At 46.9% G+C, this 69,750-nt stretch overlaps 6 protein-coding genes across 13 annotated transcripts in view; 4 read left to right on the forward strand and 2 right to left on the reverse strand.

Moving 5' to 3' along the window:
- LOC120650300 (VAN3-binding protein-like) overlaps nt 1-6,204 on the forward strand; it is a 6,930-nt gene extending 726 nt beyond the window's left edge. The window contains exons 2-7 of the mRNA XM_039927366.1: nt 295-408; nt 4,273-4,666; nt 4,763-5,032; nt 5,144-5,193; nt 5,290-5,347; nt 5,439-6,204. Coding sequence (XP_039783300.1) covers nt 295-408; nt 4,273-4,666; nt 4,763-5,032; nt 5,144-5,193; nt 5,290-5,347; nt 5,439-5,647 — 1,095 coding nt within the window. The 3' untranslated portion in view covers nt 5,648-6,204. The remainder of the gene's footprint in view (nt 1-294; nt 409-4,272; nt 4,667-4,762; nt 5,033-5,143; nt 5,194-5,289; nt 5,348-5,438) is intronic.
- Nucleotides 6,205-10,437: 4,233 nt separating this feature from the next.
- On the reverse strand, nt 10,438-16,510 carry LOC120650301. 5 transcript variants are annotated; one of them, XM_039927368.1, is made up of 13 exons: nt 16,150-16,510; nt 15,843-16,052; nt 15,452-15,536; nt 15,034-15,109; nt 14,292-14,468; nt 13,932-13,941; nt 13,305-13,414; nt 13,110-13,199; nt 12,941-13,021; nt 11,948-12,754; nt 11,392-11,547; nt 10,930-11,279; nt 10,438-10,835 (listed from the first exon to the last, which is right to left on the reverse strand). In XM_039927368.1, the coding sequence occupies exons 1-11, from the start codon at nt 16,334-16,336 to the stop codon at nt 11,455-11,457; spliced, it is 1,926 nt and encodes a 641-aa protein (XP_039783302.1). In that variant the 5' UTR covers nt 16,337-16,510; the 3' UTR covers nt 10,438-10,835; nt 10,930-11,279; nt 11,392-11,454. The 5 variants fall into 5 exon arrangements, 4 of the variants coding, with proteins under 4 accessions (XP_039783302.1, XP_039783301.1, XP_039783303.1 ...); XM_039927367.1 differs by having other exon boundaries at nt 13,836-13,941; XR_005665560.1 differs by lacking the exon at nt 15,034-15,109 and having other exon boundaries at nt 13,836-13,941; nt 16,150-16,499.
- Nucleotides 16,511-21,606: 5,096 nt separating this feature from the next.
- LOC120648538 (WAT1-related protein At5g64700-like) lies at nt 21,607-30,928 on the reverse strand. The gene is made up of 8 exons (XM_039925289.1): nt 30,634-30,928; nt 30,425-30,487; nt 30,187-30,303; nt 29,844-30,093; nt 29,504-29,662; nt 29,131-29,157; nt 22,011-22,129; nt 21,607-21,916 (listed from the first exon to the last, which is right to left on the reverse strand). Exons 1-8 carry the CDS (start codon nt 30,816-30,818, stop codon nt 21,703-21,705), a joined length of 1,134 nt encoding a protein of 377 aa, XP_039781223.1. The 5' UTR covers nt 30,819-30,928; the 3' UTR covers nt 21,607-21,702.
- Nucleotides 30,929-35,833: 4,905 nt separating this feature from the next.
- LOC120650304 (guanine nucleotide-binding protein subunit gamma 1-like) lies at nt 35,834-39,361 on the forward strand. The gene is made up of 4 exons (XM_039927372.1): nt 35,834-36,133; nt 38,597-38,649; nt 38,768-38,812; nt 38,905-39,361. The coding sequence occupies exons 1-4, from the start codon at nt 36,017-36,019 to the stop codon at nt 38,987-38,989; spliced, it is 300 nt and encodes a 99-aa protein (XP_039783306.1). The 5' UTR covers nt 35,834-36,016; the 3' UTR covers nt 38,990-39,361.
- Nucleotides 39,362-39,652: 291 nt separating this feature from the next.
- LOC120650303 (pentatricopeptide repeat-containing protein At2g42920, chloroplastic-like) lies at nt 39,653-41,551 on the forward strand. The gene has a single exon (XM_039927371.1). It carries the CDS (start codon nt 39,721-39,723, stop codon nt 41,299-41,301), a length of 1,581 nt encoding a protein of 526 aa, XP_039783305.1. The 5' UTR covers nt 39,653-39,720; the 3' UTR covers nt 41,302-41,551.
- A 25,066-nt stretch (nt 41,552-66,617) lies between these two features.
- Nucleotides 66,618-68,683, forward strand: LOC120650305 (CBL-interacting protein kinase 7). 4 transcript variants are annotated; one of them, XM_039927375.1, is made up of 3 exons: nt 66,632-68,144; nt 68,291-68,370; nt 68,471-68,683. In XM_039927375.1, the coding sequence occupies exon 1, from the start codon at nt 66,772-66,774 to the stop codon at nt 68,065-68,067; it is 1,296 nt and encodes a 431-aa protein (XP_039783309.1). In that variant the 5' UTR covers nt 66,632-66,771; the 3' UTR covers nt 68,068-68,144; nt 68,291-68,370; nt 68,471-68,683. The 4 variants fall into 4 exon arrangements, with proteins under 4 accessions (XP_039783308.1, XP_039783309.1, XP_039783310.1 ...); XM_039927376.1 differs by having other exon boundaries at nt 66,632-68,135; XM_039927374.1 differs by having other exon boundaries at nt 66,618-68,135; nt 68,226-68,638.
- Nucleotides 68,684-69,750: the final 1,067 nt, after the last annotated feature.

The following is a 69,750-nucleotide window of genomic DNA, read 5'->3' on the forward strand; positions in this document are numbered from 1 at the left end:
GCTCTCCTTCTGGGTTCTCTTTGACCCCATGTTGGGACAAGGAGAAACGTCCAAAGGAGAGATTTTTTTCTGCCAAGGCCGGAAAACGAAGTGTCATCCCCGCCAATTTCAGTTAATTACGCAGCTTAGTTGCCATTAATGATCAGGCATCTTCCATTAACCACCACCAATCAATTCCTCGTTCTTCCAACATGCCCTTTTTTTTCTGAGAAAACAAGATTTCGCTCACCTTTTGCTCCCAGCAATTTGACGCCTTTATGCCTGAAACGTTCTTGTTGTGTTGCCATCCTGCAGCAGGAAGTGGCGCCACTCGCCTCCGGCCGGCTCTCGCACAGCAGCGGCCCCCTCAACGGCGGCGGCTCCCTCTCCGACAGCCCGCCGGTCTCGCCGGAGATCGATGACGCAAAGGTCCGTTCCTGTCTTGTCACCTTCTTGTTCCTCCTCCCACGAGTTCCATTCGAGATGATCGTACAGCTTCTCTGCAATTTTTTAATGGCCAGAACTGTACTGATCTGGCAGTAACCTGCAGTTTCTTACAGCACCTGTTTGGCTCACTTGCTGTTGAACGTTGAGCCGTACTAGAAGCCATTACTAGATTCCATTAGCAGTTTTTAATGTGTTAATTTTAGAATAATCAGAGGGGGGGAGATAATCCAAGGCGCTGCTTTTACTGCCGGGCTAGTGGACGCACTGTTTGCGTGTTGGTGCGTGAGATTCTTTACATCTTCTTGCAAATGCTGGTGCCGTGTGCTTTCTCTTTTGGGAGGGAAATCATTTCAGCCCGGTTTAGTTCCAGCGCAAAAAAAAATTTGCGTTGGAATTTACTAATTTGAAGTACTAAATGAAGTTTATCTACAATTTTTTTACACGGATGGGTTGTAAATCGCGAGACGAATCTAATGCTAATTAATCAATAATTAGCGGATAGTTACTGTAGTATCATTGTTGCAAAATCATGGATTAAATAGGCTCACTAGATTAGTCTCGCGATTTACAGCCATCTATGCAAAAAATTTGTAAATAGATTTTTATTTAGTACTCCATGCATGTATCGAAACATATGATGTGACGGCGGTTTATGGGGTGTTAACTAAACAGGGCCTCATTGTGCTTCATGGTTCCCACCTCACACACTCTGCTACCTGAAAGGGGGAAGAGAATGAAGCTTTTGTGCCGAGCTATTTTTCTCTCTCCTGTGTTTGATATGCTATATTGTCTTTTAGAGTAATAACTTCAGGTTATCCACTCTTTTGCTCTGTTCTTATTTTAAAAGAAAATAGTTTATGTTTACATACCTTTTGTCTCTTTGTAGTAAGGTAGTTTTGTTTTGTACCTTGTGCTAAGGTAAACAGTAACTTGTCAAAACAATTTTTTATATTTTTATAATAGTAGCATGACAATATGCAACTCAGCTTCGCCCCTTGTTTAGTTGCAAAGTTCAAAATTTCAAAAAAAAATTCCGGCACCTGCATGGAGAATTAAATCTAGACGAAATAAAAAACACATTGCACAGTTTGCTTATAAATCGCGAGACGAATCTAATGAACCTAGTTAGATTGTAATACAGTAATGCTACAGTAAACAATCTCTAATGATGGATTAATTAGGCTCATTAGATCCGTCTCGTGATTTACAGATGAGTTATGTAATTTATTTTATGATTAGTCTATATTTCCTACTTCAAATGTAGGAAAATATTTTTTCAAAAATTTTACACAGCTCAACTAAATAAGCCGACGGTTAGTTTTGCCTGCATTTCCGTAGAGGGTGGCAGAGTGACACTTGGCAGTGGTAACAAAAAAAAGCTCTCACAAGCATGATTCTCTTCAAGAGAAGGGCGAGACCAGACCAGCCATCGGAAGCTGTGGGTCTGCCTGGGACAAAGCGACCAGCCTTGCAGCCTTCCCTGTGCCGGGCACCAAATTTTCTAGAGAGAGAGAGAGAGGGAGGGAGGAGAGAGGAAACAAGAAGAGCCCGTTTCGTAGGCGTGCCTTTCGCGCCTTCCGATAAAACCCCTGACTTGCAAGCCCCTTTGCTTTTTCCCCACAGCTTTTGTTTCGCCCAATCCGTCGTGCTTGCTCCCCTCAGAGTTCGGTCGTTTAGTTTCCAAACCAAAATTTTTTTATGTCAAATCGATGGTTTGACTAGATGTTGGAAAGGTTTTTCGGATACTAATTAAAAAACTAGTTTCAGAACTCATCTGGAAACCGCGAGACCAATTTTTTGAGGTCTTTGATCGCATCATTAGTGCATGTTGGGTTACTGTAGCATTTATGGCTAATCATACACTAATTAGGCTCAAAAAATTTGTCTCGTGTACATCTAAATTGTGCAATTAGTTTTATTGTTTAACTATATTTACTGCTCCATGCATATGTTCAAAAGGAGAGGCACAAATTTCAAGATGAAAATTTTCGTGTTTCTCCTGTGAGCTCTCGCCGTCGCGGTCGTGCCCCACGGCGCCTGGCCGCGCAGGGGTAGCGTCTCTTTCCCTCTCCCCACAGTCCCACACCGACAGCTCGCTCCTGCGGTGCAGCTTGACGTCGCTGTCCGGACACATGAACAAGATGTACCAGTAGCAGGACCTTCGTCTTCAATGAACCCCAAGGCAGGCACTCCGAGTGATAGCAACATTCGGCCAGTGAAATCTCTGTTTCAAATTTGCCTGATTAGCTGAACAAGCAAGCAGCTTCACTCATCGTTTACCTACAAATATGTAGGGTTGATATAGACATGTTATTCAGCTAGGGCTTGGGGGCAAGAATCCTCCTTTTTCCTAGATGTAGGATCCTTGTAGCAATCGGCCAGTCAAGAAAGCGCCTCCTTTCCCTGTCTTCCATGCTCTTGTTTGTGTGCCTCATTCCTCCCTGTACCTCCGCACTGTGCAAGTGGTGGATGTTCCTCGCCACAATAATTGCTTGTTCCAATTTCCCTTCCTGATCGCCAAGCATGTTTCCTCCGAAATGATAGGGTCTCGATGATTTTTTTCGCAAATAATCACAACAATGAGCTCCAAGGAGAAACTTCCTAGTTTGACTCAATTCAGTTCAGATAGACCTGAAATTGAAGCCTGTGAGTTGGTTTTTGTCACCTGGCAAATTCCAAATCTGGTGCTTGAAAAGAACCTCTACCAACTCATCATGTTGGAAAGCAGTGCGGAATGCCTCCAGAGGTTTTTGGTTCCTGATGGACAAAATGGCCCAAGAATTGCCCCACGCCACTGCCGCTCCACATGCCCCAAGAAAGACAAAGCATTATGAGATGTCATGATCAAAGATCTGATTAGGAAAGCCAAAGCAAGCCACACACACCACAGGGGGGGGGGGGGGCACTCTGGCCATTTCCCCCTAGGCTAACCACAGTCCTATCTCCGATGGATTTTGCTGTTTGCTCTGGGGGTAGTAGAGTACCAGTAGCCTATACCATAAAGAAGCTTTGATTCCCGGTACCGTCTCAGGCTCTCAGCGCCTGCAGCCGGTCTCCTGCCTGCACAAGCAAACACTGCAGCGTGTCCAGTCGGCTGGCAGCCCATGTCACCCTACCCCCTCTGCCCATCACCGGCTCTGGGTGAAAGGCAGCGGCGGCAGGCATGGCATGGCATGCTCGCAAGTCCGTGCCGTCGCGGCATCATGAGGCTGGCTGGGCCTTTTCGGCCCCTAATCGAGTGTTATTCCCTCCAGCTTTTCTAATCCTAGCGTAATCATGGGCTCTTTAGCTGATCTAGGGCGAGCATTATCCTCCCCAACACCTCATCATTGTGTCCATTGTCTCCTCCTGTGCGGTTCTCTTATACTGCATTTTTTAGTGTTTACCGGTGTCTGAAGCGGAATATTGGCAGGCTTTAGCTTTCATGGATTGATTTGTTTTGTCCCAGGCTTGTGTGTTTAACAATGTGCAGTGCTTTGCATAGTGGTCTGGGTACTGGCTGTGGCTGATGAACTGCCTAAGCATAGTTGTTTGGGTACTGGCTGTGGCTGATGAACTGCACCTTTATTGGATGATCACTAGTTCACTACTGTAGGTTAAGGACCCATCTCTGGAAACTGGAACCGTTCTGTCAATTCAAGGTGGTGCCCCATTGTGGTTGTTGCAATCTACAATTGACACATGACACAACACCATGGATTTGTACCTTCACATTGTTCCGGCTGATTGAATGCACTATGTTTGTTTTTTCTGGTTTACAGAATATCAGTGATATAACTGTAAACAAGAACCAAATTTTTGCAAAATTTAGCAGTGTTCTAATTGGATTCCTTCTAAATTACGCAGTACTGTAGAGCAGTGAGCACGCCGAAGCCTCAGGCGTACCGGCCCGGCAACAAGACGGTGGGCAGGTGGCTCAAGGATCGGAAGGAGAAGAAGAAAGAGGAGACGCGGGCGCACAACGCGCAGGTCCACGCCGCCGTCTCGGTCGCGGCAGTGGCAGCTGCGGTGGCGGCCGTAGCTGCTGCGACCGCTGCGGCGTCAGGGTCCGGCAAGGACGACCGCGCCGCTCGCACCGACATGGCTGTCGCCTCGGCGGCTACGCTCGTAGCCGCGCAGTGCGTTGAGGCCGCTGAGGCCATGGGTGCCGAGCGCGAGCACCTGGAGGCCGTTGTTGGGTCCGCCGTGAACGTCCGGACGCCAGGGGACATCGTCACGGTCACAGCTGCCGCTGCCACTGGTGTGTTACCACCACCATATGGAATGATCTGCATTTCCTCTGAATCTGATCTCTAACATATAGATGTAACAACTGGTAATGTTTCCGCCATTGCAGCGTTGAGAGGCGCGGCGACGCTGAAGGCGAGGGCTCTGAAGGAGGTGTGGAACATCGCGGCGGTGATCCCGGTGGAGAAGGGCGCGGTGGGCGGCGGCGGAGGGCACCACCAGAGGCACGGCGCGCCGAAGCAGCAGCACCGCAAGCTGGAGAGCAACGGCAGCAGCATCAGCGACGACGTCTCGCTGGAGGAGGAGAACAACTTCCTGGGCATCTGCAGCCAGGAGCTGCTCGCTCGCGGCACCGAGCTGCTCAAACGCACCCGGAAAGGTAACCGGCGGCCTCTGCGATCATTATTCATTCCGGGCGATGATGCGCTACTGGAAGGGATGCACTACTGATGTTTCCTTTTTACTTGATCGTTTTACCTTTTTATTACAGGCGCCCTGCACTGGAAGGCTGTGTCGGTGTACATCAACCGGATGGGCCTGGTAAAAAATGATTACTTCTGTTCATGAACTGGTGGCTTCTAGCGATAATTGTGATGTTTTGCGTACCAAAATGTTTTTGCCATTTGGTTTTCGCAGGTGATGCTGAAGATGAAGAGCCGGCATGTCGCCGGGACGATCACCAAGAAGAAGAAAAGTAAGCGGCAGCTAAGCAATCCCAATTCATAGCGGCGATCGCCCACGGCACTGTTTACTGATGACTGTCCATGCCTCCGGCCACTGTGCAGGTGTGGTGATCGACGTGTGCCGCGACGTGCCGGCGTGGCCCGGGCGGCACCTGCTGGAGGACGGCGAGCACCGGCGGTACTTCGGCCTGCGCACGGCGGAGCACCGGGTGATCGAGTTCGAGTGCACCAGCCAGCGCGAGCACGAGATGTGGACCAAGGGCGTGGCGCGGCTCCTCAGCCTCGCCGGCGACCGGAAGCGCCTCGCGTGACAGACGCCGACCCAACCTACCCCCGGTCGCCGTCGCCGTCGCCGTCGCCGCCAACCTGCCGACGCCCCCCGCCCGCGGTGGCCTGGGCCCCTCGTCACCACCGCCCCGTTTGTTGTTTGCTAGGCTGTTAGATGCTGCGAGACCGGCGGAGGCAGCAGCGCGACATGGGCGCACAGATTTTGTGTAGCTAGGTTTGGGGGATCCTGTTGCTGTTAGGGCACAAGATTGGGCGAGTCAATCGATGGCGGTGTGGTTTTCTGGGGAATGCGACGCCGGTGCATGGGATGCCAACCCTCAGCGAGTCAGTGGCGAGATTAAGGGCAGCAGCGCTTGCAGATGTCTCTGCCTGACTGCCTGTGCTCTTCCCTCTTGCTCTGTCTTTCTTTTTTTTTTGTCTTCGTTCTCTGGTTTGGGGTGTGGCCATACTGGAACTGTAGCAGGCAAAAAGATAAGTGCTTTGTTCTGGTAGTATTAGTAGTAGTAACTCTGTAGTTACCGTAGTAATCACCGGGTAAACTAAGCACATGTTCATTCCATCCCACAATTTTTACTCTGCATGTTTTTTTTTGAAATATTTTTACTCTGCATGTTGATTGGCTGTCCCAACGTATAAACATGACGCGTCTCCGAAAGAGGCTGCCCCTGCCACGGCGATCAGCTGCTGGCCGTGGCCGTTGCGGTTGTGATAATCTTTTGACTGGGGGGCAAAAGCTGCTCCGTCCCCGTGCCTTCGCCATCATCCTGCCGAGCCGAGGGGGAGGCCGAGGCCATGGGCCATGGCCCCGGCGGCAATAGGCAGCAGCAGCAGCGAGGCTGGCCCGTCGCCTCAATGAATTCCCTGGGGCCCGGCGCCAGATGACCTTGTTTCGTTTTGCTGGCGGAGAGGGCGAGGCTCCATTCTCCCCTGTCCCTATCCTCTTCCTGCTTCCTCCTGGAGCTTGCGTTGCGATCGATTGCCCCAGGCTGGGCGCAGCGCTGTAGGGCGACGCAGCAACTTGCCGCTCCAGATGGCGGCGGTTCTTCCAGGACCACGCCGCCGCCTGATCATTGGACAGCTCGGGTCAGGACCATGCCACACCAATGTCAGCATGCAGAAGTAGGTGCGGGGTAGTCAGATTTTGTTCTCTTGTGCAGCACCAGCAGCCTGTAATGCTAATGCGGGTAGGTATTCGAGTGTGAACATTCTGAGACGGGTGTCGAGATCTTCAAAGATCGGCTGCAGTAGTATATTTGATTATTTGTGCTTCGAGGTTTGAGCTCTGCTGTCTGCTCTGCTTGTGTGCAAAAGCTGCTCACGAATCATGAGTGTGCGCGCGAGCTAGCGAGCGATGTTCCTTCTTTCTTTGCCGTGCTCGAGATCGGTGACCCAAAGATCCATCTCTCTTTTCCTTTCCAGCTTTTCTCGCAAAGAGAACACACAAAGGCCCTGTTTAGTTCTCACCCCATAAATCCTGTAAACACAAAAAAACTGTCACATCGAATGTTTCGACACATACATGGAGTACTAAATGAAGTCTATTTACAAAAACTTTTGCATAGATGGGCTGTAAATCGCGAGACGAATCTAATTAGTCTATTTAATCCATGATTTGCAACAGTGATGCTACAGTAAACATCTGCTAATTATTGATTAATCATGAATTAATTAGCATCATTAGATTCGTCTCGCGATTTATAACCCATCTGTGCAAAAAGTTTTGTAAATAGACTTCATTTAGTATTTCAAATTAGCAAGATTCTAACAAAAAAATTCGCCCTCCAAATAAAGCAGTGTTTAGTTCTTTTTGAAAAAAATTTTGCAAAAAAATCTTACATCGGACCCGGAGGCCGAGGTTTGGAGCACGACGGATCTGATTGATCCGATGCAAAGGGACGGGCACAGGCACAGCGTCAGCATCGGCGTGGCTTTGGCAGCGAGCTCAATGATCACCGCCAGCGCCCGGGGGCCTTGGGCACCGGGACGGCAGGAGAATCTGCCGCTCTGCCTCTTTCCCCTGCTCTGCTCGGGGAGCGGTGAAAGAGCTCCGCGCCGTCGAGGCTCTTGTGATCCAGCCGTGACGGATGCGACCGGGTGAGGAACAGAGGAAAGATTGGGGACCCGGACGACGACGAGGTCAATTCCGGCGGTCACTCGGGCCGTCAGATCAGATGCTGCGTGCCGGAGCCCTGCAGCTGCAGGCCTTCTGGCGCATCGGATTGGACGCGCAGGGCCCCCCGGCCCTGGCCGCTGGGGGAGGACCAGGGTTAAAAAAACCGCTGGGAACCGGACCGGTTACCGCGGTTACCGGTCTAACCGGCCCGGACCGGTTCCGGTTCCGGCCGGTTCAAACCGGGCCCAAATTCAAATTTTAAATTTGAATTCTAAAAAATGGAAAAATCCCCAAAAAATCTTAAAAATACTTCAAATTGTGACGAATTTAATGATGTCAAATTTTTTCAAATATTCGTTCATTTAGTATACTTTGCGAGCATTTGAAATTAAACAAAAAAAACATGCATATAAAAGTATACAAATACAATGTAAAAGTAGTACAAAAAAGGATTGGAGGGTTCATTTAGGCTAAAACATGTTATACAAATATTCATTTAGTATACTTTGCGGATATTTGAATTTAAACAAAAAAAGAAAAAAAATTGAATTTAGCGGGTTACCAGTCAAACCGACCGGTAACCGGTCAAACCGGACCGGTAAACCGGTCTAACCGGCCGGTTAGCCGTTCGAAACCGGTATAACTGCGGGTTTTGAATTCAAATTTGAGTTTGACCGGTTTTTACCGGTAACCGGTCAAACCGGACCGGTTAGCCGGAACCGGGCGCCGGCGGTTCGGTCCGGTCGGTCGGATAAAAAAACCCTGGGGAGGACTCGCTCGCACGCCGAGCCGGCGAGCCTTTGTGTTGCGTCGAGCAACAGTCACATGCACTGCACGGCGTGGCCAAAGGCCCAAAGCAAGGCCGGTCGCTGCTTGAGTGCTTGTACATTCGATTTCTTCAGGAAAAAAAACGCTTGTACCTGTACATTCTCAGACGCCGAAGATGTACGGACAGTGCTCGTACAGCTGTCTCCGGCGACGAGGTCAGCGCGGCAGCCGGGCGGTCGGCGGCAGCACGAACCCCTGTTTCCTGCTGCGCCGCGGCGAGCGCACGGGACGAGCTCGATACTTGGGCACGGCTGGCCGGGACGGTGTCATCTCTTTCGCCGTACGGCTTGGGAATTCCGGTCGCCGCCGCCGGTGGGAACAGAACATCGTGGATCCGGACGAGGACCCAGCCAGCCGACTGGTGTGCACACGGGCTGCTTTTCCTTCATCTTTACGGGAAAGCAGCGGCCGACGACCCGTTTTGGAATCCATTCCATACCATGAGTTTTTGCGTTGCTTCCTTTGGCCCAAGAACGCTGCACGCTCCATTTCTTTTCTTTTCATTTTTACTATTGAGGTGATGACTGGAAGTTCTGCTCCAGCGACTATTTTGGGTTAGGAAACGCGACCTCCTTGGAGCTCCGCCATGGCACGGCAAGAACCGACCATGCCGGCACAGCAGGCAACACATGTGGGAACTCTACACTAGTTCCTTGGAGAAATCCAAGTGAAGTCCGCCCTCCCTTGGTTCATCGGGTCATGCTCGATCCTTCACTTTGCAGCCAGTTCGCTGGTGCTCAGCCAAAAGGTCAGAAGAAAGCAGCTACGGATCCGTCCACCAGGCACGTACCCAATACAAAGGCAGTGGCGGAGCTTGGTCAGAATTGCAAAACGGCCCAAGTCTAGTGCGACCAACAAGCACAAGGTTCCGGATTAATAAATAATTTTCTTATTACCAATTAAGTTGTGAAATTAAATACTACTTCTTGAACAACTTTTTTTTCCCCTAGCCGCGGGGGGCATTTGGGCATTCGGCCCTAATGAATCTCCGGCCCTGTAGAAGGGCGATTAGGAAATATAGAAAGCATTAACAGTTTGGGCTTTGTGGGGGCAATCTGAACTGGACTGACAGGCCCATGTAGTGCCAACAAATAAAAATGAAATTCCGGCCCGTCCGTAATCTTACCCAATCCAGCCTAAGAAGCCCATTGGTTGGAGACTTGAGTTGTTTGGGCTTCTCTGCGTTTTGTTTAGTCGCTAAGAGCGACACAGGCCCGTCAGGCGGCCGCCACCATACGTCCTGATCTTGCGCCACCGATGCGACCGGGTGAGCGAGAGCAGCTGCGACGATCAAGATTATATTCTATACTGCAAGATTGACCAAGACCAGTGGAAGCTGCGATGTCTGTCAGCAAAACCGATTTCTGATGAAAATCCTTGAACCCGTAGGACCTGTATCTGCTCAAGGTCAGTCAGCACCCGCGTCGCCTGGTGGTACACAACCTTTGCTTTTTTTCAGATTGATTCAGTTGTTCCTGATTATGAGAACAATGGAGATGGGTTGCTCAAACTTTTTTCAGACTCGTAGTGGAGTATAAATCGTCACGAAGTCAAAGATGAAGGAAGGGCAAAAGAAGAAGGCGAGGCTCTTTGAGCATCGTCAGGTGCGCTTAGCCTTCACGCAGGTGATATGCAGTCTTTCGGTGACTTTGATGACTTGCTTAAAACCAGCTAATTTTCAGACACATCGCGATGTTTGTGCAGCTCGCGGTTACCTGGAGACATGCAGGACTGCAGCTGCAGGTGTTCAGTCTCAAAATTACTTGGCCACTTGACGGGCACATTGTGGAATTGGGATGCAGCAGTCCATTTTTTCTTTTTCATGCAAGTCTTTGGCTCCTCCCCTGGTGTATAGTATTGAGATTTGCAGAATTACGCAATCAATTTCCCAGGAAAGTATTTTCCCCTTATCAAACGTGTTATTATTGTAGCATTAGAGATGACGTTTCCGGATATTCCGGATTAAGTAAACTTGATGTACTAAGAAAAACCACAGTTTTACGTTTGGATACATAACGCAGTCAGAGTACATTAGTAGGATCCATCGACGACAGATTCACAGTTCTTCCACGCGAGAGGCTGATGCGCCTATCGATGCTGATTCCCTGACCTCTGTTGTAGTCTGCTCTTGCTCTTCCGGGCAATTCTCTGCAGATTTCTTATGCCCATCTTTCTCTGTATCATCTCTGACATCGTAAGTCTTACTTTCCTTGATTTAACCCCACAGCATGGTGTAAAGACTTCCGACGAGTAAAATTCCACCCACGATGCTACCACCAAAACAAGTGTGCAAAAACAAAGTTTCAGCCGCAGATTTGAGATATTGCGATTCATCAGCTGGAAATGGGCAAGTATATGACTTACCTGCCGAGGTGATCAGTCTCTCCGAGGAAGAACAATGAGCAAAATATCTCACCCTGTTCGGATGGCTGGGCTGGCTGGAGCTGGTCATGCGAAAGCGAGGCCGCCGCAACAACGAGCTGAGCCACCAGTCGCCACGCCAGCCCCAGCCCCAGGCCCCAGCCATCCGAGGCACAAGCAAAAGTTTTTCGACTGAACATCCACTGCACACCAGTTACAGCAATAAAAATTGTTGAGCGTACAATTTCCATGGGTCTATCCATCCTCTGCCATTTGAACAAGCAATTTCAACTCATGCTGTAGCATGCAAAGACTGTCCCTCAAGCAACCAAAATGGCAAAATCTTTCAGAACCTATAATAGGTTAATAAAATGGCAAAATGTTAAGAAGAGTAAGGTCATAAGCAGAAACACACAGGTTTCTGACAAACTGTGTGATAAAAAATCTTTTGCAAAGGATATTTACCAGCAGCCACTCATAAACCAACAGTGATGATCCACAACTTCTTTCAGAGCAAAGTTTGAGCAATTATAAATATGAACTGTATCCTCCACCGAGAGGCACTCTTGGATAGAATACTGCTTGTAGCGAGAGGCTAGGGCAACATCTGAAGCCAATACTCTGGTAAGGAAAAATGATTAGTTTGATCACAATAAAGGACTCATGACTGAAAAATTAATACCAACTTTTATTCATAGCCAGTAGCAAAAACTAAATACTATCACCTGAAGCATCACATATGCAATTTATCACCTACCTCCAGAACCTTAAATTCAAGATGTCACTAATTTCCTATGAAAGTGATGCACTAACTGATAGTGGTAGTTTGCCGTACAAGTAGAAATGATAGGTTGTCTAACTTGGCTAAAATAGAATTGGACTGTTACAAGTAGCTAAAATAGAATTATTAAACGAATTAGCCATCAGATACTAGGTAGGACTTCTCTTAAAGTAAAGGCATTGGACTACTGGGTACAAAAAACTCCAAGGAATGTCAGATAATTCTAGGTGCAATCCTTACCGGAATACACACTATGTCACCTTGCGTGTTGGTTAGTACTGGAAGTGTACGTCTTGCAGCAGCAGGAATACATCTAAGGATCTGAAGAGCTTTCTGTGCTGACTGTTGCAAATATCTGTAGTGCTGTGGGGCATTATCCATTTGCATCTTGCCACTGGAAGCTTTTGGATCACTCAGGTTCTCTTCCATTGAACGGATGTTACAAACTTCAGCAAGGAACAGCCAGTCAGTATCAACCATGTGCCGGACTTCAAGACATCCATCCAGATTCACAGTACAAATCTTGGACATATATTCTTTATTTTCATGCAAACATATTTCATTCACATCTTCTGGAGCTTTCCATGTAATCAAGAATCTACTCATAAAGTGACATGTCTCGCCAGGACAAAGGCTCAAGACATTACAATCAGGAAATTTTGTTTCCTCCATATCATGTTCTTCATCTTTATGTTCTTTCGCAATAAATTTACTTTGTTCATCTGTTCGCAAGTAACGGAGCTTTTCTAATGTAAAATCATCTATTATGTTTAGATCCTTTGCTTTGTTCAGAATATCTATGGAAGATTTAGAATACACAAAAGGTATGTTGGACTGGTTCTGTATAAACTGATTAGATTGTAAAAGTCCTTCAAGGACTATCTGATCAATCTCGGGTACTGGAGGTGCCTGCTCTTCGTAGGAACACTTGTAGGAAATTTCAGCAGAAGATGACTCCATCCAGTCAACAGAACAACAAACGAGTACTTTTGAACCTTTAGACCTTGGAGCAGCACAAAGGTAACAGCCAGCTACAGTAAGGGCAGCCTGCATGAGAATCAAGCAATGCTTAATGAATTCTAAGCAACTACATAATGACTGATCATGTAAGCACATATGTTTTATCTTTCATATATCATGCACCAGCATACAGCGCCGCATAATGGCTGTCCTACTCATTTGATCATTTCTGAAGTTATCAGGACAACACTGAAACGCCAAAGTCAAACAAACCTTGCATGGAATGGTACGAATGTAATCCAGGAGCAGTCGAGCAGATCTACCACGAAGTGGCCTGTGCCTCTGTGAAACAAACTGCAAGGATAAAAGAGAATAATTGAAGAGTTTTCTCAAAAGCTCTTACTACCGATAATGGATGAAAGGTATCAAATTTAATACATACCTGCAAGATATATGCTAAATAATGTGAAAGACAAAGGTCGTCCATATTTAATGGATCAAGTATTTCCAGGTCAATAACAGCATATCCATACTGCAATACAGTAAACAATTTTTAAGGAGAACGTGTCAGCCTACAAAATACAATAATCACCCAAGACTAGGAGATTTCTCATCTAAGTAGAGAGCATAGGTGGACCTCCAATATTGACACAGACTTCTTTGCGATCATACTCCAGGTACCATCAACACATGTCCTTGCCAACCGGCATGAGCTTATCAGTTTATGAACTCCGGAGAGGAAGGTACCTGATTAAATTTTTGTGGACAACCAAATGTTTTTCATTATTCCTGGATACAAGATAAAACTCTACCAACAAGATGATACTAAAGGGAAAATGGACAATAAGCCAGTCTGTTGCCATAAATAGTATGGCACCTAATCACAACTAATCATCAGGGATATGAGGCAACAAGACCTTAGCTTGTGCAAAATGTAGTCATCTCAACCAAGTTGAGCAAATGTTTCAAATTTCTATGGACCACACATTTCATGTTATTATTTCAAAATATCGTTGATTATTAAATAAAAGAATGTGTGACTTTGACAAAAATATCCTTCTTGCGCGATATACCATTAAATCAAATAGTCAACAAATGGATTGTGGGAACGAAATAAAAGCACCACAAAAGTGAATCAAACAAGGCAGCTTTAAGTACAGCTGTAAACCTTCAGCAGATAAATTTCTCAAAGATGCCCGAATCCTGTTTCTAGCATACATCATACTATTATTTGTTGGATCTTCCACCCAGGATTGATTACTACCTTGACATATCTGTAAGAAATGACTGGCAATCAGGTTACTGCAACACAAAAAGATCCTTCTTAAACAGACTGACAGCAACAACCATTGGTGATAATCCTCAAAATTGTCCACAAGAAATGACTTATCATAAAAAAGGATGAATCCACATAGAAAAATAACCATTGTTTGTTCTAATTGAGAAATCGTTGAATGTTTGTAAGAAATGCAATTAAATAAAAAATAAGACAAGTGGCCAATCTCCAGAATCAGAAATCCTGATAAAATGTCTGCACAAAAAAAAAATCGGCAACATTTTCTTTTAAATTAGGCATCCACTGGTAACACATTTTAATTCCATATATATTGAGATTTAGGCTCACCTTATACATATCATCTTTAGAAAAATCAAGCATGGGCCGCACAAGAAGAACGCCATACCGTCGAAAGTTCTCTCCATCATATTTTACATTAGGCGCAAACAATTGAGACACAAAGGCTGTACCAGCAAGCCCTAAAATCCCACTATTACGAGATAGCCTGAGAACAAAGAGCTCAGCCTGCATTTATAAGACTGGACTCAGTGAGGCACAAACAAATACCTAAACATTATTGTACATCAGTACCGTGAAATCAAAATACACATCATGCAAGTACACAGTACATTCAAACACATCAATTTGACAGTTCAATGAAGTACTGTTACAGTATAAAAAGATAAGGCTATTCACCTTAAACCTAAAGCATTTCTTCCAGTTCCAGTTACTTACCTAAAACCTTCAAAAACTAGTGTAGTATACAACGGAACATGCTGTTTACTATTGGGAACTCATTCTTATTTTTAAAGAGTAAAATGCACGGATTTAGCAAACTTGCTATGGAGTGTCATGGACCTTTATCTACAGTTTCCAAGTTCATGGCCCTAGATGACACTCCACCACACATCCATTTCAATTTTCGGTAAACCAGAACTTTAAATTGGGGGTAGCTTCTCCATTAACATCAACAAGGTTATTTGCTACTGAGAACTGTTCTTAATTGTTGAATCACAATTATAAAATGGGGATAACTTCTGCATTAACACCAAAAGATAAATAATAATAATACAAATCAGCTTTAACAGACCTGGTCATCAGAGTGGTGTGCAATAAGCAAGACTCCTATTTGTTGCTTTATACAAATGTCCAATAATTTTTGGTACCTGAATTTATTAACACATGAAGCTCAACCAAGCTGAATATGTTCTCCATATGTGAATAAATTGACACAAATATTCCACAAAGGCCACGTTAGCAGCAGTTTGGTTGATGATATTTGAAGAAAGTACGAGTCTTTCATCCTTATGGGCATTAAGAAGGCAATTTTGTGGTAGAAGTTGTCAATAATGTCCTGACACAAGTTTCACATGCGTTGCAGATAATACAAGAACAAATTAAATATAAGAAAATTTTAACATTGAGCCACTAAATGCCATGTTTGCAACAAGTAAAATTATCCTGGTAGCGTCATGTTAGAGTGGAAAAGGAGCAGAGGAGATAAGCACCTCACTTCACGGGCCGCCTCTTGCACATGCCCTTGTTTTGGGCGACCATCTGGCCACTCACATCTAGCAATCTCACACTCAACCCCTGCAACAAAATCATAGAACCTCATAAACAGAACAAAGCCAGAGGTGCAAGTTGAGTTATGTGACAGCAACACTCAAATCCTCCAAGACAAACCATACCTAAAGATACTCGGCCAGGTTCAGCACCACAACCAGAGCGTGTGTGTGCAGATGCTAGAGATTTGGTCATTTCTTAATGAAGTAGAACATGGCGAGAAACCCCTAAACTCTAAAAATTGAGCGCAGGTGCTCGAGTACATGTAAAAGAGTATGCACCGAATATGAAACAGTAAACTTGACGAGATTAAGTACTGGTATATGAGATTACCCATGCCGCGCACGCGGTCACACACTAGCCGCGCCTCGTCGGCGCTCTCGGGGCGCAGCCCGTGGTCGACGACGACGCCCAGAAGCCCGTCCACGAACGCCGAGGCATCGGAGCCCTCCTCGCCGGCGGCCTTCCGCCCCGCTGCCTTCTTCCATGCCGCGGCGAGCACGCACAGCGCCATGGAGTCCGGGCCGCCGGAGACACCCACCGCTGCAAGCGACCAACGAGTTAACTGGAAGGACGAACGAACCCACCGGAACAAAAATGAGACTGGAACAGAAGAGGGAGGGGGGTAGGAGGGGCGAACCGATGCGGTGGTGCGGGCGGATGCCGGCGAGGGCCATGCGGCGGTCGAAGGAGGCGTGGTACGGGGCGAGTGACGAGGAGGGGGCGGAGGAGGAGGAGGAGGACGCGGAGCAGCGGAATAGGAGGCGGCGGCGAAGCCGGAGGCATGGGGAGGGCGAGGAGCGGAGGGAGAGGAGGAGCGGCGGCATGGCCGGAGTTGGGGCAGATAGGGACAACGGAAGCAGGGTTTAATGCTCCTGGAAAGGCAGGAGGAGCGGCGGCCGGCGAGCGCGGCGATGCAGTCCGCGACGCCGCCACCGCCGAGGTCCTGGAGGAAGAGAGCAGCGGCAGCCTGCACTGCAAATCCAATCCATAGCAACCCGTTATCCTCCTCCCCAAGGCCCAACGGTTAAGCCCAATACAACCAATTGAGCCCAAACCATAAACCTCAGGCCCTCAGGTGGCCGTACCAAATAGATTCTCAAAAAAAAGGTGGCCGTACCAAATTGTAATGCATGCAAAGTTGTTTTTGTTAAAAAAAATTAGAATGAGTGATCAATTTTTATAATTATAATTATTTATTGATTAATGCATGCAAAATTGTAATTTTTGTAATCGTGAGAGGGGCAATTGGGCTTTGTGAGGGAAACCGAACTGGACCGACGGGCCATTTCGTGACCCGTCCCGTGCGTCTTTTTTATTTTTATATTTTTCGAAAATATTTTTTACAGAAATATATTTTCAATTTCATAATTTACAGTTTTGTACCCCTACCGCCCGGCAGGGGGGCGGCAGGGCCTGCCGCCCCGCAGGAGGGCGTCAGGGAGCCTGCCGCCCCCCTGTCGGGCGGCAGACCCCCTGAGCCTGCCGCCCCCCCTGCCGCCCGGCAGGGGGGCGGCAGGCTCCCCAACACTGTATAAAGGCTTCTCTCCCCCCTCCCCCCTCATTTACTTCCCACGACATCGAGAGAGCGGGAAGGAGAGAGGAGGGGTGAGGGATGGAGTTGTAACGGCGAAGCCCTGTCGGATTTTGGATCGTAATCGCAGGTAATAAATATTTCTCAACTTTCTCGATCTAAATTATTTGTATGTTTAAATCTATAATTAGTGTATGCAGCATTAATGATATTTTAGTGATTTAGGTAATGTTTTTAATATAATTTAGGTAGAATTAAGATTAGTTTTAAGAAAAACCAATTAGGTTTACCAACCAATTTTGTGGTATTGATTAGTTGTTTAATACGAGAAAAAATTTCGAGAAATAGTCAGAAATTGTAGAAAATGCAAGAAAATGTTAGAAAAGTTTATGAAAATGTAAGATAAATTGTAGAAAATGCAGAAAAATTTAGAAAATGTTAGAAAAATATATTTATTAAAATATATTGTACAAAAACTGTAGGAAATGCAAGAAAATGTTAGAAAAGTTTATGAAAATTTAAGATAAATTGTAGAAAAATGCAGAAAAATTGTAGAAAAAGCAGAAAACATATATTTTTTTGTGTTAGGTATGGCCGAAGATACGCCAGCTCTACTTGACGGAGTCATAGACTCGTCGCACCGGTCCTTCCTTGCAGTGGTTCAGCGCGTGAAACTTAACGTGCTGCGTCCACGTCCACCAGCGGAGTTTGTTCCTGTTGACCCACGATGGGTGCCCAGGTGATATGTCGTCGGATTATGTTTCTAAGAATACGTTTGTTTCGTATACGTTTCGTACATAATGTACTTACCTTTGATCGTTCTATTTTTCAGGTTGAGTGAGGCTGGTCTTCTTACTATATGTCGTCTTGCTGAGAGTGGTTCAGTAAAGCTGGACAGGTCCCTACTGACGGCTCTGGTTGATAGATGGAGGCCTGAGACAAACACCTTCCACCTCCCTTGTGGGGAGATGACACCGACCCTTCAGGACGTTGCGATGCTGCTGGGTCTTCCTATCAGTGGGGATGCCGTAGGGCCTCGCGTCGTCCCGCCTACGTGGTTGGACGATCTAGAAGAGCGTTTTGCAAATATTGACATCGCGATTGATGTAGAAGAGCACCCAAAAGCAACAGGGCCTGCCAAGGCATGGATCCTGCAGTTCCAGGTACATACCTTGTTTTGTTACGATTAATGTTAGAGTTATACTTTTGACTAGTGCAGTTATGGTTTTATTTTATAATTGATCTCGTACTCATAAATGTTCATCTTTTCTATGCAGCCCGACAATTTGGCACATGATGCTGATGATGATAGCGTCACTCGATCCCTTGAGGCATACCTGTTGTGGTTGTTTGGATACATAATGTTCAACAACTCACACGGGGCCTATGTGGATAGGGTGCTTGTGCCTTACGCACAGGAGATTGCAGAGGCAGCTGTGGAGGAAATGCCTCAATACAGTTGGGGTTCAGCGGTACTTGCAGTCACGTACCGTGGCCTCTGCAAGGCATCGGTGCAAAATAAGCACAATGCAATTCTTACAGGATGTCCGATTCTGCTACAGCTTTGGTCGTACGAGAGGATAGCAATTGGTCGCCCGCTTGTCGACCACTCACCGTATGAGCTGGATATGTACGGTGACACCGAGGACGATAGGCCCACCATGGGGACTCTCTGGTATGCTCGTCATGTACGGAAATGACTGCTACTCGTACTATTCTGTTGGCAATTCTGTTGCTTTGTTTCACCCTCTTTGTATTTCTTATTTGTACATATTATTATTAATTTTGTGCAGAAGAGATGGGCCCACGTACAGTCTCGTCGGATCTATCCTGAATTTGTGGCTGAGTTTGATCGGTTGACACCTGAAGACGTCGTGTGGGAGCCCTACTCCGAGTTGGCTATAAACACTCGTGCACCGATCGGGATATCTTCGGTTTGCTTTCAGGACCAGGCCTTTTGGATGACAACTACAGCATTAGTGTACGATGTTTACATTGAGGCTCACTGCCCGGACAGAGTCAGGAGACAGTTCGGTCAAAGGCAGTTGTATCCTGTGCCGTCAGCATTGGATCGGGTCGAACGCCATGACCACAGGTAACAATTCATATACAATTTCAGTGACTATGCATTGTATAGTTAACTAATCATATTTGACTAAATTGTTTTCAATATTTAGTTTGTCGAGGACTGGGCAACCCTTCTCCAACATGTGGGTGACAAGGGTGCAGCCTTGGGTCGACGGCTGGGACCAGGCAGAGGAGAACGTGGCGCTTGCGACCCCTGCACACACGGAGGCTTCGTACAGGGCGTACATGAGCTGGTACCAGCCTCAGACTCGTTGCCGCTTGATATATGCTGACATGCAACCACAGCCGCATGTTGCGACAGCACAGGATGGCTACGCACGACATAGGGATGAGGCATTAGCTGGGGCGGTGAGTCAAAGTTATCATCGCTTTTCAAATACTTTGGATTACAGTGTTAATGTTTTTCTTTTTCTTGCTTGCAGTTTGAAATGTGCAGGTTGATGGACGTAGATGCCAGGGCGAATTTGATGAGGATTCGAGCGGGATCTATGATGGATAGGAATGAGCAAGAGTTGGCCTGAACCCGAGTTTCACAAAGAGCTCATTCCATGCTTGAAGCCTTTGGTAGCCGGACATCGTACGATGACTCGTACGGTTCGTCTCAAGCCTCGACCTCATTTCCTTGTGGTCCCACACAGCAGCAGCCTTCCCAAGCACCTTATTGGTCTCAGTAGCATTATCCAGGTACGTGAGGATACTTACTGACTTCCTACTTTGAAGCCAACAATTAATTCTCAGTCTATACAGGTGATGCACACCCACCTTATCAACCTCATGGAGGGACTCAGTTTAGTACCATGGCACCAGCTGCAGGGATGTCATTTCAACCAACACAGGCACCACCACGACCTTTCGGTAAACATATAGTCGATATCTTAATTTCAATTAATTGTGGTATGAAGTCTAATTCCTTTTGTATTGACATATAGGATCACAATAGTTATATGATGCGGGACCTTCTTCGTATTACCCTATGGCGACAGCAGAAGGAACGCAAGGTAAATACCTAATCCGTAGCCCGAATTTATCATGTTCTTCTTATTTATATGAATATTTTAAATAATTTGAACGGTTACAGGATCACACCACCAGCTTCCTGATATGGGTCATTCATCGTATCCACCACCAATAGGTACTTATGATGAATATGTACCCAAATATATGACTTATAAGACGATGATTAAGATATCTTAATTGCTACTGTATAGGGCCCACACAGGATACCTTTGAGGCGAACTTCGAAGATTGGAGTCGGTTATTTTCTACACCTAACCCGCAGGCCGATCCTACCTTCCAGACACATGTGCCCACCGGACGTCCAGGTAGAGACGTAGGGCCTCCAGAGCGACACACCTACTCTACAGACCATGTCCACGCTCAGCGTAAAAGAGGTCGACATGGCCGGGGTGGCCGGGGTGGTTAGGAGGTGCTACTAGTTGTTTCTGTATTTTTGTTATGGACATGTCATCATGTTATACTTATTTCGTTCTTATACATCACCTATTTCGTTCTCATTTGCGTATGTGTGTGAATTGATAGCTTATACTTTTCATATTCATATTCTTTACTAATGGTTTTTATTTGTATCCATATCTAAAACACATCTAATGGGTCACTGCAATTTTGCGGGGGAGCCTGCCGCCCCCCTGCCGGGCGGCAGCGCCGCCCTGCCGCCGCTCCACTGGGCGGCAGGGGGCCTGCCGCCCGGCAGGGGGCGGCAGGCTCCCGCCAAGAGCCTCCGCGCAAATAAATTTTTTTATTATTTACATATAAATCCTTGCCGCCCTCCTGCCGGGCGGCAGGCCCCCTGCCGCCCCCCTGGCGGGCGGTAGGGGTACAAAACTGTAAATTGTGAAATTGAAAATATATTTCTGTAAAAAATATTTTCGAAAAATATAAAAATAAAAAGACGCCCGTCCCGTCCGTAATCTTATCCCATCCAGATCCAGCCTATGAAACCCATTGGTTGGAGACTTTTGAGTTGTTTGGTCTTCTCTGCGTTCCGTTTGGTCGGCTAAGGCCCTCCATAGTGTTGGCCTTGAATGAAATTTCAAATGGAAAGAGAGTATCTGGGCTTCACTTGCAGAGTGATGTCACATCTAAGGAAAATAGAAGCGATGCATATATATAGGCATCGATGCCCAACGGTTAAACAAAGGAAAAAAAATGAAGATTCCTCGTCCTCTACTCTCCGTGAGAGCTCACTACTTCATTATTTATTTGCTTTTGCTTTTACTTGTACCGGGAGACCAAGTAGTGATGTCTCCAACTGTAGCAGAACAAGAGCAATGCCCACTTCGTACAATAAAGCTTTTTTAAGTTTAGGCATCACTACCACACTGTGGAGGGCCTAAGCTCCATCGTTCACACAATCCATTTGTTAACTATTTAATTTAATGGTATATCGTGCAAGAAAGATATTTTTGTCAGAGTCACACATTCTTTTAGTTAATAATCAACGATATTTTGAAATAATAACTTGAAATGTGCGGTCCATAGAAAAACCACAATTTTACATTTGAATAGCACAATGCAGTCAGAGTACATTAGTCGGATCCATCGACGACACATTCACAGTTCTTCGACACGCGAAGCAGACGCGCCTATCGATGATGATTCCCTGACCTCTGTTGCAGTCTGCTCTTGCTCTTCCGGGCAATTCTCTGCAGATTTCTCACGCCCATCTTTCTCTGTATCATCTCTGACATCGCAAGTCTTACTTTCCTTGATTTTACCCCACAGCATGGTGTAAAGACTTCCGACAAGTAAAATTCCACCCACGATGCTACCACCAAAACAAGTGTGCAAAAACAAAGTTTCAGCCGCGGATTTGAGATGTTGCAATTCGTAGGCTGGCAGTGGGTAAGCATATGAGTTACCTGCCGAGGTGAACGGTCTCTCCGAGGAAGAACGATGAGCAAAATATCGTGAACACGAAGCAGAGTGGGGTCCAGGCCGCGAAGAACATGGGGCCTCTCATCTCTATGCACCAAGTTTGTGTTGGGAAACGGGTAGGCTACGCTAGCATCACTACCGCATAAACCCAAGATACTTGCGAGTAGAAAATCATAGATCGTTACCACTAGACGCGCAGCGCAGCGGAAGAAGTCGCGCGTCGATGTAGAGGAAGTAGTCGATCACGTCCCACGAACCGAGCTCCTCGTACTTGATCCCAGCAGCCGATCAGCGCAGCAGTCGCAGCAGCGCCTCCACGGAGTCCACACGTACGGGGATGAAACGCCGGGCGTCGGTGTGCTAGCACCGCACGCACGGCAAGGGCGGCGGCCGAGAGAGGGAGGGGCGGCGGCTAGGGAGGTGGCGCGGTTCAGGTCATCGCCCCCCTAGCCCCTCCCTCATATATATAGGGCGTACTAATGGGCTTCTATCTCATAGGCCCATTAGTAACCCTAATCCCTCTTGGATCAATATCCACTTGGGCCTTTAAACCGTATTGTGATGATGGGCTCTTGGGCATATCACCAACAATCTCCCACCTGCACTAGAGCCTTTAGTCATCATGATTAACTCTTTAATCACTTTGGCATGACCATGCATTTTCAAATCCAACTATCTCGAGGGGCCCAGAGATATCTCTCCCGTTATCTAGGAGGGGCAAATTCCATCTTAATCCGCTCACATCCCATTCCATGTTTCATGACATACCTGTAAGCTGCTTTTGTAACTACCCAGTCACGGAGTAGCGTTTAGCAGCCCCAAGATGCACCACTACACACAGTGAGAAACAATGGCGATCTCAGGTCTAAGGATTCAGTAGGTATAACACTCAAAAACAACTGATGTCACATACAAAATAACAATCCCAACATTGTCTTGGCGTGGGTCAATCCAACACCATGTTCACCAACATGTGTCCACATCATTAATCCGATATCTCCATATCCATGATCCGTGAAACATGATCATCAATTAATGCATGTGCTAGTCTCAACGTCGTTGTTGTCCCACACAACGACATAAACTAGGGATAATTTAGAATCATATCATTTTCAACAAAGAGTTTCACGAACAAGTCACATACTTGATAATCAATGTAAAATAATCATCCATGGAACAAATAACAATTATTTATCATTACATAAACATACTCATGACACAAAATCTCCCACGCACACTAGAATCACTGATGTAAGTATCTAATACCCATAGATCTCATGTGCGCCTCATGCTTTGGTTGTGGGAGAGGCTTCGTCAACGGATCAGCAACGTTTGAATCCGTGTGCACCTTGCAAACCTTCACATCACCTCTCTCAACAAAGTTACGGATGAGGTGATACTTTCGCAGTATATGTCTGGACTTCTTAGTTGTTCTAGGCTCCTTTGCTAGTGCAACGGCACCACTATTATCACAATAGAGGTCCACTGGATTGGACGCACTAGGAACAACACCCAAGTCAGAAACAAACTTTCTGATCCAAACAGCTTCTTTTGCAGCTTCGGAAGCTGCAATATACTCGGCCTCTGTCGTCGAATCAGCCACCGTATCTTGCTTGGAACTCTTCCAGCTCACTGCCCCACCATTGAGGCAGAAAACAAAACCGGATTGCGATTTGGAGTCATCTTTGTCTGTTTGAAAACTAGCATCGGTGTAACCCTTTACAAGGAGCTCATCTTCGCCTCCAAATATTAGGAACATATCCTTAGTTCTTCTCAAGTACTTAAGGATACTCTTTACAATTGTCCAGTGAGGTTCACCAAAATCTGACTGATACCTGCTCGTAACACTTAGAGCAAAGGAAACATCTGGGCGCGTGCAAAGCATAGCATACATGATCGACCCTATGGTTGAAGCATAAGAAATCGTACTCATCCTCTTTTGCTCATCAGGTGTCGTAGCACACTGACTCTTGCTTAGAGTAATGCCATGTGACATTGGCAAGAAACCTTTCTTGGAATCTTGCATATTGAACCGATTCAATATCTTGTCAATGTACGTGTCTTGGCTCAATCCAATTAGCCTTTTTGATCTATCTCTATAGATCCTAATACCCAGAATATAAGCCGCCTCTCCTAAATCCTTCATCGAAAAACTCTTTTTCAATGAGGTTTTAACGGCTTCAAGCATTGGAATATCATTTCCGATCAGTAATATGTCATCCACATATAGGACCAGAAACACAAGTGCGCTCCCACTAGCCTTTTTGTAAACACAAGGCTCATCTTCATTCTTGATGAAGCCAAACCCTTTGACTACTTCATCAAAACGAATATTCCAACTCCGAGATGCTTGCTTCAATCTATAGATGGACCCCTGAAGCTTACATATTTTCCCAGCATTTTTAGGATCGACAAAACCTTCAGGCTGTGTCATATACACATCCCCACTTAGATGTCCATTAAGAAAAGCGGTTTTGACATCCATTTGCCATATCTCATAGTCATAATATGCGGCAATTGCAAGGAGAATCCGAACAGACTTTAGCATTGCGACGGGCGAAAAGGTTTCCTCATAGTCAACACCTTGAATTTGTCGGAAACCTTTCGCCACCAATCGTGCCTTATAGATGTGAACATTTCCATCCATGTCTAATTTTTTCTTAAAAATCCACTTACAGTCGACAGGTCTTACACTGTCAATCTGATCGACCAAGTTCCAAACTTGATTATCATGCATGGATTTTAACTCGGATTCCATGGCTTCAAGCCATTTGTCGGAGTCGGGTCCCAGCATTGCTTCTTTGTAGGTCAAGGGCTCATCATTTTCCATCAATAATACATGGCGCTCCTCCGTAATAAGGAGGTTGAGCTTGTCAGTAGCGCGACGTGCCCTTATAGACCTTCGTGGGGCTGGTGCCTCAACTACGGGTTGTGCAACATCTTGCACATCCCGTGGATCTTCAGTGGGTGCTGAAACAGTTTCGGGTGTTTCCTGAAATTCTTCAAGTTGCACCTTGCTCCCACTAAATCCTTTTGAGAGAAACTCCTTTTCTAAGAAAATACCATTGCGAGCGACAAACACTTTGCCTTCCGCCTTATTGTAAAAATAATATCCTTTGGTTTCCCTAGGATACCCCACAAAGAAACATTTGTCTGACTTTGGAGTGAGCTTATCTGACATCAAACGTTTGACATAAGCCTCACATCCCCAAACTTTGATAAAAGATAATCCGGGACGCTTCCCAGTCCATATTTCATATGGTGTCTTCTCAACAGACTTACTTGGAACCCTATTCAGTGTGAACGCAGCAGTTTCAAGAGCATAACCCCAAAATGACAATGGAAGATCAGCTTGGCTCGTCATGGACCTAACCATGTCCAACAAGGTTCGGTTCCTCCGTTCGGATACCCCATTCCATTGAGGCGTTCCGGGCGGAGTTAGCTGCGGAATAATTCCATATTGCTTCAAATGATCACCAAATTCAAGGCTCAAATATTCTCCTCCACGATCAGATCGCAGAAATTTAATTGTCTTACCTAATTGATTTTGTACTTCATTCTGAAATTCTTTGAACTTTTCAAACGATTCAGACTTGTGCCTCATTAAGTAGATATAGCCATATCTACTAAAGTCATCAGTGAAAGTAATGAAGTACTGAAAACCACCTCTGGCTATTGAGCTCATTGGTCCACATACATCGGTATGTACAAGTCCCAACAAGTCACTCGCCCTCTCACTCTGACCAGTGAAAGGCGCTTTGGTCATCTTTCCAAGCAAACAAGACTCACATGTGTCAAATGATTCAAAATCAAATGAGCTTAACAATCCATATTTATGGAGTTGTTCAATGCGCTTCTCATTTATATGACCTAAGCGACAATGCCAAATAAAAGTGGGATTCAAATCATTTGGTCTAAGCCTCTTAGTATTAATGTTACAGACAGATTTATCCTCAAGATCAAGAACATATAATCCATTCACCAATGGACAATGAGCATAAAAAATACCATTTCAAAAGATAGAACAACGTTTGTTCTCAATTACAATCTTAAAATCACCAACTTCTTCCAAACATGAAGAAGAAATAATGTTCTTGCTCAAAGCAGGAATGCAATAACAATTATTTAATTCCAAAACTAATCCGGAGGGTAGAGACAAGTGGTAGGTGCCGACCGCCAACACCGCAACCTTTGCGCCATTGCCGACCCGAATGTCCAACTCGCCTCTTGCAAATCTTCTAGTCTCACTTAGACCCTGCAACGATTTGCAAGTGTGAATCATCGATCCAGTATCAAATACCCATGATTTACTAGAAGATAATGCAATATTTATTTCTATAACATTTATACCTGAAGTGGAAGTCTCACTTCCCTTCTTCTTCTTCTTTTCTTCCAAGTACTTCTTGCAGTTCCTAGACCAATGTCCCTTTTCATGACAGTGGAAGCATTCATCTTCAGAAGTAGGGTCAGATTTGGCCTTAGGTGCTGGCTTTAGCTTAGAGCCTGAGGACTCACCACCGGAACTCTTTTCCTTGCCTTTACCTTTGGGATTAGGAGGCGTCCAACGCTTCCTCTTTTTGTTCCCCTTCTGAATCATCATCACATGATTGGGATTCTTCTTAATGCTCTCCTCTGCTGTTTTTAGCATCCCATGCTACTCACTCAATGTTTTATCCAAGCCATTCATCTGAAAGTTCATGATAAAAGGCTCATAGCTCGCCGGGAGCGACTGGAGAATAACATCAGTAGCCAAGTCTTGGTGAAGTTCAGAACCAAGTCTATCCAAAGTCTCAATGTAACCAATCATTTTGATCACATGAGGACTGACTGGGCTACCTTCTGCCAGCTTGCACGCAAACAAGGATTTTGAGATATTGAACCTCTCAGTCCTGGCTTGGTTCTGAAACATCCCACGCAGCCCCTCGATCATGGTATGAGCATCCGCATGCTCATACTGCTTCTGCAGATCAGGGGGACATGGTGGCGAGCATCAGACAGCTGACATCAAGTGAGTCATTGCAGTGCTTCTCATAAGCTCTGCGATCAGCAGCAGTTGCATTGTCAGGGAGATCATCAGGATATGGCTGCTCAAGAACATACTCCTTTTTCTCTTGCCTGAGAACAATTCTCAGGTTGCGGTACCAATCAATAAAGTTTGTTCCATTCAACTTTTCTTTCTCAAGAACAGAACGCAAATTGAAAGCGGAATTGTTACTGGCAGACATGATCTACAACATTAAAGTAAAGCAAGATTTCAGCACTAAGTTTATGTAAAGACTTTCATTAACTGATTTAACAAAAGACAACCTACTATATCAAAGTCATCTTCCCTCTAATGACATATAGTGGTTCAAGATCCATAATCACTAAAATTCTAGTGAGCTTTAGCATCACGGCTAGAAAAGTAGTGATACAGGTAAGTAACAAATTACTAATCACATCTCTATGCGACTCTTGTTTGTTGGGTGGCATCCAATGCCCCGGCCCCAACCCTATGCCTTAAAGCCCAAAACTGTTTTGATAGCTTTGCTGAGTAAACCAATACTATGCTTGTGAATGTCTGACATCCACCCTATACAAAAGTGATAGCTGAGGGTACTCTACTTTGGTAAACCTACCACACAACGATCAAAATTTATAGGTGCAGCTATTGGTAAAAGGCATCAAAAACTCAACCTTTTCTGAGGGAAGCTATTCTATCATGATTAAAGCATCCACCATATGTAAAAGCATGAAAGAATAGTATGACAGGAAAATAAACATCACAAGCATATAATCATATTATATTGTGAATAGTATGGCCTCTTGCATCACAATGGGCACCATCGCCATGGCTCCAAGGTGACCTCCATTGCCATCCGTCCTGTCTTGTGGTGATCATCATCGCCATCATGATTGAAGCCTCCATGAAAAGATACTAAGCTACTACATCTAATAGCTAGTGAAATAATTACATGAGGATTCAAACATCACAAGTCGACACGCAGGTCGTTATACAATAATGGTGCAACCTCAACCCGGTTGTGTTAACTTGCGACACGCAGGCCGCACAAATCATCACATACATCATCACATGACATTGAGGCCATACCATTCACATCACACCCTGCAAAAATAAGTTAGGCGTACGACGTGTTCTACCAAAGTAGCGCTTGAGAAGCCGCTACAGCGAGAAAGCAACGGCGGTGAAAATCTCATCTATGGAATCCCTATGAAAATCTCATCAGAGTGATCGCATCACCTCAAATCCGAGCCATTCATAATGCCTCAATTTTCACTAGGTCAATCACCTTGACCGTGCAAACTTTGCACTTGAGAAGACTGCATCTACACATGACCTTGATCTGTTGGTTCAATCTGCTGACTATGCACACAGTTAGTCCCGATGGTGATTCCAGCCGGTAGGGACATGTCGTATGCATAACAGAGAAAGAACACAAACTAATCTTTTGTCATATGCCGCGCAATCAACTCGCTCCAGTTTTAACCCCTTATGACCAATTGATCTAATCAAACCGTGCAAAAGTAATAGATCCAATCTACTACAACAACATATCACCTATATGCAAAAGATCCAGACCAAAAACTACGCAAGATGGCTCTGGTACCACTGTAGGGAAACGGGTAGGCTACGCTAGCATCACTACCGCATAAACCCAAGATACTTGCGAGTAGAAGATCATAGATCGTTACCACTAGACGCGCAGCGCAGCGGAAGAAGTCGCGCGTCGATGTAGAGGAAGTAGTCGATCACGTCCCACGAACCGAGCTCCTCGTACTTGATCCCAGCAGCCGATCAGCGCAGCAGTCGCAGCAGCGTCTCCACGGAGTCCACACGTACGGGGATGAAACGCCAGGCGTCGGTGTGCTAGCACCGCACGCACGGCAAGGGCGGCGGCCGAGAGAGAGGGAGGGGCGGCGGCTAGGGAGGTGGCGCGGCTCAGGTCATCGCCCCCTAGCCCCTCCCTCATATATATAGGGCGTACTAATGGGCTTCTATCTCATAGGCCCATTAGTAACCATAATCCCTCTTGGATCAATATCCACTTGGGCCTTTAAACCGTATTGTGATGATGGGCTCTTGCGCATATCACCAACAGTTTGCAGGTAGTAGGCTGTCACCATGAAACCCTGAGGTAAACAGGTTTTTTAGTAATCATGTGCGTGCGGTCAAACTCCGGAAACTTTGGTTGTTAGTATACAAACTACGAGTAACCATCAAGGTTTGTCAGATAAAAGCTAGTAGTATCAATTGATCTATCAGGAAAAACACTTTAAAATTATTAATCCATTGTCAGTAAAATTCAATAATAAATGTTAAAAAAAATAGTCACAGGCATGTGCGTGAAAGATGGCGTGAACAATAATAAATGTACAGAAGTGGTAAGAGGACGACTGGAAGAATTATTTTTAATAAAGCAAAAAAAACTGAAGATATATTGAAAGAGAAGAGAAGAAAACAGAGGACAGAACTTGCCGAGTATAAAACGGCGAGCGAGCCGACGTCAAGCCGGAGTTTCCATTTGGAGAAGTCCCGCTCGGCGACCACCGCGACAACCAAGCACTGCGCCGTGCTGAACAGGCACTGAGCCACAGTCACGACCATCTTATCTGGATACTCCTTCAGAACCGCAGCCTGCACACAGTCAACAGACAAGAACCGCCCAGAGTTCAGCAATTGCAACAGGATGCAGACAGGCAGGAAAGAGCAGCTCAGGATTATTGAAGAACGCACAATGCACAATGGCTCTCGGTTTGAAAAAAAAGGAAAATACGCAAGATCGACACGGGTGACGAGGAAGTGTGTGCGCACGTACCTGTAGAACTATCCACAGAGCCCAGCAGATGTTGGCGACGACCATGAGGAATGTCCACCTGATCCATACACCCCTGGGGACAGCTGCTTTGGAGCCTGGTGAGTTGTGAGAGGCGAAGGCACGGTGATGGTTGACGGGGCTTATGGCCGGCCCGGCGTAGAAGGCGATGGCGAAGACTCCGGCGAGGCAGAGCGCTACGCCGGCGAGCTTGGCGATGCCCGACCGGCTCCTCAGATTCACATCTTCCATCCTGCTTGAATCCAACACTATGAACTCGCAGGACGCAGGTAGGGATATCATGGCACGCTAACGATGACACAAGGTTGTAGTAGCGTAATACAACCTCAGTAGCACCGCCAGGAAGAAGGTGACCGCGGGCATGGAGCTGTCGGCTGCAGATGCCACGGTTGCAGAGGTGAACCTGAGGCTTACATGGTACAGGTTCACGCCAAGCGTAATCCTGAAAAACAATTAATTACCGCATGCAGGTAAATTAAAACTGCCAGGTGCTGAATTCTCTTGTTTCGCCTTGCAGATCAAGAAACAAGAATATAATACCGTCGATCGGTTTCTTATCTTACCCGATTAAGGCGCAAAAGAAGAGGTTGAAGAGCACCCGGGGTGACACGGATCGTGCATTTTTCCTGCAGAATAGAGACAAGGGAACGTCACTAGCTCTTTCATAAAGTGATCAGCAGATACATGATCGGTGCCCATCCGTCATCGTACAAAGTTGCTAATTACTTTAGGAGGTTATTAGTAAGTAGTTGCTGTTGATTGGAATCAATACCTGCGTAGAAGAGCGATAGGCAGCAGGAGGAGGGAGCCAGCTGCCTGGCGGTAGAAGATGAAGACGTAGGTGTTCATCCCCTGGTCGAAGGCCGCCTTGGAGACCACGAACATGCCGGTGTAGATGAGCTGTATGGCGACGGCGACGCAGTAAGGCTTCATGCTCGTGCCTGCGGCGGCTTCCATCTCCAGCTCCAGCAAGCGAGACCCAGAGTTGTGCAGTGTGTGCGAGTGAGTGAGTGAGAGATAAAGTCTCGAAGAAAATCAGGGAGGCCGTTGTAATTAATTACTGCATTATTCCTGGAACATTAGTCGCCTTTAATTTGTGTCCATCGCCTGTGGAATCTGATTCAGGCGGCCATTGTCGCCGTCCGTTCTCTCCTTGGCCTGTCTGAGTCTGACCAGTTATAGACAGCTTTGCACGTGAGAGCTAGATAGCTGAACCCAATCACCCATCGATTACTGTTTGTGTTCAACCTCTAACTAGCTACAGTACTAGCAAGTCGGGCCGTGTACAGCATCCCCCGTTGTTGCCATCCCTACATACCGCCCTGGTAGCGTCTCCGTCAACACTTGCAACGGCTGGCTCGCGTCGTCGTCGTTCGCGTGCTCGCTGCTACTACACAAGACACTCTTGCTCTCGCGTTCGTTCGTTCGCTGCTCGCGTCGTCGTCTCCAGCGAAGCAAGGTACAGTCACAGTCACACGGAACGCGGATCGTAGCTGCGATCCCCGTTCCCGGAAATTCCGATCCGGATAGCGGATCTGGGACGGCGCGGATCGGACGACGGAACGTGCCTGGGACGCCGTTCCAGCCAAACTGGATCGAGAGGAGGATGGCGCAGCGCCGCCGCCACCGGAACATCGGCTGGCAGCGCCGCCGGCGGCCATGACCGCTCCAATTCGCCACACTCGTCCGCCGCCGGACCAATCTAACACCACCATGATGATCCCCTCGTCGAGACGAACCCGTTTTGCCGGTCTTCGTCAACCCTACTTCGCCGGACACCGCCGCCCATGGAGCTGCCGCCGGCCATCTCGTCTCCGCCCAAATTCCGGCCAGCACAGGGCCCCTCCGATGCCAGTGAGAGCCTCCCCGAGTCCCCCTCCGCCTCCTCTCCGTTTTCCTCCTCTATCCGGAGCTTCCTATGGGCCAGAACGCCGGCGAGCAGGAAGGCCAGGACGGCAGGACAACGGTCGGCCATGGCTAATATCTTGAAGTTCTTACATTAAGACCCCTAAAGCATCCCATATTTCTTTAGTTAGTTCATGTGCTTGTCAGTTTTATCAATAACCCCCTTGAAATTAATCCAGCTATGTACTGGGTCATCGTCCCAATTATTTAGGGATCGTGATCCCATTCTCGAACAAAACGTTCTGAAGAGGTATACCCCCTACGAACCGGAAAAAAATTGTCGATCCACATCCTACGTACCACGTTTCTCGTACCAACGTACCAGGAACTTTTGTGACTGTGGATGCGGGCGTGCAGTGCAGGATTATTATCTACTTGTCGAAACCATCGGATCATGAGCGTCGCTACATTTGGATGGGTTTCGATCAGACATGCACGCCCAGGTTGCCAGAGGCGAAATGCCAACGGGAGTTGGATTGGATCCCCCCCTGTGTGCGCGGGGCTGCGTCACTCACATGTATTTGTACACGGATCATCTGGAGGCCCGTCTGCTTTCGCACGTCCTGCTAGAAATCGATCAGACAGCCCAGTTGTTGCTGTGTTGTCGGGTTCAGTTCGCTCTCCTCCGGCCCCCTGTTGTTGTGTTGTCGGGTTCAGTTCACTCACCCCTGCCTACTACACTGCTGCCTGCCTTGGTCTCATTCAAGAAGGACGAGATAGGAAAAAGAAAAAGTATAGTACTGTACACCGTACCGTTGATAGAGACCAGGGACAAACTTTGAGCAGACTCGGAGACAATCGTGTGGTAATTTGGGCAAAATAAACTCTTTCGTTTTGGAATAAAGCCTCTTTCTTCCCCCAGGTGCCGGCCCTTTTTACAGATCACAACGGCAGGCAAGATGTCTTGTGAATGGACGAAAAAATGTGCACAAACCGTACACTGTACATGCTGAGACGCATTCGCATTCCCTCTTGATTATCCATCCAATGATGCAGTGCACGTACATGGCGTGCAAATTAAAGTACTAAACTAGACAAAACCCAGAGGACAAGAGGGCATCAAATCATGCATGCACGTTAGGATCCGAGGCCAGTGCGAGAGGACGAAAAAGGAGAATCGGTTTCATCCTCAGGCTTCACATCGCAAGCACTTTGTTTATTGGGAAATTTGTGTGTAGGACACTGCCAAAAATTGAATTTGTACAGAGCACACTACCAATATCGATTTTGTTCCTCACACACCGCGAAAGAGTAGTTTGGTGTGCAGCACACCGCACCGAATAAAGTAAATATTTTTAGCTCAGATAAAAGGCAAAAAGACCATATTGCCTCCAGTCAGACCCACTCGTCATCTTCCCCTGTCCCGCCAGGTGCCCATCGCCGCATCTCGCTGCCGCGCCGCGTCGCACCACCATGTCCCTCCTCGGTCAACCTCTCGCAGGCCACACAAGGCCATGGATGGCAGGAAGGCCCTGCAAGGCCGGGGCGCCACCCCTTGGCCGCTCACCGGCTGCACCGCCCGTCGCGCGAGGAAAAGACGAAGGCGGCGACCTTCCGCTGGCACCGGACCGTCTAGAACACGGTGAACGGCGGCCACTCCGCGTCCGGCTCGCAGGGCTCGGCGGGTGCGAGGAAGGGCTCGCACGGGCGTCGGCCGCCGAAGACGTTGAGAACGCTGACGATGGTGCCGGTGAGATCCTCCGGGATGAGCGGGAGCAAGACGTAGCGGCGGGACAGCAGGTCGCAGACGGCGAGCTCGGTGAAGACGGTGCCCCGCTCGGTCCCTGACGTGGCGCGCTCGAGGAGGAAGTGGCTGTCGCGGTAGTCCCAGACCATCCACTCCTCGGCTTCAGCTCGACTCGTTGGTTAAGGGTCCCGCCGGGAGGAACCCAAAGGAGAAGTCGGCGGCGCCGGCGACAGCGTGGGCCGCCGCCGCGGGGTGCGGCTACTCCGCGGGCTGGACGCCCGTGCCGTCGCCGCCCGCGCCGTCGCGGCTGAGGGAGAAGGTGATGACTCCGAGGAGCGCGGTGTCCCGGTGCAGCACGCGGTGGCGGCGGTGGAAGCATGGGGAGGAGACGAGCGTGTGGAAGCCGCCACTGGCGGCGGCCGCGCGCGCCAACGCGGAGCGGGAGGGCAGGCGGAGCTGGATCTCGTCCGTGATCTCGTCGGGGATCTCGCGGGCCGGCTCCTCGCCTTTCCTGCCGCCGCCATCGACTCCCGCCTCGCCACCGGTGCCGGCAATGGGCGCTTGGCTCATCACCTGAGCTGCTGCTCCAGTGCATGCGTGTGCAAGAGATTGGCGCCTTCTCCTCGCGCGACAGGCGGTGGTGCGTGCTCCCATCGCCGGACTGCTTGATGGCCCTTCGATTGGTGACTGCTCAGGATCGTGCGACCGCTATCTCGGTCCGGAGAGGAAGAAGATGACTGCTTGGGCCTGCTGAGGGCAATATGGTCTTTTCGTTTCTTATCTGAGCTACAAACATTTACTTTATTCAGTGTGGTGTGCTGCACACCAAGCCACTTTTTTACGGTGTGTGAGGAACAAAATCGATATTAATAATGTGCTTGGTACACATTTATTTTTTAACAGTGTCCTGCACACAAATTTCCCTGTTTATTATTAACATCGCGTCTCGTCAGGAACCCGACCAGAGCTGCTCCCACATGGCGTGCCATGGCAGCTTGCGAGAGCCGACTCCAATCATTGGACACCCGTAAACAGTAGGTAGATGAATCCACAGCAAATGGTTTCTTTTGAGTTTTGACCGCGTGTCAATGAACGTGCGTGAGAGGCCGGGGGCTCCGCTGTGCGCACGCGCGTCTGTTCGGTTGGGGCGGAGGCAGCAGATGAAGCCACCGAGATCATCAGCGTTCTGTATCACAGTGTTGTCAGCTTCATATATAAACAGTATAGAACAGTGATTGCTCATTGATTTTGCACAATGCAAAACACTCGATGTCAGCAATGAATATGCTCCTCCTGCTGTGCAAATAATCCATGTCAATCACCATGTGCAAAACATATTAAAGTTCTCTATACACAAAGCTTTGTTTCATTTCCTATAATGCCCTAGAATACCTTAAATGTTAGGTCTGAATTGAGCTAGATCTCGTAGCTCAGAAGCAGGGTTCGCCTAAACAGCCTAAAGGACTGTCTAAATGTAAATAGAGATAAACTGTGTTGTTTAGGCTATAAAAGATGATTAAATTGTTGACTATTTAAATGGTCAAAAAATGGGAGTAAACAATCTAAACGGGGTAAACAAAATGAAATTAAATGTTATTAGACAGGATAAATGGCTGTTTAACACACTGTTTAGGCAAACAAAGGCAAATGCACCCGCATTTTTACATGTGTAGATACTTATACATATACTTTTACATGAATAAATATGTATACTTAATTTTTTACTTGCATAACTATATATACTTGATCTTTTACATGTATAAATATATATTTGATAGAATACTTATTTTAAAGTCCTGGACATGCATATTTTGATTATATAATACCAAACTTTGAGCCTGTTTAAATCTGTTTAAACACTAAACAAAAGAGCGACCAACTATTTACCATTTAGTGTTTAGCATAACGTTGCTCAGAAGAAAGGTTGACACTTGATAAAAGTCATCTGAAATAAAAGCATGGATTATAATAGACAAAATATACATATGTTCACCGATGCATGCTGGTATGTACCTTATATTAAATTGGAACGGTGTACTGACGTGTTTTAGGATCTGTTTGGATGTATTAAAGTTGAATGTTGAACTTTAGTATCTATTAACATTCGTATCTTTATTAAAATTTTGCCAACCACATTAGCATTTCTGTTTGGATGGACTAGTGCTAAAATTTAGCACTTTGAGATATTAGTATTTGGATCCAACCACCCTATACAATTACAGTGTTTGTAGCAGAGACTAGAACGTTATCACGTAATCGTATTGTTAGAAATAGAAAATAAATAAAATTTGGAAAATAAAAAGCGGAGAGAGAGACGACCTTTTTTTCTTGATAGGAGAGAGAAGAGAGAGTTGGACTAGTATAGTTGTTAGAATAAACCCTCCTCTGTCAGAGCTCAAAGCGCAGAGCTTTTTCGGTCCGGCGGCCACCCGCATTCCGTGACAGTTGCTCGTCCTCTTCCTCTCCGCTTGTTCGCCTCCCCAACCCACTCACGCTTTCCGCTGCCCGTTTCCAAGTCTGCGACCCGCCGGATCGCGCCCACCCTCTCCGCTACTCGGAGGCGATGCAGGTCGGCGGCGCTGGCGCCGGCGCCGGAGGAGGGGACGCGGCGGACATCCGGGGCCGCCACCGGATCCAAGCCGAGCTCAAGAAGCTTGAGCAGGAAGCGCGCTTCCTCGAGGTGTGTGTGTGCCTGCCTGCCTCCGCTCCCTCTTAGCCTTGCTTCCTGTTCCTCCAATTCCATGGCGTGCCAACTCTTCTGGTTTTGCTTCGTTTGAGAAAAAAAACAGCCTTTTTCAATCCTCACAGATGATAAAAAGAAAGAGTAAAATGAGTTTCTTTGCGAGTTTTCTCCTTTTAGGCTGAAAAAAGCTGAAAAGGATGGAACAGTCATCCGAAATGCAGTCAAGGCAGCATTCGTCCCACCGAATTCGGCCAAGCATGCAGCTTTTTAACCCAATGGTGTAGAATTATCCCTGTTCGCTCAAACTTACAAAGGAAAATTGTGTAGAACAATCCGTGCATAATTTGCGAGATTCATATCCTACCTCATAGGCTCTCTTGCCATGGTTGTCCCTGGACCCAGGTTCTTGCCATGGAGGAGCGTGCGAGTTGGGTTGGAGGAAAGCATCCATGTGCATGTGCACGCTCCCGCTCCATGTGCTCTTTGTTTGCTGCCTTCACCTGCTGCAACATTTTTTCTTGTTGGAAAGATTCATTTTCCGTACCCTTTTGTGGACCTTTTTCCTGATGAAGACAAGCAAGCAGTTCTTTTCTGCCGGACTAGATGTAGTTTTGTGGATATCGCGGTCCGTAGCCGGAAAAGAAAAACGATAACTGAAAATTCTTCTGTGTCAAATGATTGGGGACAGTGTACTGACACCTGAACTTCTGATGTGGCGGGCTGATGCCCCTTTCTGGGGGGACCTGTGGGCATGGGAAGCTGTTTTTCCTAATTTTTGAGGCGCAGTCCCTGTACTTTAATATAGTACTAACTTGTGGGGATAGCAGTGTTGGGTATGCAACCATTAACAGAGCAGAAACAATAAGCGAAAGTGAATTTAGTAAAGCCATAGAGCCTTCACAATTTATCCGTTGTCTTGGACATTACGTTGAGCAAGGAGCATGTCCTGCAAGATGAGTGTTTTCTTGGTTGGCATTGTTAGATACTTTCTTATAATATTTTTCTCCCGCAAAAGGACTTGTACAAGGTTAAAAGCGTGTAGAACCCCAATATGTCTTAATAGCACCCTAGTTCTTATTTGGTGGCAAATCCTTCTCATGAGATCCATCTGCAGAACTTGCTAAATGCTAAGCAGAAATAATAGCAGATGCCATAAAAGTTAAGGGCCTAACTTCAAAAGGTACTGCAGTTGCATTGCATGGTCATTCCTGCCCCCTTTAATCAAAAGGCTGGCTCTGACAAATAGATCATCTGACTTCTCATAAGAGAAATGTTATATTGATATTTATAGTATTTGATCCAATTTAACCGAATTAGCTGTGTAAATTGTTACTAAAATTAGTAACATCTAATAAAGTTTAACGTCTAGTTACTACAACTAGTGCTACTATGGTGTTTCAGGTTCACATGTCAAGAGTTTTTCAAAAAAAGGTTGATATGTCAGGATACCTTGAGTGCTGATAAGGCTGCTAGTTCACAGAAATTTGTTATTTTTATTAGGAGCAATATACAACTTGCTATTTTAGGCTGTTAATCTGGTTACCACTTTTTCTTTGAGTAGATGTGACTTTATATATAAATATACAAATAAGGGTCATCCTCTTTTAAAGTTCACAACCTTATTTAAATGTAACTGTCCACCCCATTCTCTAAAGTTCACAATCATATCTCTAGATCTTCAAGTATATTCTTTTTTTTTATACGTGAAAAATACAATTCTACGCAACTGGGCTGATATGACTTTTTCCATCAAACATTTTTGGTATTCTATCCCTACTAATTGCCACTAAGTCCTGGATTGTTAAGAGCATGGAAGATTGACCATAATTGTTTTTCATCTCACTCTGCTTAACCAAGTTTTTGTCTGTATACCTGCTAAAAAAGCTGCAAGGTATCAGAGTTTGTGTTTAAGACTCAGTTACTGTACTAAATAAATTATGACTATTTCAGGCTCCCTTGTAGCGGTTCCACTAGTTTTAATCATGATCTAGACTACTTAATCAGAAGCATCACCTTTTATTGGCATATTGTGATGATTCTGGCTGCATTTTTTAGGCTGTTTTCATTCATTTCCATTTGGGTAGAGATTGGATCACAGATTTACACTGCTCATGGCCCATCTTCTAGCATATTTGTCTAAAAGAGAATCTTCAGTTACAGTTTTTGTTTCTAAAAGCCCTGGTCTCACAACATTAATATGCAAACAAACAAAGCTACACTTCGAAACAAAGCACAAGTTACCAACTCACAACATATTAAATTCCTTAGACTACGTTTCCTCACCTTTTGTTCTGGACATTATCATCGTCAGATCTGTCAGATATTTTTCTGAATATATAATTATGCACAGCTGGCAAAGATGTATTTTTATTGTTTAAACTTTTGTAGTCTTCCATCCTTACCAAAGTAGTGATATTCTCAGCTTTAGAAGGCTGATGTGACTGATGACACTGTATGCAGGAGGAACTTGAAGAGCTTGAGAAAACGGATAAGGTATCATCGGCATTGCAAGAGTATGTGCCACCTTTGAAAAAAAAAAGGATCAATTCCATTATTTTACTGCTTATGCTCTGAAAGCATTTTTTATGTGGCTTCTTGTTGGAGATTGAATTCACCATTTACTTGAACCAGGTTTCTAACGGCGATGGAAAGCAAAGCTGACCCTCTACTTCCTGTGTAAGAAAATGAAAAACATCTTTATTGCTTGCATCTAATCCATATTCACATTACATGTCTGTTCTTTTTTGGCCCCCCCCCTGTAATTGCAGAACTACAGGACCTGTGAATCAGTCCTGGGATAGGTGGTTTGAAGGACCACAAGATCTGCGCAGATGCAAATGCTGGTTTTTGTGATCCTTGGCAATAATCTCAAGTGAAACTCCAAGAGGGAATTGTTGCTACGATTGAGGTGTATATCGAGTCTCCCCCAGCATAGAGGGCAATTTGAGGCGAGCGGTAGCTCCTTTTCTCGAGGATCCTAAATGACACCGCAAGCTGTGTTGAAGGATTAGATTCAAGGAATGACCTGGGAACAGAACTCTGGAATAGAGAATCTGGCATTTCGTGAGTACTGAAACTTTGTTCTGTCACGTTCCCTGTACTAAATTCTGTTGGTTGGTAGTCTATTCTGTTTGGTCTTTACTCGAATGCCTCAGAGATTGCATCTAACTTCTCTGTGATCCTTATATCATTCAGTCTTCAATTATTCTACCTTGCTGTTGGAAATTGCGTACTAAATCGGTATTGAAAAGTGGTAGCTGACTCTTAGCCATTTAAACAACTATACTGTTTATGAAATCTGAATCCTTGGATGCAAACAAACCTGCTGATTCTGCCTGGCTTCTTAAAAGTGCAGCAAACTCTGGTACACCAAAAACATCTGACATGCAACATGCTTTTTCTGAAAGTATATGGTAGTCTAACGGACTTATAAATGGAGTCATTCGATCCATTGGGCCTTACAACTGGGCTTTAAGACAGCCCAATTAAGCCCAGCCTAGCTAAACCACCACCTTATCCAAAAAATCTGTAGCGCGCAAACACCAAAACCACACGAGCCAAGCTGAAGTGGAGTGGAGAAGACGATGGCAATGGCGCCACTGCACGGTTGCCCCTCCCCCTCCCCATCCCCCACCCCGACCACCGCACCTCCCCCTCTCCTCCCTTCCTCTGCCTCCATATCCGCCTTCATCGCCTCCGACCCCGCCCTCACGCTCCTCCACACGCGATGCGCCTCCATGGCGCACCTGCGCCAGCTCCACGCCGCGCTCGTCAAGTCCGGCCTCGCCAAGGACCCCATCGCCGCCAGTCGCGCCGTCTCCTTCTGCGCGGGCCCCGGTCGCGACGTCGCCTACGCGGAGCGCATCGTGAGGCACCACCCGAGGCCCAACTCCTTCATGTGGAACACCGTGATCAGGGCGCTGTCCGACGGGGCCCGCCCAGCGGCCGCCGTGGCGCTGTTCGTCGACATGCTCGGCTCGCCCACGCCGCCCGAGCGGCGCACGCTCCCGTCAGTGCTCGCGGCGTACGCGCGCCTGGGGCGCGCCGGCGCGGCGCTCCACGGGATGGCGCTCAAGCTTGGGCTCGCCGGGGACGCGTACGTGCGCAACACCGCGATCGCCATGTACGCGTCGTGCGGCCGCGCGGACGAGGCGCTGACGCTGTTCCGCCAGTGCCCCGAGTTCGACGCGGTGGCGTGCAACAGCGTGATCGTGGCGCTGTCGCGGGCCGGGCGCGTCGACGAGGCGCGGGCTGTGTTCGACGGCATGCCCGACCGGACCGTCGCGACGTGGAGCGCCATGGTGAGCGCGTACGCGCGCGCCGCGAGGTGCGGCGAGGCCCTGGCGCTCTTCTCGGCAATGCAGGCGGGCGGCGTGGAGCCGAACGCCAACGTGCTGGTCAGCGTGCTGGGCTGCTGCGCCAGCCTCGGCGCGCTAGAGCAGGGCGCGTGGGTGCACGCGTACATAGACCACCACGGCGTCGCCATGAACGCGCTCGTCGTCACCGCCTTGATCGACATGTACTGCAAGTGTGGCTCCGTGGACAAGGCTCGCCAGGTGTTCGACACCGCGAGGTCACAGGGCCTTGCCAAGCTGTCGTCCTGGAACTCCATGATGCAGGGGCTGGCCGTGCACGGGCGCTGGCAAGAAGCGATCGCCCTGTTCTCCGAGCTGAAATCGCACGGCCTGCGGCCCGACAACGTCACCTTCATCGCGGTCCTGACGGCCTATGGGCACTCCGGCATGCCCGACGAGGCGAAGGCCGCGTTCGCGTCAATGGCGGCCGAGCACGACGTGGAGCCGGGGATCGAGCACTACGGCTGCCTCGTCGACGCGCTCGCTCGCGCCGGGCGGCTCCGTGAGGCGGAGGACGCGATCCTGGCGATGCCGTTGGCGCCCGACGCGGCCGTCTGGGGCGCGCTGCTCTCCGGGTGCCGGCTGCACGGCGACGCCGAGCTGGGCGCGCGCGCGGCGCGCGAGGCCGTGCGGTGCGACCCGCGGGACAGCGGCGCGTACGTGCTGGCCGCGAGCGTGGCGGCGCGCGGCGGGGACCCCGGCCGCGCCACCGCGGGCGTGAGGGGGAGGATGAGGGAGACCGGCGTGGGCAAGGTGCCCGGGTGCAGCATGATCGAGGTGAACAGCGTCGTGCACGAGTTTTTGAGCTAGTGCAGCGGCAGAGTATGATGATAAAGCTGCATCTACGGCGTACAAGCCCAATGTATATGGTGGTAAAAGCGTACAATTGTACAAATGCCCTACGCGTACATTTGTACAGATCTAATTGTACTCAGTACAGGCTGAGCTCATAACTGAAAGTGCTCATTAACATGTGCAAAGCCTAATTGGGATCACTGTCGAGACTAAGATTGTTCTGAACCTTGTTTTCTCGAAAGGATTTGAAAGACATTACAACCAAGAGCCGTGGTATGACAAATCAACCATTATTAGGTGATGAGGTGCTGTCTCCGTTTGATCTTTGCTTTCCTTGACAGTCCCTACTCCCTCTAACAACATTTGTCTTGGTTTAACTAGAATTCAGGCCCATTATTATTCAAGTAGGCCCCCAAATGCAAGTACTGACGAGAGATCACGAGTCACGCAAAACCAACATAGAATTTTGCAAGAAACAAAGAATCCGATGGACCCACGCCCGCTCGCGATCAGCAGCGATCACGCGCGGGGGGGCCATCCTTTCTGGTGCAGATCACTGTCGTTTAAGCAGAAGCTAAACGAGTGCCTCCATTAGCATTAGCAAGCAAATCGCAATGGGCTCCATTTGCTAGGTTGTGCTGGAACCCTGATTCAGATATCTGAGCAGTTCCTATAAGACGATACGCACCACAAAAATGGCATGATTCAGATATTCTGTTTTCCACAAGCGAGCTACAGATTTCCAATAAAAGTGGCTGCCGTATAAGGCTTAGTTATTCGTCCATTTTCTTGGGAATGTTTGGTTCATAGACCAGTTTGCTAGCTCTCAGACCAATGGCCTCCTGCAGACATGGAACAATCCAGAACATATTGGTGTTACATCTCCTTCAAGGATACGTTTTTTTTTTAAAAAAAAAGATTCTTCAAGGACCCTAGGAAAAATGTTCTTGGCCTCCCATAAAAAAAAGATTCTTCAAGGACCCTAGGAAAAATGTTCTTGGCCTCCCATAAAAAAAAAGAAGTCCTTGGCCTTCTCTGAATCTCTGGTAGTCTGGTGAATGGTGATACATCAGAAGAACTCTGGAAGATGCAGTGGCGGTGTATTACCTTACTTTCGGTACACACATCTAGCAGCAAGGATGCGTGGCCAATATTGACTTTCGAATATTGATCTGTACATGAACATTAGAAGCTATCCACAAATTGGCTCTTTGGCCATCAAATATACCTACCATTTTCCAGATCTAGGAAACCGAAATTTTGACAGGTGGTTCTGCTTGTGTTGACCATCAAATAGTTAAATCCGGATGCACCATCTCAACCGTCATCTGTACTACTGAAAGGTCAGCTTTGAACTCTGAAGCCTGAACTGATTCGGAACAAACAAAAACAGCTCAACGAAACAGACAAAGACCAGCTCGTCTAGTACAAACCTGAACATAATACAGCATATCTACCCGAATGCATGCATCACCCTTCAACAACCGCGAACTAGTTAATCTAGGTGGAGGCGGCTCAAGTGAATTTTGATCAGTTCTTAGGTGCTAAGAGGTCAGTTCAGTCCAATTACAATATCAACTAGTCAGGTTGGCGCGCTACGCGCGCCTATACAAAAAAAACATTGACCTAAAATATTAATGGAAAGATATTATTCGCTACTATGTTTAAAACAACATTGAGTTAAATCTAAAAATTACAGTAAAACGGCATAGTAGTTTAGAGTCTGAGAGCGCGCCAATCTCAAGCATTTTAGTATAGAGGTACAGACAATTTTTCCTTAGGAATTCGTTTTTTTGTGTCAGTAGGTATAGTTTGATTACTTTAGTAGGAAAAAAAAGATTAGAAATGAATGAACAATTCAAATATATTTTGTGAGTTTACGGAGGGAAACCCAAAGCCAAAAAGTAGTAGAACTACCACGTGTGAATGTAGTATACAAAGTTTAGTTATTATTTTTATATGTAAAAAGTAGTTAAATATATTTTGTATTGTCAAATAATGGAAGGAAAATAATTTTTTAAGATAAAAAGGCTCACTTAATAGAACCATGGGCCCCACGTGGGTCCCGTCTGAATAGCGCGTGGGTCCCACGTGGGTCCCGCCTGAATAGCGCGTGGGTCCCATGTGGGTCCCACCTGAATAGTATGTGGGACCCGCATAAACAGTGCGTGGGTCCCACGTGGGGCCACGATTCACGGAAACGCTCCGATTCTTGGAGCTTTAGTATAGTTTGTCAAATAATGGAAGGAAAATAATTTTTTAAAATAAAAAGGCTCACTTAATAGAACCATGGGCCCACGTGGGTCCCGTCTGAATAGCGCGTGGGTCCCACGTGGGTCCCGCCTGAATAGCGCGTGGGTCCCATGTGGGTCCCACCTGAATAGTATGTGGGACCCGCATAAACAGTGCGTGGGTCCCACGTGGGGCCACGATTCACAGAAACGCTCCGATTCTTGGAGCTTTAGTATAGTATATTAATAATTATCACCACACAAACGCCTATCTGCATCGGCTGTTGCTATTGAACTAGTATTCTGACAGTGAATGCGAATCTAAAGCTGGATTGTCCTTTCATTGGCGATCAATATCTGGTGAAATGGATGGCCTGCAGAGGTGTAGTTTATGCTGATGCTGAATATTCTTATACCGGATCGTCACTGTCGGAGTGCTAAACTATGTGGCGTTTTTTTTAGAAAATGTATGGCGCATTCTCATCCGTTGGTTTGATCATTAATTACAGATCATTTTCCCGATTTTGTCTCGTGCTGCAAAGGATGAGTCCGTACTTGAAGAATTTATATTTGAGCTAGATTAAGATACTCACTATGCTATGATTGTGTTGACAAGTACTTGATGTGGGTTGCAGGGTGCAAAACAGTATTTAAGCTTATCACACATTCTAATCGTTAATCATGAGGGGCTCTTATATGTCTAGCTATATGATTATGTGTTTGAACATTCAGGTATTTATTACATTGTTTCGGTAGTATTTACAATCATTGTAACAGAGCTCTTTAGATATACTTGTAATATATATCTGGAATATACATGAGTCATGTGCACCCTATTTAGTATATAGCCGGGCAAAAGTCAGTGTCAAGAAGCCCAATCTAAGTGTCTAACTTCATGGAATTTGAGGGGAGAAAAAAACACATAAGAGGAAAACGATCTCATTGTTCCACATGCATCATAATAATGTCGCAATAATGCATATATACTACTAAGTCGCAGCTGTTATGAAATTCATCAATCATTTGATTAACTATAGCTTGTATACTGGTATGTTTATTTGTTGAATGCATGTCATAAATATATCACGTTTTGATCGTTGCAATTTTTTTCACTGATTTAGAAAGGACAAAAAAAAAAGATCAAGTCCTTATCTTTATCAGAAGATTTCGCTGCTCTATATATATGATTTACGAAAGTAAGTAGTATCAAGACGCTGAATAATTTATAATTTGCAGTGACATAAATGTTTGATGATTAGAGATTACCGGCAGGATTTATGAATCAAGCATTGCGTTCAGACTTTACAGTAAAACACATGCAGATATCATTTGCCTCCTTTCATCTAAAAACTGCACAAAATTTAATGCAATCCTAATTAACCTTGGCTGCGGGTAAGTGATGGGCTTGCAAATGCTGTTCATCTCAACAGTGCAGGTCGATTGATCGATGACAGGAATATGTTCCTTTCTTGCTACTGGCTCATCGGGAATCTAAATATGAAATTGCGCCTTCCATGGGCCCACACTTGTGTCACTTGGTGCCACCAATTTCATGATCGAGTTTGCAGTTGACCTGTGGGGCAACCGAAAGCTGGGAGCAATCATGCAACAAAATACTCATAAGATGCTCAGTTTTCTTAATTTTCATTACAAGTGTGTCAATAGCATCAACAATTCAACGGAAGCTTGTCCGCCACAGAACCTTGATTGCTCAAAAATGCAAATATATATACTTATGACGTCTAATAGCGGTAAAAAGTATCGTGGGAATATCAGTACCATCAACAATGTACCTAATGTTGATGGCTATATAGGGAATCATGGTTATTGGAAAAATGATAATAAACTGTACCAATGATGAACTGATATACCTTTATTTATTGTAATTTTTTAATTACTTATGTGCCCAATATTGAACTGATCACACACTAATTATTTCTAACCGTTTTAAAGACTATCAACACGTTAATATCCTGAAAGAAAAAAAGATAAACACATAATAGGTCGGGAATGTATCAGGTGCAAACCAATATCTCCGTACAAATTATGAAAACTTCAATCTGAGTCATTGGATCAACATCCAAGGGGTATTGGGGATTGGGTAATTTTACAATTTGGATCAGCCCTTGGATTGGTTAATCACACTTTTGCAAATCCCCCCTCCCGCCTCTCAGCGCCCCTCCCCTTGGATGTTGATTTGATGGCCCAGATTGAAGTTTTCACAGTTTGCACGGAGATGTTTGTTTACACTTGATATGTTCCCAAATAGGTCACCCTGCCTTATTAGAGACACAAAATAGAGTAAAATGCGAGGTTTTGAACTGTCCATAGGTACGAGTAGGCCCATAAACTATTAATCTGCAATTCCATATCCACTAGCTTACTAAGTGGCTTATCCAAGGTTCAAAACCCATGGTGCACACTTTGAATACTAATAGGAGAATTAGCGTGATTATAGGCTTCAGTGGAGATGCACTCGCTTTGAAATACAGTACAGCGGTTCTACTAATTAACTCCTTGGCATATGATCCTGTATAGATATAGATGATTGATTATTGTGCTAGAGCTAGCACTTATTTGATCATCATTGGTCAATTTCAAACTTCACCCACTTTCAATGAGTAAAATATCCTCCACTGCTGAGCTTAGAGCCACACTTGCTTAGTTGATTTTACTTTTGTTCCAAAATAATTGGTGTATCCATTAATCAATACCACCCCAAATTCTGGCAAATTAAGTCATAGAGGAAGCTACATGCTTGATTTAACCCCCAAATACCGAGATACCTTCTAAAAAATGTCCGAGATATAGTTTTAAGTCACAGAGCGAGGAAGTTACATGCATGCATGTATGCTTGTTAAACTCTAGGTAAAGTTGGAGCGATCATATACCCATCTAGTTGTTCAAAAGTTGATTGCGATGGGCCAATAATTAAGGACATAAGGTGATGTCAGGCAGAATTCACTTCACCTTCAAGTCACTCAAAGCGAAGAAGATATATATCCACATTGGCCAACACAGCATCGATGGAAATAGTAGCACTGGAGAGCCAGAGAATATATCATCTTGAAGACTAGCCCAGCAAGATTCTTCACCAGGAAAAATATCGTCTCCTATCTGTTCCTCGTGCCGTGTTTGCCATGAACAAGTAACAAACAAATAAAGTGTCTCTTCTTGAGATCAATATCTTACCATTACTAATTGGAGGCTCCTTTTGAAGCCTTCAGGTGAAGCCACCTAGGATTCTAGGTAGACAGTCTAAAAAAATAGAAAAATCTTACAAATTCTCACAAAAATCAGAAACATCTGGCCATCAATTCAGCAACTCTAATCATAATAGCCATTGGATCTGTTATCTTTTTTTAATAAATTACCCACCTTTGCCATTATAAAATAGACTAAAGTAACCCCCTAAACATATATCTAAATTACCCACCTCTGCCATTATAAAAAATAATCTAAAGTAACCCCCTAATCTTCATGTAAATTGCCCACTTATGTCATTATAAAATAATATCAAATAATCCCCTAAATTTTCATATTTATTATCCAATGATAACATAATAAAAAGTTAAAATGACCCCAAATCTGAATCAAATTATGTTATTATAATAAAATCTTAAAGCGCATCAATATAAAATTTTATATTACTATTCCTATTATTATTATTAATATATTATATATGTTATTATTTATATAAATATACTAACCATAATGTGTTTGTCACCATATATTCATGTATAAGAGAAGAGATAAGAATACCAATTTACATGTTGTTCACATAGCTCAAATAAAGTGTTCAATTAAACACATATCAAACATATATGGATGTGTGATGCGAAGTGAGAAAAAATTATTAGTAACTAAATCTATCATATTTATTACAATTACATAATGATAAATATGTATCTTTGCTGAAATAGATTAGAATATTTAATTGGTTAAAGAGAGTGTGGGATAGATAATTATTAGATATCTCTAACTAACCCGTGCGGGAACACGGGTTGATAGACTAGTATATATCAAAGTTTTAGACGTCATATATATTGATGTGCGAGATAGAAGAACATGCAAATGCATATGGCAATGATCAGCCAAGATATATATTACGATGTCAGGTAAACTAATTAAACGTGTTGCGGTTCTCGATATGCATGATTATATTTGTGATAAAAGCACAGGAGAGCTCTTGTCACGTTGTGTTGGAATTGCATTGCCTAGAGTTCTAAAAAATAATGTGCTCGTTTGTTTGCAATATACTTTAATCTGTCTAGTGGGGTTAGTTAGATACACGGTCAATAGATGAATACCATTCGATTGTTTAGTGTCAGCTAGTGCGGGATCTTTTGGTTGTGCCATGATTAATATATACATGATGGTAAAGTTGTGTATGTGTGTCCGTGCCACTTTGCTAAGTGATGTTTATGCGTAGTGCAACAGTTACTTGCATCGTGTATGCATGCTGTTGTTTAAAGTGGCATGATGTAGATAAAGTAGCATCCCTTCCTGTTTTTTTTAAAAAGAAATGAAGATAGTTGAGCATCCGTATCTCGAAGAAGATCGACACAGGAGAAAAGCTACGGATTTCAGCGTGAAATTTGGAAGGACAGTGTGTAGTTCAGCATCTTGTAGTAGGTGGAATGTATAAATAGAAAAGATGCGGGAAGCCTTTAATTTTTTTTATGAGAAGGTGTTCCTGTGACCGACAAGTAGTCCTCCAAACAGAAGGCGAAATCTGAAAAATAAAAGAGAGAGAAGGATAAAATAAACACCGAATTAATTCCCTCAAGATCTTTATTATCATCTTCTAATAAGCATGTGAAATGTATAGCTAGAAAAAGACTTCCTGGACACTTTTCAGCCGAAAATATAGTGTACGGCAGCTGCTAAACAAGTTGGAATAAGTGACAGGGTAACACTTTCGGAACAGGTAAACATGCACTCGCCCAGTCAAAATATGGAAGGCATATTTTGTATTTTTATTAAAAAGTAAAACTTTATATATTCTGGGTAGCGGCCCCACAAAACTAAAATCATGTTGCGACTAGGATAAGGTGCAGAGTATATTAGGTTTTCAAAGAAGCAAATAGATGATATATTTCCGGGTAACAATAGGTAAAGCACTAAAGTCTAGTAACTTTGAAGAATGAAGAGCAGAGCAAAGTAAAATAATGTTGCCACGCTATTTTCCGTTTTACATAATGGTAATGGGGCTCGCCTCGTGTCGAAAAATAATGTTGCCACACACACACCACCTGCGTTTTTGAATGACACGGTAATAGCCGCGAGTGGGGGCGATTTTGTTCCTGCAATGCTCGCTCGTATCATGGACAGAAAAAAAAAGAGAGGCGGACGTTACTACCTGGAGCCGACCAGTAGTGGTGTCGGCGGTGGAGCGCGTCCCTCGTCCTCGTACGGGCGCGGCGGCATGCCAGCATGTGGCTCGGGCATCCAGCTGACCAGCTGCTGGAGTACGCGTTGCGCCTGCCCACGCACTACGCACAGCAGCATTAGCCGCCCAAGCAAGCTACCGAGGAAACCTCCTGGGAAGGAGGTGCCCCACCAGACAGCCAGACAGGTTGGGCGAATTGGGGCTGGGTGGGTGGGTTGGTTGCCACGACGCGGGACAGGTCGGTCGATCAACGCCGCGAGCACACGGCGAAAGCGGAGGGGAAAAAAAGTAGTAGAGTAAACGCGCATCGCCCCTGCGCGTCAGCGCCGGTGGACGCGCGCGGATCGTAGCTAGCGAACGAGCACGGGGATCCAGCTTGAACCACGGTTAACCATTTCGTTTTCGTTGCAAATCCCGGTGTTTAGCGGAAACGAAATTTCGTTCCGAAATTTCGGCGAATTTCGGTGAATTTTGGCCGAATTTTTTTGAATTTTGAATTTTCAAACGAAATTTTCCGAAAAATACCGAAATTTTTTTCCCGGTAACTAGCGAAAACGAAATTTTTCGCCGCATCTGCTCCGGTCGCCTCCTTCGCCAGTTACCACCACCCGGGCAACCTCCTCCTGTCCTGGCCGTCCGGTGGCGGGGCACATCGCTCGCGGCGGCTTCCCGTTCGTTCGCTGCACCTGCGGAACCCGAGCGGCCGCCAAGCTAGCTGCTCCGTCAGTGTGTGCAAGCTAGCGGAGCTACCTCTCCGCTCCGGCTCCGAGCACGCGTGCTAGCCATCTCGTTTTGTCAGCCGCGACCGCGAGCGACTCATCTAGACACTGTTTAGTAGGTCCACCGGCGAGCTATTATGCCGATAATTATTTCAGCTCTAGCTGATCCAAACAGATCCGACTATTAATTAACTGGGCTACTAGTGGCCTCCGCCAAGCTAATTAGTTTATTATTAGTTCTTCTCTCTGGCTGAGGCTAGACTTATTGGGAGTGTCATCGACATAGTTATCTAAACTGGAATGTTAAGAACGTCTCATTTTTCATGACACTCCTCTCTTCTCATACTATTGGCACATGTTAGCAAATTTAATATCGATGACACTCTTATAATTCCATTGAGATTAGCCTAATAATCTTTCTAGTTATTATTGCCGCCCGGGACATTTAATTTGTCCGGGCAAAACAAGGTCGTTTTCGAGCAAAACAAACCTGTGCGCTGCGCGCATTACAGCCTGATAGCACGACACTAGAGAGGACGGGGGAAGCCGCAGCACGGGGCCACCTGCTATGCACGTGCAGGGTTCTAGCATGTGCTTTTTTGATATATAAGTAGCAGATTGGAAATGGTCTGCATGTCACATGTTACGGAAATCAACTTTGCTCGCGCAACCTTCAAAACTAAACTAAGTCTGCTTAGTTTAGTCTCCAACTTTTTCAACATGTGTTCTGAGCCTCTTTTTATTTACAACAAACACAACTTAACAAAGCCGTTTATCATATTCGCAGAAAATGAGGCTACTACTCAACTTTTAGGCACGGGGAGAAAAGACAATCACGTTAGGGGGAGTAAATTGATTAGTTAAAGTAAATTTTTTGCGGGTAGTTAAAGTAATTTATGGGAGAAAATCGAACCAATTTTTTTAAAGAGAGCGAGAGGAAAACATAGATTATTATATTATTCGGGACAGTAAAACAATCGTTTTAATGAAGAGCTCTTTTACAATGATTGTAAAGTATCAATGAATACTTTCAGGTACTTTTACCTTGATTTTTTTTCTAGCCGTTGATCTATGGAAAGTATTTATAAAAATCAAATTAAATTAGTATTTGGTTCTATTTTTGGTATTTGGTCCTACATTTTGAAAGTATTGGTTACTTTACCCTATGTACTTCTGAGTACTTTTACCTTCACCACCGTAGGATTTTATTAGATGGACGGCTCGTATTTTTTTCAATCATTGTAAAATTTCTCTTTAATGAAAATGGAGTTTAGGTTTGGAGCACGAGCACGCACGCACCACCAACGTAAGTACACATGGTTCTAATTAAAATTTTGTACAGATTATTCCATATTCGATTTCACCAACTCTAAACATCAGTGGCCTGAGGTCTTCAACCAGCGAAGCTGCAACATGTCTGGTCGCCACAAATAACATACGCACACAGAAAAATCAACTACACATAGTACAGTGCACATACCATATGGAACTCGCGTTAACCGGATTACCGGACCACGGTTGTTTGTATGGCACGCTCGACGAGTCTCGCCGCCATGGCGCCATTATTGGTCTAAGCGATGATCATTGATCAGGAGGGTAGTCATCAATACATATCACATCGAAGAAATCCCAGTGCTTTAATTAGAAACAACTAGACGATCTCTATCTTTTTTGAAAGAGAGAAAAAGAAGAAAAAAAACTGGCAAATGTTATCCTCAGGAAATTCATGTGGTAAAGCAGGGAGAGATGCCTTTTCACCCGAGCAGCGCCGGTTTCTATGCGCGCCATTGCTGCCCCTATCGTGAAGGTTCCTGTTGCCACGGGGGCCGGGCGCGGTTGACACCTGATGTACGCCACCGGGCTCACCCTGGAGCACGACTGGCGCCAGCCCCGCCACCACACGCCGCCGCCAGATTCCCCCCCGGAGAAAGTGAGTTGGGGGACGGGCAAACTGTAACAATCCAAAAATTTGGATTCAAATTAAGAAATTTCCTTACACGTGGACCCCACCTGTCATACACCCACCTCCCATCTTCCTGTGCTGCACGTCGCAGTAATGGCGCCGACGCCTCCCGAAGCCTCCCGTCGCTGTGTCGTTGCCGTCGTGGAGGCCGATCCCGGTTTTCCGGCCGTCGAGCGACGCCAAGTCGACCACGCTCATCTCCTGAGCTCGCCACCTGCCTCGCTCCCTCCTGCGCCTCGCTCTCCTCACCTTCTCCTTCCTCAGTTTCGCCATGGACGACGCATGAAGCTCCTCGCGCTCGCCAGCCCGAAAATCGCGAGTTTCCCTCCAAGAATCCCAAATCCACTTGAACCGAAGCTCGTCTACCTTCCTAGCCTCCTCCTCGACCTCTCCTTCGCGAGCCCCCTCGACCAGAGCACCGGGAATCCTTGGTTTCGCGGCCGTCGGTCACCAGTGAGCCCGAGATCCACCTCAACGCCGACAACCCACCTCCGGCCGTGGTTTTCTTCGTCCAGTAGCTCAAATTGAACCTAGGTGAGGTGCTCCTACTCGTGCGCCTCTTTCCCCTTCAATTTTTGCATCACCGACGCCGAAACGCGGCCATGCCGCCGCCGGCCGACCCGCCCGCCGCCGCTGTACGCCGCGCGCCCTGCTCGCGACGCCCCCCGCCACCCTAACGCGCGCACCAGGGCCGCCCTACCCCATTGATGCTTACACCGCCTCGCCTCGCCGCCGCCTGGCCCCACCGCCGCCGGAACGCGGCTGCGCCGCCGCCGCTCCCCTGTTCTGGCGCCGCCGCCGTCGCGAGCCGCCTCTGCACCACCCCGCGCCACTCTTGCGCGCGCACCAGGGCTGCCCGAGCTCGCTGACGCTCACCCAACGCCACACCACCGCCGCTTGGCCCCGCCGCCGCCGGCCCGAGCCGCGCCGCCGCCTCCTCTGCGTAGCGCCGCCGCCGCTAGGGATAACCGAGCCGGCCGCCCCGCCGCCTGGGGCTGCGCGCGGGCCCCACCGCGCAGCTGCTGCTGCGCTACCGCGCAGGCCGCCGCCGGCCTCCGCCGCCGCGGGCCTCGCCGCCCCCCCCCCCCGCGCCGGCGAGCCGTGTGCGCCCTGGCGCGCCTGGCTTAGCCGCCCCTCCTCTGTTTTGTCCCACTGACCAGTGGGGCCCACTGGTCAGTGGGGGAGTTAAGGGGAGATTTTTCTTTTATTTTGTGTTTATTTTCCGCTATAGCTTGTAAATTCCATATAAATTCAAGGAAAAATGCGAAAAATATGAAATAAATTTTGTTGGGTTTGTTAGAGTAAGATCTATGGAGGAAAAATATCCACAGTGGCAAAATGACCTTTTTACCCCTGCAATAATTTAGATTGTGTTTAGTCTTGCTTAATTAATTTCTATAGATTTGTTAATCGAAAAATTATGAAATTTTTGCAGTAGCTTACTTTAAACATTAGTGATCCACCATAAAATTTTCATACTAATAGGACCTAGTTTAGTATATGAATATAATATGTAACCAAACTTAATTATTTGTATAGGTATAATAATATTTATTTTACATGTAGATTTTTATACAAATTATAAGAGGCAATTAATAATGTCTTTGCTAGTCGTATTTTATTTTATAGTAAATCATTCTCTAATTAATAATTTGGCCTCTAATTGTTTCTAGCATTAGGATTAAAGTTAATTAGCACCATATTTGCATCCTTTTATGTAAATTGTAATTTGTTTAATGTTATCTTCTAATGGCAAATTCATGATTGCTTTTACTCATTGTCTCATATGCATGCATATAGAATCCGCGACCGAGGAAGTCGTATACGAGGTAATCGCGGAGCCGCAGGAGCAGACGGAGCCAGCCCCGCAGGCGTTTCGTGACGACCCGGCCCAAGGCCCAGTGGACACTAGCTCTGAGCAGCAGCCCGCAGGCAAGCCCCGGTGCATGTCCTAGTATTTTAAAAATTATGACATCCATATATGTTGCTAGTACTTATGCATTACGTTTTAGGAGTTGATTTGAAACCTAGTTGCATGATCCGTAGTTTCCTTGAGTTGTACTAGTATGTATAGGGCGATAGAAACGCTATGCTTAATAAGTATCGATAGAAGTCGAGTGACTGCTTGTCACTCGCGAGATATAGGATGTTAGAAGACGAGTAATTTCCAGTTACTCGCGAGATATAAGTTATATGTATAGTTATGTTACAGTATCTGAGTTATTGAAAGTGAAATGGAATTGTGAGACCGGGCGGGAAGTGATGATGTTTAGGTATGGCAGCAGGACAGGGTTCCTGGTTGTCTTAGCCCCGCCTGTGTCGATCAAGGACCGGTCGTTGTGGCAGTGCTGATCGGGGATTGAACTGTACTAACCGCATACCGGGAGTAGGAGGTAGTCGAAACCGGTAAGCCGAGTACTGCCTTGCTTCGAAAGTACAGGAACCCGCACCCAACTCCTGGGGCGAGTTGAGTAGTCGCGGAGAATTGGGTTGCACATGTTTACTTTTGGTGGTCTCACGTTGAGCTCGGCTGACCATATGTCGTTGGGCTGGTTCCTGTAGTTCGAGGCGGGGAGGGGAATGGTTGGCATGTATAGTCCGACGGGGCAAATACGTGCCGTGTTGGTTAGGTCCACCTTGCAAGGTTAAATCGGATCGATTCGCCGTGTCTCGCGGTTATGAGGGCCTTGATCTCTTTGTCGCCACGTAGAAATGTATTAGAAATATTAGGAATACATGATGGAACTATTTTGATTCATTATTGTAATGCTCCAACATGATTGTTTTAGTTAGGCCAATATTAGATGAGAGTCTTTCTACATAGAATATGTGAGCTAAAATATTAAAAGTAAGGATCCATTTTTAGACGCTTTTCTGCAAATAATCCACAGCCAGAAAGCCGTGCATGTCTAGATAGTGGGCTATGTATACCCATAGTCGGGTAAGTCTTGCGGAGTATTAGTATACTCAGGGTTGTGGCTCAAACTATTTCAGGTCAGGATGAGATAGACTTCTGCCCTTGTTGTGCTAAATTCATCCAGCTTGGCGCGGATGGTTGGGAGGTGTCCGGACCAGATGTTTAGTTCCTACTAGTTACCGAATCACACACCCGTGGGCTGAGTGTGTGATTCGATGTTGCGTTTCCTGTATTATAGCCGGCAAGTTTGCTACATCGGACTTTGTTTTAAACTAAAGTTGCTCTTGTATATTATTTATGTACTTAAACCAGGTTTGTAGAACTCATTATACTCTATTCGGTATTGTAATCGTATTTGTATGTATTCGTCATATTTGTACTGCCTGCGCTCACCTTCGCGTGGGACTACTGGTGTTTGTTTCGATCGGAATGTCGGTTTTGAAAGGGCTGTCAAATTAAACCGTTAAGCCAAATGTGCCTGATGTGTTCAAATGATGGCCGTTTAGCTTAATTTGAGTTTTAATTTGGCGGTTCTGTCACAGCTGGTATCAGAGCCGAAATACACCAGGGGTGGTATGGATGTGACTATTTTCTAGATTTTTAAAAGTAAAAACTAATTTCTGGGGTATAAGGAAAATCGTTTCAGTCACGCTTTACGATTAAATCCGTACTAAGCCCTATATAGTACTTGGTTATTTATAAATTGGTGGCAATAATTATATTCACTGACTTCCAGCACATTTCTTTCTGTTAAACCTGAATTTCTTGCACAACCCTTACTTAATATTGTAACGACGCACCTACGCTGAGGTAAGCAAGGTGAGCAATTCTTGGTAGTCTTTAGAATAGCCCACGTTTTCATACGTGCGCGGGTCCCGTATGATGAGCATACGAGGAGGTGATAAGGCTCCATTCAAATGAGCCTGTCGCTATCTGCCGCCTGATATGGAGCGCGGACTTCCCACCGTGTGATTGCAATCACGGCCATCTCGTAAGGCAATGTTACGAGATGTAAATCTGTCATGCGATTGGTTATGACCGTGTACCTTGGGACACGTTTACCCTTGGGTGTCCCGTAAGGCGATTTGTACGGGAAGTGAATACGTTGCCTCGGTAACGTATGCAACGCTGTCCATGCAGTGTTAAACGCATGGGCGCCATCTCTATAGTGGATGGTGATGTATGTGTGAATATGTGGGCAACTGCATATGCGTTACCCATGTGGCGTAGGACACATGGGGGCCGTTCGTGTGTGCTGGCACGAAGGGTCCAGTCGTGGATATATGCATATATCTGTATATCATGTGATTTCTGCAGGTACACTAACAAACGAACTCGTAAGTTAAGGCGTGTAGAAATCGATTATATAATTGAGAGCGTATGTTGCCACCGAAAGACCACGTATATTGCCCTATTATTGTCGGCAAATTTTGTTGGAAGGGTGACGTAGGACGATCATGCATAATACCATTCATTGCATTACAAGAGTGGGTTAGTGAGTGATTTGGGTTGTGAATTTTTGTTAGAAGTTTGAAATTAAAAGAGTTTTGTTTTTTCCAGAGTGTTGTAAGTATTTACCGTTTTATAAGTTATGAGTTCGTATTTTCTTTTGGGAATGTTCCTTACCGCTGTCGGCGTTTTTCGCAGATGGCAGCCTTGTCGGACTTCCACTTTGACGAGGACGGGTGGGTGCGTTCCACTTGTCTTCACCGTGAGGGCCTTCCCGTGTTGCTGTGGGAGGTGCTCCAGGAGTTTGGCCACACCGAGCCTCCCCAGTACTACGGTCGCGTGTCTTCCGAGGGGGCCATCTCTGGTTGGGAGGCTCGCCTGCGAGTTCCGGCACGCCTCGGTCTCTTTTCGTCAGACTCTTGGGAGGTGCACACTGAGGGTGCTGAGATTTTGAGCGTCTGGGATCGTGCAGCTGCGATGGCTATTACCCAGTTTTGTGAGCAGGAGCCCATCTTTGCGAGTTACTCTGCTTCGACGGTTGGTTTTCCTGTCAGAGTGACTTCTGAGTACTCGAGGCAGCGGTTTTCTCTTCTGTTGGACTCTACTCTTCCAGGCCACGTCCCAGCTTTGGCCAGGATCGCCCGCTACGCCGCCGGTATGTTGGGTGTGTGCGACCAGTTTAGGAGTGAGAACACACTCTACCGGCAGGGACTTCGGACAGCTCACACCACAGCACAGGAGCAGACTCAGCAGATCTTAGGACAGAGCCAGCAGCTCGCAGAGCAGAGTCAGCAGGTAGTGGGGTTGGCACAGCAGTTCTGGGAGCAGGAGCAGAGGATAGTTGAGCAGGCTCAGCAGATTTTGGAGCAGTCACAGCAGCTAGAGGAGCAGTCACAGCAGCTAGCGGAGCAGACAGAGCAGCTAGCGGAGCAGGCTCAGCAGATTGAGGAGTTGACTGAGCAGATGGACGACCAGGAGGCTCTAGCTGACCACTTGCAGGACGCACTTCAGGTTGCACTAGGGAACGTGCACCAGTTGCAGCTTCAGCAGCAGCAGGCCGCAGCCCCACCTGAGCCACCACCTCAGGTGTCAGGTGTTGAGTCAGGAGTTGGGCCTCAGGAGATGTCTGATGCAGCGAGTTCCGTCGGTCAGAACGACGTTCCACCTCAGGCAGGGTCCACAGCCATCTTAGTGAACGAGCAGAACGTGGGACGCCTGCAGGAGGAGTTACGCGCGCGTGGGATCGAGGTTGAGCGTGTCTTTGAGTACCAGCCGCCGCGTTGAGTAGTTGGACTTTGGATGTAGTTAGGGTTGACATAGTATTGTAGTTTGGTAAATGTATGAGAGACAACTAGATCTTGTAGTATGATAGAATAACTCTGATGTAAGATAGGACGATGGTTTGTATATGTTTGGACTGAGTTTGTAGGTGTGTAATCCCATTGTAAAATATCATCTTAGCGTTCGACTTATGGTAATTCCGAAGTTTAGTACGTAAAAAACTCGTGAAGACAGTCCATGCGGTAAACGCGCGTTATACAAAAGTTGTAGAGTATTCCGATAACCACTCACTTGCAAAAGTTATGAATTTTTGGACGTATAGTTTGGGAGATACTGTCAAATTTATACCGCGAAGATTTGTGATATTGAGATTTTGTTGGGGCCTATTTCGTATTCACTAGTTGATGCAAAAATGGTTTTACCTCCCTCATGCATGATCCAGTTATTCTTATTCCCATTTTGGGGCATAAAAGTGGTGATACAATTGTTGAGTTATTTAATCGGTGTTCTAAATTCAGCATTTTTCATGAATTGAATATTAGTTGCTATCATGATTATTTAATTTAATCAAGGTATTGGGACTAATCAATTCATGATTAATTGCAGAATGCCGAACACCGATAATGACTCCTCTGCGCCCAATGGTGCTAATGCGCTGCCACCGCCTCCCAATTTGGTTGAGGCAATCGCGGCCATGTTGACTGGGCGCGATGAACAGACGGAACTGCTCCGTCAGCTCGTTCATCAGGGTGCTGCACCGCGGCATGGAAATCATAATCATCACCAGCCGCCTGTCCCTGGGTATCAGGAGTTCTTGGGTACTCAGCCACCGCTTTTCCATAAGGCGGATGAGCCACTGGAAGCTGACAGTTGGCTCCGGACCATTGAGTCCAAGTTCACTCTATACCAGTATAATGACAATGACAAGGCATCATTTGCAGCTCAACAACTCAGAGGTCCTGCACGTACGTGGTGGGATAATCACGTAGCTATGTTCCCTGCTGGCACTCGGTTTTCTTGGGATGAGTTCAAGGAAGCTTTCAGGGCACATCATATCCCTGCAGGGGTGATACGCAGGAAGCTCAATGAGTTCTTAGCGCTGAAACAAGGCAATAATAATGTGACACAATATGCTCAAGCTTTTAACACCTTGTCTCAATATGCTGGGTATCATGTGGAAACAGATGAAAAGAAACAAGCGTGCTTCAGGCAGGGGCTTAGCAGCAAGCTCCAGGAACGCTTGATTATGTTCAAATTCAACACCTTTAGTGAGCTGGTCAATGGGGCTATCACTCAAGAGGACGCCCGTATAGCTCACCAGGCAGAGAAAAAGAGGAAGGCACCAATGGGTGGGTCTTCCAGTCAGGCTAATCAGAGGTTTCGTCTGATTCAGGCCGGACCCCCTCGTGCACCTTATCAGCATCGGCCGGTGTACCGACCAGTACAGTATCAGGCCACATATCGGCCTCCACCACAGCAGTCGGGTTATCGGCCAACACAGTATCAGTCGGGATATAGACCCCCTCAGTACCCACAGCCTCTGGGGGTAACCAGATCTCCGGTGCCTCAGCAGAATGTGCAGAAGACGGGGTTGCAGCCACAGGGTGTACGCCCTAATCTTCCTCCCTGCTTTAACTGTGGTCAAGTTGGTCATTTTGCACGCGAATGCCCTATGCCACCTAAACAAGTTCAGGGTTCTAATCAGCACAATCAGAAGCCGAAAGTGGCTCATTTCAAGCCAGGACGCGTGCATTATACCACGCTAGAGAATGTTCCTGAGGGAGCTCAAGTTATGGCGGGTATGTTTTCAGTTCATAATCAACCTGTTACCGTATTATTTGATTCGGGTGCATCTCACACGTTTATTAGCAAGGAGTGTGTCATTAGACTGGGACTAAAAATAGAGAGCATGTCCAAGCCGTACCATATTCACTCACCTGGGGGAAAATTAATCACCAATCAATTTGTTAAGCAAGTGCCCCTACAGTTGCAAGGGAAAGTTTTTCCTACGGCCCTTATAATTCTACCAACTCAGAGTGTAGATATTATATTGGGCATGAACTGGATGGATGGTCGAGGAGTTCTTCTAGACACTACCTCACGATCTGTGCATATTAACTCTTCCATCCATGGTTCTATGACTTTGAATCTGGTGGACCATATACCTTCGACATCCACAGTGAATCAGGTTAAGGCCAAAAGTCTGGCTGAAATACTAGTGGTGTGTGAATATCCGGATGTTTTTCCGGATGACTTACCAGGCATGCCACCTGACCGTAAGATCGAGTTTGCCATTGAATTGCAACCGGGGACGGCACCAATTTCCAGAAGACCTTATCGTATGCCACCCAATGAGTTAGCAGAACTAAAGAAGCAATTACAGGAGTTGCTTGATAAGGGTTATATCCGTCCTAGCACTTCACCTTGGGGCTGTCCAGCGCTCTTTGTTAAAAAGAAAGATCAAAGCCTCAGGTTGTGTGTGGACTATCGGCCTTTGAATGCTGTCACTATCAAAAACAAATATCCACTCCCCCGAATTGATATTTTGTTTGATCAGTTAGTCGGGGCCAAGGTATTCTCCAAAATTGATCTTCGATCGGGCTATCATCAAATAAAAATTAGGCTCGAAGATATTTCAAAAACGGCTTTCTCCACACGATATGGGCTTTATGAATACCTCGTTATGTCATTTGGATTGACGAATGCCCCGGCTCATTTCATGTATCTCATGAACTCGGTGTTTATGCCCGAATTAGATAAGTTTGTCGTGGTTTTCATTGACGACATTCTTATATATTCCAAGAATGAAGAAGAACATGCTGAGCATCTTCGCATTGTTCTCCAGCGTCTTCGGGAACACGAGTTGTATGCCAAATTCACTAAGTGTGAGTTCTGGCTGAAGAAGGTTCCATTCCTGGGTCATGTTATATCAGAAGATGGAATTTCTGTTGACCCTAGTAAAATCCAAGATGTTTTGAATTGGGAAGCACCTACATCTGTTCCGGAAATTCGGAGTTTTCTTGGGCTAGCAGGATATTACCGGCGGTTTGTTCCGGATTTTTCAAAAATTGCTAAGCCCATGACTGAGTTGCTCAAGAAAGGGGTGAAATTTAATTGGAACGATAAATGTGATCAGGCTTTTCTGACCTTGAGGAAACTATTGACATCTGCCCCTGTTTTAGCCCAACCTGATATTACTCGACCCTTTGATGTATATTGTGATGCATCAGGTACGGGTTTAGGTTGTGTCCTCATGCAAGACCGTCGAGTAATTGCTTATGCTTCACGAGCACTCCGGCGACATGAGGAAAATTATGCCACTCATGATTTAGAACTAGCAGCAGTGGTTCATGCTTTGAAGATCTGGCGTCATTACCTTCTGGGCAATCCTGTTCATATATATACGGACCATAAAAGTCTCAAGTATATCTTCACCCAGAATGAGCTAAATCTACGCCAAAGGCGATGGTTGGAATTGATTAAGGATTATGATTTGGAGATTCATTATCACCCGGGTAAGGCCAATGTGGTAGCAGATGCTTTAAGCCGCAAGGCTCAGTGCAACTGCCTGTCTATTGTGCCTTTTAATGAAACCTTTTGTTATGAACTGGAAAAATTAAACTTGGGGATCATCACGCAAGGCAGTCTTGATAATTTAGTCCTTTCACCTACTCTTCGAGATCGGATTATTTCTGCTCAAAAACATAATGTCGGGATGGAAAGGATTCGCCAAAGACTTGCGGAAAATGATCCGGGGGTGAAGTGTTTTCATTTAGATGAGGCTGGAATTCTATGGTTCAAGGATCGTTTGGTGGTACCTAAAGATTTAGAACTCCGAAAACAAATCTTTGATGAAGCTCATCTCTCTAGGTATTCTATCCACCCGGGCAGCAATAAAATGTATCAAGATTTGAAGCAACGATTCTGGTGGACAAGAATGAAGCGGGAGATTGCTAAATATGTGTCTGAATGTGACACCTGTAGAAGGGTCAAAGCGAGCCATTTAAAAGCCGCAGGTCCTCTTCAGCCTTTGAGTATTCCATCCTGGAAATGGGAGGACATCAGTATGGATTTCATAGTCGGCTTACCCAAAACTTCCAAGGGGTATGACTCGATATGGGTTATTGTGGATCGCCTCACCAAGTCGGCCCATTTTCTACCGGTAAAGACCACACATACAGCGAAGCAATACGCTCAGCTGTATATGGACCGTATTGTGAGTCTTCATGGGATTCCAAAGACAATTATTTCGGACCGGGGCACTCAGTTCATTGCCCGGTTCTGGGAGCACTTTCACGCCGCTCTGGGCACTCAACTGATCCGTAGTTCGGCCTATCATCCTCAGACAGATGGTCAGACAGAGAGAATTAACCAGATTCTGGAGGATATGCTTAGAGCATGTGCACTCACCTACAGTCAGAAGTGGGATGAATCTCTACCCTTAGCTGAGTTCGCTTATAATAATAGCTATCAAGAGAGCATCAGGATGGCTCCTTTTGAGGCGTTATATGGGCGAAGGTGTAGAACTCCATTGAATTGGTCAGAAGCCGGTGAAAGAAATGTATTCGGCCCTGATATGGTCAGTGAGGCGGAAGAACAAGTCCGGGTTATACAGGAGAACTTAAAGATAGCCCAATCCCGGCAGAAAAGCTATGCGGACAAGAAACGTCAATCAATCTCATTCCAAGTGGGGGATCATGTCTATTTACGAGTATCTCCAATGAGAGGAGTCCAACGGTTCGGGGTGAAGGGAAAGCTCGCCCCTCGCTTTGTTGGGCCTTTTCCTATCATCGAACAATGTGGGCCAGTAGCATATCGCTTGGAACTTCCTGCCCAATTATCCGCAGTTCATAATATATTCCATGTTTCCCAGCTAAGGAAATGCCTCCGTGTTCCAGACAAAATAATGGACATAGAAAAGTTACAAGTGGAGCCCGATCTTGTCTATCCAGAGCATCCAGTGAAAATTGTTGATCACAAGACTCGGGTCACTCGAAATCAAACCAGCAATTTCTATAAGGTACAATGGAGTAATCACTCAGAGCGAGAAGCTACCTGGGAAACGGAGGAATTTGTTCAATCCAAATGTCCTGAGTTGCTCCAATTATACAAAGGTATATGATTTTACGACTTCCTTTCAATTCGGCACTTTTCTCCTAAATCTCGGGACGAGATTTCTTTTAGGGGGAAGGATTGTAACAATCCAAAAATTTGGATTCAAATTAAGAAATTTCCTTACACGTGGACCCCACCTGTCATACACCCACCTCCCATCTTCCTGTGCTGCACGTCGCAGTAATGGCGCCGACGCCTCCCGAAGCCTCCCGTCGCTGTGTCGTTGCCGTCGTGGAGGCCGATCCCGGTTTTCCGGCCGTCGAGCGACGCCAAGTCGACCACGCTCATCTCCTGAGCTCGCCACCTGCCTCGCTCCCTCCTGCGCCTCGCTCTCCTCACCTTCTCCTTCCTCAGTTTCGCCATGGACGACGCATGAAGCTCCTCGCGCTCGCCAGCCCGAATCGCGAGTTTCCCTCCAAGAATCCCAAATCCACTTGAACCGAAGCTCGTCTACCTTCCTAGCCTCCTCCTCGACCTCTCCTTCGCGAGCCCCCTCGACCAGAGCACCGGGAATCCTTGGTTTCGCGGCCGTCGGTCACCAGTGAGCCCGAGATCCACCTCAACGCCGACAACCCACCTCCGGCCGTGGTTTTCTTCGTCCAGTAGCTCAAATTGAACCTAGGTGAGGTGCTCCTACTCGTGCGCCTCTTTCCCCTTCAATTTTTGCATCACCGACGCCGAAACGCGGCCATGCCGCCGCCGGCCGACCCGCCCGCCGCCGCTGTACGCCGCGCGCCCTGCTCGCGACGCCCCCCGCCACCCTAACGCGCGCACCAGGGCCGCCCTACCCCATTGATGCTTACACCGCCTCGCCTCGCCGCCGCCTGGCCCCACCGCCGCCGGAACGCGGCTGCGCCGCCGCCGCTCCCCTGTTCTGGCGCCGCCGCCGTCGCGAGCCGCCTCTGCACCACCCCGCGCCACTCTTGCGCGCGCACCAGGGCTGCCCGAGCTCGCTGACGCTCACCCAACGCCACACCGCCGCCGCTTGGCCCCACCGCCGCCGGCCCGAGCCGCGCCGCCGCCTCCTCTGCGTAGCGCCGCCGCCGCTAGGGATAACCGAGCCGGCCGCCCCGCCGCCTGGGGCTGCGCGCGGGCCCCACCGCGCAGCTGCTGCTGCGCTACCGCGCAGGCCGCCGCCGGCCTCCGCCGCCGCGGGCCTCGCCGCCCCCCCCCCCGCGCCGGCGAGCCGTGTGCGCCCTGGCGCGCCTGGCTTAGCCGCCCCTCCTCTGTTTTGTCCCACTGACCAGTGGGGCCCACTGGTCAGTGGGGGAGTTAAGGGGAGATTTTTCTTTTATTTTGTGTTTATTTTCCGCTATAGCTTGTAAATTCCATATAAATTCAAGGAAAAATGCGAAAAATATGAAATAAATTTTGTTGGGTTTGTTAGAGTAAGATCTATGGAGGAAAAATATCCACAGTGGCAAAATGACCTTTTTACCCCTGCAATAATTTAGATTGTGTTTAGTCTTGCTTAATTAATTTCTATAGATTTGTTAATCGAAAAATTATGAAATTTTTGCAGTAGCTTACTTTAAACATTAGTGATCCACCATAAAATTTTCATACTAATAGGACCTAGTTTAGTATATGAATATAATATGTAACCAAACTTAATTATTTGTATAGGTATAATAATATTTATTTTACATGTAGATTTTTATACAAATTATAAGAGGCAATTAATAATGTCTTTGCTAGTCGTATTTTATTTTATAGTAAATCATTCTCTAATTAATAATTTGGCCTCTAATTGTTTCTAGCATTAGGATTAAAGTTAATTAGCACCATATTTGCATCCTTTTATGTAAATTGTAATTTGTTTAATGTTATCTTCTAATGGCAAATTCATGATTGCTTTTACTCATTGTCTCATATGCATGCATATAGAATCCGCGACCGAGGAAGTCGTATACGAGGTAATCGCGGAGCCGCAGGAGCAGACGGAGCCAGCCCCGCAGGCGTTTCGTGACGACCCGGCCCAAGGCCCAGTGGACACTAGCTCTGAGCAGCAGCCCGCAGGCAAGCCCCGGTGCATGTCCTAGTATTTTAAAAATTATGACATCCATATATGTTGCTAGTACTTATGCATTACGTTTTAGGAGTTGATTTGAAACCTAGTTGCATGATCCGTAGTTTCCTTGAGTTGTACTAGTATGTATAGGGCGATAGAAACGCTATGCTTAATAAGTATCGATAGAAGTCGAGTGACTGCTTGTCACTCGCGAGATATAGGATGTTAGAAGACGAGTAATTTCCAGTTACTCGCGAGATATAAGTTATATGTATAGTTATGTTACAGTATCTGAGTTATTGAAAGTGAAATGGAATTGTGAGACCGGGCGGGAAGTGATGATGTTTAGGTATGGCAGCAGGACAGGGTTCCTGGTTGTCTTAGCCCCGCCTGTGTCGATCAAGGACCGGTCGTTGTGGCAGTGCTGATCGGGGATTGAACTGTACTAACCGCATACCGGGAGTAGGAGGTAGTCGAAACCGGTAAGCCGAGTACTGCCTTGCTTCGAAAGTACAGGAACCCGCACCCAACTCCTGGGGCGAGTTGAGTAGTCGCGGAGAATTGGGTTGCACATGTTTACTTTTGGTGGTCTCACGTTGAGCTCGGCTGACCATATGTCGTTGGGCTGGTTCCTGTAGTTCGAGGCGGGGAGGGGAATGGTTGGCATGTATAGTCCGACGGGGCAAATACGTGCCGTGTTGGTTAGGTCCACCTTGCAAGGTTAAATCGGATCGATTCGCCGTGTCTCGCGGTTATGAGGGCCTTGATCTCTTTGTCGCCACGTAGAAATGTATTAGAAATATTAGGAATACATGATGGAACTATTTTGATTCATTATTGTAATGCTCCAACATGATTGTTTTAGTTAGGCCAATATTAGATGAGAGTCTTTCTACATAGAATATGTGAGCTAAAATATTAAAAGTAAGGATCCATTTTTAGACGCTTTTCTGCAAATAATCCACAGCCAGAAAGCCGTGCATGTCTAGATAGTGGGCTATGTATACCCATAGTCGGGTAAGTCTTGCGGAGTATTAGTATACTCAGGGTTGTGGCTCAAACTATTTCAGGTCAGGATGAGATAGACTTCTGCCCTTGTTGTGCTAAATTCATCCAGCTTGGCGCGGATGGTTGGGAGGTGTCCGGACCAGATGTTTAGTTCCTACTAGTTACCGAATCACACACCCGTGGGCTGAGTGTGTGATTCGATGTTGCGTTTCCTGTATTATAGCCGGCAAGTTTGCTACATCGGACTTTGTTTTAAACTAAAGTTGCTCTTGTATATTATTTATGTACTTAAACCAGGTTTGTAGAACTCATTATACTCTATTCGGTATTGTAATCGTATTTGTATGTATTCGTCATATTTGTACTGCCTGCGCTCACCTTCGCGTGGGACTACTGGTGTTTGTTTCGATCGGAATGTCGGTTTTGAAAGGGCTGTCAAATTAAACCGTTAAGCCAAATGTGCCTGATGTGTTCAAATGATGGCCGTTTAGCTTAATTTGAGTTTTAATTTGGCGGTTCTGTCACACAAACCGCCGTCCAGAGCTCCGCCCCCGCCGATATTTTCCCCGGCGTCCAGAGCTCCCTCTCCAAGTCCGGCCCGGCTGGCCTCCAGCTCCAGGTTGTCCCAGTTGCCAACAGCAACAGCGCGTCGCTCACCGGCGCACCGCGCACGGCGCCACGGCCCGGATCGGGACTGGTGATGTCAGGATCGCTCCCACTTTTTCTGGGAGTGTCCCTCCCAAATATCAAAGGGACAAGGTCACTTTTTTTTTTGCCGATCAGCAGGGGCACTGGACACGTAGGCTTGCTGATCTATGCTGTATGGAAAAAAAAAAGAGAGAAAAAGATCTCTGGCCGCTCCAGCGAGGCGATGGAGTTGTCTGGTCGATGGTGTGCTTGATGACACGCGCTTGAACCCTTTGGTTGTACTTGTGCTCTTAGATATACTCAATATATAATACATATATAGGTAAAAAGACTATATATCTAGTAAAATCAAAGCAATATATAATTTGGAACGGAGTTTGTATACATCTGTGATTACCGGGAGAATGTCATTTCCCGCAAGCTGTAAGTGTGCCATCATCAAGACGGCATCTTCGAAACCAGACAATTCCATTTCTTGAAAGTTTTGTGCGGTCCAAACAAGTCTTAAAAAATTATCATGGACTTAATTACGCGATCTACGATAATCATAATTTCGCACTATATAAATACCGAAAGCAAAGCCAGTGAAAGGAACCAGCAAATGCTCTCGACCCCTCTCTAAAATCCTTTATATACCAAACACGAGCCCCTCTGTAACCCATACCCGCCATCGCAGATTCGCTGCGCAGCACAGCAAATCAGCAGAGGCGGCTTCGCCCTGCCCCTGCCCGACGCCTTGGTGCCGCGCGCCATGGCCGGCACCAAGAGCAGGTCGACCGGCAAGGCCGGCTCACCTCTGCTCGGCAAGTACGAGCTCGGCGGCCTCCTGGGCCGCGGCACCTTCGCCAAGGTCTACCACGCGCGCTGCCTCGCGGGGGGCGACCCCGTGGCCGTCAAGGTGCTCGACAAGCCCGGGCTGGCCGCCACGGGCATGGCGGCGCGCGTCCTGCGCGAGGTCTCCGCCATGCGCCGCCTCCGCCACCCCAACGTGCTCCGCCTCCACGAGGTGCTCGCCACGCGCTCCAACGTGTACCTCGTCATGGAGCTCGCCCCCGGCGGGGACCTCCTGTCCCGCCTCGCCGCCCTGCCCGCGCGCCGGCTCCCCGAGCACGCCGCGCGCCGCGTCTTCCTGCAGCTCGTGTCCGCGCTCATCTACAGCCACGCGCGCGGGGTCTTCCACCGCGACGTCAAGCCGCAGAACGTGCTCCTCGACGCCGACGGCAACCTCAAGGTCTCCGACTTCGGCCTCGCCGCGCTCCCGGACTCGCTCCGCGACGACGGCCGCCTGCACACCGCCTGCGGCACCCCGGCCTTCGCCGCACCCGAGGTGCTCCGTCGCAGGGCCTACGACGGCGCCAAGGCCGATGCCTGGTCCTGCGGCGTCATCCTCTTCGTCCTCCTCGCGGGGCACCTCCCCTTCGACGACGCCAACATCGCCGACATGTGCCGCAAGGCGCACCGCCGCGAGTACGTGGTCCCGCGGTGGGTGTCGCAGCCGGCGCGCCGCCTCGTGTCGCGCCTGCTCGACCCGAACCCGGACACGCGCCTCGCCGTGGCCGAGCTCGCCAGCCACCCCTGGTTCAAGCGCTCGCTCAGCGTCGACTCGCAGCTCGGCCGCCTCCTGGGCGGCCAGGCGGAGCGCGAGCTCGCGTTCCAGGCCCCGCCCGCGCTCAACGCCTTCGACATCATCTCCATGTCGCCGGGGCTCGACCTGTCCGGGCTGTTCGGCGAGAGCCGCCGGACCCGGGAGAAGCGGTTCATGACCACGGCGTCGCCGGAGCAGACGGTGGAGCGGCTCGGGCAGGCGGGCGCGAAGCTCGGCTACTTCGTGGTGGGCAAGAAGGGGGCCGAGCGCCTGCCGCTGGGCGGCTTCTCGGGGCTGGTGGCGATGTCGATGGAAATGTCGGAGGTGTCGCCGGCGCTGATGCTCGTGGAGCTGAGGCTGGAGGGCGGCGACGGCGACGAGGCCGAGGCGTTCGGGTGGGAGGAGCTCCGGGTGGAGCTCGGCGACGTGGTCACGGCGTGGCACGTGTGCGAGGAAGGTTGATTCGCAAGCTCAAACGGGAGCTGCAGGATCAGAATTCTTTCGTAGGATCATCGATGGAAATGGAAAGTGTATGTATAGTAAGTGTTCAATGTGAAAAGTTGATTACGCTGGAGATTAATTAGATTGGTAGTTCAATCTAATGTGTGATGTTTGATCAGGTTGTCATATGCTGTATATAGTAGATCTTCGTTCTCTGATGCTTGAAGTGTCGACACTTATGCAGTTTTCCAAGACCAAGAGCATGCTTGCAATTGTTCGAGAAAAAAGAGCATGCTTGCAGCGCAGGAGTTGTACAAGGAAATGGTAAATAGCTAAAGTCATCCCTAAACTATAGGGCTTAGCTCAATTTAATTCCTGAACTATGAAAATGTCCAATTTAGTTGAGTCGAACCTCATATTTCAGGGGTGATTTTAGCTACTTTGCCCAAGGAAATTGCTAGGATCTGATAGGAAACAGTTGGATTCCAGAACACTGGAATGACAAGAAATTTTTTCCGAAAGAACGACTTGCCAAAATGGCTACTGTTCGTAACTCGAGTCGATTGCAATATCAAGGCAGCAGTTTCCAAGAGTGTTCCTGGGCTCCTGGCCCGGTCGACCACCAGACTTGACTGTACATTCCCCTCGCCATGGACATGGACTCATTGTCTTGACGTCTTCCCTGACAGCGGCAACCAAACCGCAGGGAAGCCGTCCATTTTCCTCTGCAAGTGCACCCACCCAGCTAGGCAGCAGCACTCTCCTAATCATTTCCCATGTACACGCATCCATAATTAACCGTTTCAGTCCGTCCAAATTAAGGTGCTGCTGATTCTTTGCTGTGCTGAAGAAGATGCCATCCTAATCAAGAACCCATGGCGCACAAGGTGCGGTTGGCAGATACGCCTACTAAAATACGAAGTATAGTATTCTTACTGCTAGATAGTTAGAATTCATCCGTGGAAGTCATAGTCGGCTTCGACGGCGTGCAGGATCAAGTGGAACTTCAGCGGAAGGTGCATCGAAAATTTAAATTGGGGGAAACCCGAGATCAGCTCACATCGATGTTCAGGGTGTGTTTAGTTTCACCCCGTAAACACAAAAAAGCCGTAAACACATTAAAGTGAAAAGGAATTTTGCTAATTTGAAGTACTAAATGAAGTCTATTTATAAAATTTTTTGTATGGATGGGCTGTAAATCGCGAGACGAATCTAATGAGCCTACGTAATCCATGATTTACAACAGTGATGCTACAGTAACCATCCGCTAATTATTAATTAACCATGAATTAATTAGCATCATTAGACTTGTCTCGCGATTTACAACTCATCTGTGCAAAAAATTTTATAAATAGACTTCATTTAGTGCTTCAAATTGAGAAGATTCGAAATGCAAATTTTTTTTGTGTTTACACCCTATCGAACTAAACACAGCCTCAGTGACTTTTGGCACCACCAAATACATGACGAAATTTGACACGCGCGGGTAGAACCCAGTAGAAACCACGCCAGTCATCTTATTAAACACGTCGAAATGCAGACCCACACATCAGCAACCTATTCAAGTAGTACTAGCTAGCCAGATTATAGCAGCCTGCACTGCAAGGGGGGGGGGGGGGGGGGGGGGGGGGGGGTCGGCTAGCAGGTGCCGACGAAAGCGTAAGATCTAGGGGGAGGAAAAGGGAGTGGTCTTGTTGACCAGGG

Source organism: Panicum virgatum, chromosome 9K, assembly GCF_016808335.1.
Source record: "Panicum virgatum strain AP13 chromosome 9K, P.virgatum_v5, whole genome shotgun sequence".
NCBI lineage: Eukaryota > Viridiplantae > Streptophyta > Magnoliopsida > Poales > Poaceae > Panicum > Panicum virgatum.

Coding starts and splice junctions, on each gene's coding strand:
- LOC120650305 (XM_039927374.1), top strand. CDS start 66,772: ATGGCCGGCACCAAGAGCAGGTCGACCGGCAAGGCCGGCTCACCTCTG.
- LOC120650303 (XM_039927371.1), top strand. CDS start 39,721: ATGGCAATGGCGCCACTGCACGGTTGCCCCTCCCCCTCCCCATCCCCC.
- LOC120648538 (XM_039925289.1), bottom strand. CDS start 30,818: ATGGAAGCCGCCGCAGGCACGAGCATGAAGCCTTACTGCGTCGCCGTC. Junction 30,304..30,424: donor TTCTTTTGCGCCTTAATCGG/GTAAGATAAGAA, acceptor ATTGTTTTTCAG/GATTACGCTTGGCGTGAACC. Junction 21,917..22,010: donor GAGACCGTTCACCTCGGCAG/GTAACTCATATG, acceptor TTTTGGTGGTAG/CATCGTGGGTGGAATTTTAC.
- LOC120650304 (XM_039927372.1), top strand. CDS start 36,017: ATGCAGGTCGGCGGCGCTGGCGCCGGCGCCGGAGGAGGGGACGCGGCG. Junction 36,134..38,596: donor AGGAAGCGCGCTTCCTCGAG/GTGTGTGTGTGC, acceptor CACTGTATGCAG/GAGGAACTTGAAGAGCTTGA. Junction 38,813..38,904: donor GCTGACCCTCTACTTCCTGT/GTAAGAAAATGA, acceptor CTGTAATTGCAG/AACTACAGGACCTGTGAATC.
- LOC120650301 (XM_039927367.1), bottom strand. CDS start 16,336: ATGCCGCCGCTCCTCCTCTCCCTCCGCTCCTCGCCCTCCCCATGCCTC. Junction 15,537..15,842: donor TGACCGCGTGCGCGGCATGG/GTAATCTCATAT, acceptor ATTTTGTTGCAG/GGGTTGAGTGTGAGATTGCT. Junction 11,548..11,947: donor GTGACATAGTGTGTATTCCG/GTAAGGATTGCA, acceptor TTTCCTTACCAG/AGTATTGGCTTCAGATGTTG.